This window comes from Myiozetetes cayanensis, unplaced genomic scaffold (assembly GCF_022539395.1).
Source record: "Myiozetetes cayanensis isolate MyiCay16 unplaced genomic scaffold, myiCay2020 scf2-11, whole genome shotgun sequence".
Lineage (NCBI taxonomy): Eukaryota > Metazoa > Chordata > Aves > Passeriformes > Tyrannidae > Myiozetetes > Myiozetetes cayanensis.
In genome coordinates this window covers 104,198,287-104,270,375 of record NW_026087411.1, presented here as the reverse complement: position 1 = coordinate 104,270,375, position 72,089 = coordinate 104,198,287, and the positions used below count along the sequence as shown (strand labels likewise).

General features: G+C 38.5%; 1 protein-coding gene across 1 annotated transcript; it reads right to left on the bottom strand.

Annotated features, from left to right (window-relative positions):
- Nucleotides 1–47,582: 47,582 nt before the first annotated feature.
- Nucleotides 47,583–71,345, bottom strand: KCNS3 (potassium voltage-gated channel modifier subfamily S member 3). Its single transcript, XM_050316595.1, has 3 exons — nucleotides 71,173–71,345; nucleotides 68,959–70,475; nucleotides 47,583–56,912 (listed from the first exon to the last, which is right to left on the bottom strand). The coding sequence occupies exons 2-3, from the start codon at nucleotides 70,424–70,426 to the stop codon at nucleotides 56,782–56,784; spliced, it is 1,599 nt and encodes a 532-aa protein (XP_050172552.1). The 5' UTR covers nucleotides 70,427–70,475; nucleotides 71,173–71,345; the 3' UTR covers nucleotides 47,583–56,781.
- Nucleotides 71,346–72,089: the final 744 nt, after the last annotated feature.

Genomic DNA, 72,089 nt, shown 5'->3' with positions numbered 1-72,089 from the left:
TTGTCTCTTAGTGCCAATATTCAATCTAGAGACCACCATTGTTTATGTTAAAAGAAAAAAATCCTTAATTTTTTTACAGATGAGCACCTTTTCCACTGACCTTCCTTCACTTTCCCTCTCTTATGATGGTTGCTTGACAGAGAGGATTATAAAGCAATACATAATTTCCTTATGCTGAGTTTAGTCTCAGAATGGATTGGTAAGATATATTCTTCAGACCTGTACAAGTAAAATACAGGCAATGTCAGAGAACAGGTTAACAGTGAAGTGCTAAAACAAATTGATTAACAGCAGCAAGGTTTAAAAGCCAGATGAAAGACTCTAGAAAGTTCCAAGGAAAAAAACCCCAAACCTTACTTTAATCTGCTATTATCAGGGAGTACTGGAGGATGGAAAGTGCTGTGATTGTCCTTAAGAACTGCACTGGCAATAATCCAGAACTAAAAATTATTAAGTTTTACTTCAGCGTTGAGCAAAGTGAGGGGGAAACGGAAATCAAATTCAAGATTACCTAGATGAATGTGTGACGCTGGCAACCTTTTATTGCTCTCTATAGAGGAAACCCATGACTGTCTAAATATTTTTAATTTTTCAAGCAAGCTAACAAAATTTAATTAAAACAAGACCTGATTATAGGAATTATAAGTTTTTAAAACTTTTACAATATAGAATTTTACTATTCCTGGCATTAAGAAATTGACCAGTATTTTACCAGAAAAAATAAAAAAATTAAAATTTAATAACTGTAACATGGGAGGTAACAAAAACCTGACTAGTGTTGGCTTTTATATTAATTTAACACAGAAAGCTAAGACTTTAATTTATTTGTCTGCAGTCCCTCTCTATTCAATAGAGAGAAATATGTTAATTCAGATTATGATTTATCACATCCTAAACCAAATCTCATATAGGTCAGAGGAATTGCTCTTTGGAAATATGTGTCTCTCACACTGATGTTAGATGGAGTTCAAAGGAGTTTTTGAGATCAATTAACTAAATTTCGAATAGTCAAAGTCAGTGAGAGGATTCCCTCTCTCTACAGTGACACAGAGAAGCCATTGTGTAGTACCACCAGCACTGTACAATGCTCACATTGCACTAGCCTCAAATATTGGATAGAGTTATTGATCTTTTTGTGTTAATCATACACAAGCCCACAAAATCTTTCTTGTCTGGGATTATGAAATTAAATAGATTTAGTTCCTCAAGAGGATATTTGATTACTAGATCCACATGACTTTAGCATCTCTGACTATCAAGGCATCCTTTCTGGGACAGACTGTCCTCACTCTTGTGTGACAGAAAGGAAATCAAAAGGGAAAAAATATCCATCGTGAGCTATGTGACCTTTGGGAGCTTCAAGGATTTATGCAATCAGCATATTCTCTGCCTCAATGAGTTATACACTCACCTGTGCCACAATGCCAGGGATATTTCTGTTTAGTTGCTAATTCAGTTTATGCATTATATAACTAAATCAATGGCTCCCATTACTTGCAATTTGAGCTATTGACTTTTCCTTTACTTCAGATGATTGAAGTGCAGAAATTTCCTCACTCAAGAGGGGAAAAAAAAAAAGGCAAAAAATTCCCACCTTGAAACAACAAAAGTGATGTGAAATCAAGCAGAGTGAATAGAAAGTGGCTTGTGGCTTCTTCAGGCCTGAGATAATGCAGGTATACTAACAAATTACAGTGAACAGTAACACATCTTTCTGTCATGAAATGTAATTTGTGTCAGAAAATCATGTTTCTACTGATCACAGAGATCTAGAAGTACTAGAGGATTTAATGCAAAGTCACATGTTCTTGGGATTTTCATGATCTGTAATTCATTATATAGAAGTCTCAGAAAAAAGAGGCTTTTCCTAGCCCAAGTGTCCCTGGATCTGTAGGCTTTGTGGAACCCTAACCCTAATTTTTAATGGCCACTATGAGCTTAGTATGAGGTGCTCATCGCCATTGGTGGCCCAGATTTAAAAAGTGTGGAAGGAGAAATGTTGGTACAATGCTGAGCTCCCCTTGACGTGTTTTGCAGCACCAGTGTCCCTGAAGCTGTAGGTTTTGTGGTTTTCTGAACCCTAATATTAATCACTGCTATGAGCTGAAGCTGAGATTCCCAGTACCAAGCGTGGCCAAGACTTAAAGGAGCAATGTTGGTGCAGTGCTGTGCTCCCCTTTGTATGCCTTTCCCAGATCCAGCGTCCTTGGAGCTTTGACTGGTTCTCTGAACCTTAGCTCTAACCATAATGTTGGCTCGTGTCTGCAGATAAGAACCCCAGCACCATGGGCGGCCCAGGAAAGAAAGGTGTGGAAGGAGCAATGTTGGTGCAGTGATGTCCTCTGTTTGGCATGCTGCTTCTGGCTCTGAGTAACCTGAGCAACTCAGAGCCATTTCTGTCTCTGACTAAGCTGGTCTAGTGGAAGATTCCCTGCCCATGGCAGAAGGGTTGTAACTAGATTATGCTTAAAGTCCCTTCAAATCCAAACCATTCCATGATTCTATGAAAACTGTAAGCAAAGCTTATCACCAAGCTGTCTGTTTGTTGCTTGCAAAGAACTTGTAGATTTGGTCTTTCACATCAAATCTTTTATAACGAGTAAGTTTATGTGGCACCCACACATTTAGTCTGATTATATCAGTTTTCTCTTTTTCTTATTTAAGAGTAACAACTGAAGAACCCCCGTAATATCAAAGATTTCTTGACTTTGGTCTAAGCTGGATGCAGAAGCACCACTAGTCTGAGACCAGAAAAGAGCCAAATGTCTTCTGAACATGAATAGTTCAACCACATAGCTGTCTACATGCACAAGTGTCCCCATCTGCAACCTCCCTGCTCTGTGCCAGGAGAAATAAAGAATACCAACTGACCACACTTTACAGGGCCAGCTCCAAAGTCCTGCTCTGAGGAAAACAAGCAGGTACTTCAGCCCACAGAGTAGCTGGCTGCTTGGCAAGATACGATTCAGGTCCCTTCTGGTTTGAGTATTCAGAAAAGAGGAGGCTATAAACCATCATTAGATGTTATTATATATGTAGTCAGTAGTTCACACTGGCAGGGTTATTAATATTCCTAAAGTAGCCTTTCACTATTATTGATAGGAGAATAAAAGAGTCCCTCCAGGGCCTTTTGGCAGCAAGCCGGATGGCAATGACTTGCTTAGAGTTGTAAATTTCTTAAACAAAGGTTGCAAACAAAATTTTTTACTAGCAAATATGGCTTTTTTACCAGGCAGTGTTCAGAGTTAAAAATAAAGCTTTATAATACGTACTGTAATTTAGGTAGCAGGTGCTTTTCACTGCGGAATTTTAAATGGATTATTAGATGTATGCCTAGTGTTTTCCTGTGAGAATCATAGAATGTTAAGGTGTTGGAATGGACCTTAAAGATCACCTAATCCTTACCTCCCTGCCATGGGGAAAGACACCTCCACTAGACCAGATTCTTCTCCAAACTGAACAATGAGGACTGAATCTTGCCTAAACTGATTCCTTATTTTTATTATTAGCCCAGAATGAATGAAAAAATCATAAATGAAAGCCATTACTGATAAGGTCTGTGAGATAAAAATGTAAATAATATAAAAGACAGAATTACTGTCTTACGGCATTTTCAAAAGTATAAAGTCACATATGAAGGCACTTAAAATTTAGACTTTGTCAAGAATGTGGATTTCCCTTGGTAAGGCCTGGGTGAGCCTTAACCATTTGCCAATATGGGACCAAAAAAGCTCATACAGTCTTTCAAGTATATGTAGGAAAATATGAAGTGGAACTAACAAGTCTAACACCCCTCTGTTTTAAACACTGACACTGCTCTCATTGAAGTACTTGCTTTACATCTTATATCTGCAATTCAAGCAGGAAGTTTTTGAGAAGGTTCAGGAAAGAGTCATCCATATACATTCACATGCATGATTAATGAGAAAATTAGAATCATTGACATGCAAAAGTTGCAAGAGGAGAAACAGAAATATGATTACTGAGAAGGCTCCCATCCAGAAAGTACCTGCAACATCTGGTGAAGGTGTTTGGCTGAAGCTGTGTAAATTGAGATGTGATATTTTGATAGTGAGACTATGTAACAAAGTTACTAGGAGACATGGGGGGGTATATATTACTGAAAATTAAGTTAAAATTGGATGCAGTTTTCTAAATATGTTCCATTTCTATCACAGCTATTTGATTTTTTTTCTTTTTAAAGCATTGAAGAAAATGTGAGAGGCTGATTATCAAAATATTTCCCTTTTGTGTCTAAAATCTGTGAACAATCCTACCCTCTTCTTCTGGTGTGGGGAGGGGAATGTGCTCAAAGAGAAAGACTAAAAAATAAGATAGAGCTAATGGTAGAGAAATAAATTATGTTATTAAAAATCTCTCTGTTTAGTAAATGTGATTTAAGTAAGCAAAATGTACCCTCACAGAAATCATCAGGTAGGTTGTTTTAAAGACTCACTTCATTTCGAACTGAACCGTGTTTTCCATGCTCAAGCTATTTGATCCCAGGTCTCCCACATCCATGGAATGCACCTCAGCTGCTGAAACACTGTCAGTGTGACCTTCACTTCCCAGTAGTACAGGTCCTGCTGGGATGGAAAAGAAAGATTACAGAGCTCTAGGTTTAAATGATGCCTTCTGAGCTGACAGATTAGCTAAGTACATAAGGAAATCCGAAAAGCAGAGACTGCTGGAGAAAAGTCCCAGAAGAGGACACTTCCCTGTACTGACACTTCACATAAAAAAGGAAATGGGGAAGTTTGGCTGAACATCTGCTTCAGCTCTCCACAGCAATGATTTCAAGTCAAGACTTCCAGCTACCAGGAGAACACTGGCAATACCAGCAGGCTGGACATGCTGGCTTAGTGAGTTCTTTTTGCTCTCAGGATACATATGGTATCAGAACAAGAGAGTTATGGAACTGCTGCACTGGGGCTTTCACTCAAATAGGGATTCCCAAGAGCTTAATGTCTTCAAAAAAATGTTGAGGTTTTTAGCATTCAGCTGGTAGAAAGAGGCATTTCTTTGCTACCTCACCAATACTCTGGCAAAGTCCTATGCCTAAGTGCTAGATGTGTTTTTGGCAATTCCTTCAAATGCCAAAATACTGATTTGAACATGAGAGTTGTTGGTTTCCAAATTTAAGAATATGTATATGTTACATCAAAGAACATGACTCACACATCTTGGTGGAATTCTTTTCCACCAGGAAATCTCTTGCCTTCTTTGAAATCTCAGAAGCTATAATAGTTTTGGACTTAGCTTCCCTTAAATGTGGACTTCAACCTTGACAATTTGCCTGAAAAAAATTTACTTTCATCATGAACTTTCCTAACTGAAATCAGGAACTTGCTTTCAGAAAGTCACCTGTCCGTTTGCACCGATCACAAATCTAACTGAGCAAAAGAAAGCTTGTGTTTTGAACAGTGGATACCAAAGATTTCAGTTGAAATTTCTGAGTCACACAGCCTTAAAGCTCAAACAAGATTCACTAATACTTACCAGAAATCTGCATTTTTCCATATAAGGTGTTTATTTTGTTGTCATTCCTCATAATCAGTGACAAGCAGAATATCAGAAAAATCAGAGTTAAAAAGAGTTCATTTCTACTTTGCAGGATGGCAGCCAATAACTGACAACCTCACCCAAATTAGTTTACTGCTTCTCCTTTTTAACACTGTTGCTTCTTTTGTCTCTGCCCTTCATGTTCATTTTGATTGCTTTCTGGAAAATTTGCAACATTCAGGATTGGTTTCTGGTTACGGCAATTTGATTTTCCCTGTGCTTGCCTAATTGCACTTTTCATTTCTCACAGATCATTCTGTCAACAGACGACAACAGAAAATAGTTTCTTCAGAAAAAAATGTTTTTGCAGTCCCAGAACTCCAACCTTGTGAAAGCCTTCAACATATTGTGGCACTTTTAGTTTAGAAGAGTGTTTCTACGTATGTTTATTTCTTTGTAAATTCTTTAAAAAAGGAAATTTACAAGAACTTATCTCACTTATTGACTTAAAAGCACACATGGGACACATATAGCACTGTACAGAGATTTATGAACATCCTAAAATTTAAGCGATTGCTGTTCTAAAAAGGATTCCAATATTTTCATATTCTTCTCCTCTCTACAGCCCCCTACATCCAAGGCTTTAAGTGTGGTCCCTTCAAATTAGCAAGAACTGACAGTGCAGAGAGAAGCTGCCTGACCACCCCACTGGCCTCTCCCTGTGCCAGTACAGATATTTTCATGGCCTCATGGTAAACTGTGTCAGGCAATGATTGAACCTAAATGTTCACTTGTTTGGGCTGGGTGGGGAGGCTTTTTATTGGTTGGGTTTTAATTTATTTTCCAAGGTCGCTCTTGTACAACTTGAAATGACAGAGAAACTATAGAAAAACTATCAAAATAAAAAAAAATCTAAACTGCTGGATAGCAAAATACAACTTTAATAACACGGCCTTCATACCATAACAACCAGGACTGGCTTGCCGAGCAGATAGCAAATAAGTTGAGCTGTAGCAGTGGGGTCTGAATTTTTTGACTGATTTAGCCTGGATCAGAGTTTTGCTGATAATACCTTCTCTTGAACCTCACTAAGTGGGCATGTAGAGGGTCTAGACACCATCTCCCAAACTTAAATAAAGACAGCAGCATTTTTTCATCTGCCATGATCCCAATCAGTTCTTAGTTGTGGTAATATCACTAAAATGTGTCATATTTTCTGTGTGTGAGTAAACTCATGCCAGCTGGAGATATTCAACACCTCTTGAAGGCAGTATTCAGAAGATAGTTTTTCTATAGCTCTTCTCACAGTTGAACTGCTACCTTCTTCTTATACATCCTTTCCTGAGAGACTTGAATTAGCTGTTTTTGCATAAGGTTAAAAGAAATGTCATTAAGAACAGAGATAAGTAACATGTAGGCAGTTATGCAGAAAAAAAGCTAGCATGTGGAAAATTTGGGAGAGGGTGGGGGTAGAATGCATCTTGTATGTCTGTGGTATCCCAAAACCATTAACCTGTCATTTAGGATTTGCCTCCAGTCAATTAGGCAAGCTATTAACCACCATTTGTGTCTCACACTGCAGAAATCCCCAAGAAACACATTCAAACTGATAAATCCAGAGAGACCAGGATAGAACAAACAAGTCCAGAAAAGGCATAAATATGTACTAAGATGTTCCTGAGCTGGCAGGTGAAAACATTCATTTCATTTCTAATTTCATACTAGTTTTCATGCACTCAGGATAAAGTCACACATAGCTTCACACATCTTTATATATAAGCTAAGGGGACTTTGACAAGTCATTGCCTATGTCCATGATTTTAGCAAATTGAGGATGTTGCTGAAGTGTTTCCACTCAACTGCAACAATTGTTGCACCCTTTTGTTTAACGGGTTGCAGACCTGCAGGAGTTTAGCCTGAGAATGTTCGTTTTGAGCAAGTTGTTGTCCTTCTTTGCCTTTCAGTTGCTTGAGTAGAATTAAATTTGTCTGTCTTTTAATATCTGAAAAGTATAAAAAGATAAAGTCTACAATAAAGAAACATGGTTGATAAGCTCAGGTTTAGGTAACTATCATCTAAAGTTGAATAATTGGTCCCATTCTTAAGGTGTTTTGAATAAGCTATCAATCTTGACCCAACTTACTTTCCCCAGGAATCAGCTGGAGCCGTACCATTAAACTCTGTCGAAGAAGTATTAAGCAAGAAATGGAATTTATGGAAAAATTCATCCTTGTTAGAAAAATTTGAAAACCAGCAAATGCAAGGCAATCTGCATTCTACTGAATACAGTTACTTTACCATAACCAAGACATGAAGGATACAATTGTCCATGCCTGTCTACAGTGACATGTACATGTGAAAGACCTAGATCCATCAAAAGAATAAAAGATGTTGCAATTGCATAAAAAAATTCCTTATTCTAAAACCACATTAAACCACAGAAGATATCTTCCGAATGAAAAGACATTTTGTGATACAAATCTCAAAGAAACTGTACAGTCCACAGAAAAATGCCCCATTCATCCACTTGCAAGAAGAGCATCATTTAATACACATTAGTGACTGTATTCTTAGCTTCATATTGAGCAGCTGAACATTTGTTTTTTTCTATGCTGACTAATGCTCCATGCTGCAGGATATTGGTGTCTAGCGGACCATGCAATTAGAATGCCAGGGCAATGGTAACTTATGCAATTTAGATATGAAATTTTGCATGAAATAACAAAACAATGTGCACTAGTTATGCTCCACTGCAAAATCCATCTCTAGCAAAAGCATGATTTCTAGAAGCAAGATAAAAAATATGAAAAAAGTAGAAAGTTTAACACAATAAAGTGCTGTGCCAGTAATATTATACTGCTATCTGACAGTATCTGCTAACAAGGATGTAAAAATACAATCCCCCCTAAAATGATTCAGCCATATTAACTAACATTAACTAGTGACATAACGATAGACAGGCATATGCTGTGCTTATGTTACCTTAAGAGACTGTGGAGAAAAAGACTCCAGACCAATTTAGTGTATAAGATAAGATAAAAAGAGTAGGTCCTTTAATGAAGCCTCCAGGCTAGGGGAATACACATGATGCCCCCTACCCAGACAGTAGTTCTGTGATTTTATAATAAGGTCCATCCAATCCCAGATCTGTCCACCCACTGGCTCTGGCCAGGTCTCCCCCTCCCGACATGCCCCCTGGGAATCTGGTCTGGGGATTTATGAGAGCCCTTCTTCCTCATTTTCATCTTCTTTGCAGAATGTACAGTCCTTGGAGATCTCTGTATCTGTGTGATATCTTCTGGTCCAGGCTTTTCTACATTTCTACCTTGAAAAGAAGACTAAACACACTATTGGAATGTAGAGGGATTGGTGGGATAATAGGGTTGGGTGTGTGTAAACATTATGCTGCAGGGTAAGGGATATAATACAACTATACTGAAATCTATATTTACTACACAACTACTTCTAAAATCTACAAAAGTTTAAAAAAATCCAAAAATTTCAGAGGCATCTTTTACCAAGTACTTCTTTTCAAAAATTACCAGCTGAAAGAAACTAATCATGGTCTGACCATATTCTACTTTCCCATGTTCAGATATGTCTTCCTCTTGAACTCATTACTGCCTTTAGCAAACTTTCCTAAATCCATCAGACCAAGGTGAAGCTCTTCTGTATTGTGCCAGTATCCAGTAATCAAGCATGAGACTCTTGATACGATTGTCCAGCTCACCAGCTAACCAGATTTGGTATGTGCTATTGTCCCTGGATATTGACTTCAGAGGCCAAGATTGTATTGAAGAAAGATTAAAGATTTAAATCAAGTTCCCTCATTAAATTTAAGGTAGGAAGACAGGATCTCCTCTGAGGCATTCAAAGGAATGCACTCTTGTCCCGTCACTATGCCAGGAATGTAGGCTCATCTTAAATGCCTAAATTAGACCTCATATTACATTATTGTTTATAAATTCCAGTTCCACAGTTTACAAACATTAAGGACAGCTGGGAAAAATTTTTTTGCATCTTAAAAATTAACTCTATCATTTTGCATATAGGACTTCTAATAATCTGACTTTGTTGGCAATCATCAGTCATCCATCCCTTCCCTTTATAATAGCTAAAGAAAACACACTAACCCAAATGGGAATTCACACAGCTTTTTGCAAAATCTGCTCTATAACATTAAAGTTTTTAGTAGATGTAGTAGCAATAAAATGCAGCCTTTTTATTTTTTAACCTATGATAAATATTCTTGAGGCATTTCCCTTAACAAAGGCACCTGTCAGTAGCTGCAGAGTTTAAATTCAATTTCTCTGGTCATTACAGATAGATTTGAAAAGCCAGATGTCAAGGCAGGTGCCCCACAGTATTTGATAGTAAGTTAATGGCCCTTGAAATTCAGAAGCAGTATGTCAGCCCTAACAGATCCCCTTGGAACAACTCCTCCTCTTTCTGGCTTCTACCTTCCTGTGTTTCCACTGCTTTTATTAAGATCAACAATCAATTGTGAGAGTGATACTGTTGTTCTGTTTAGATGAGCTAACATATCATGTTATTTCATTTTAATGTCCATCATCTCTGGGACTTCATTTTGCTGGATTTGAAAAAAACACGCATTGAACTGAAGCTTCACTAGACATGAAGTCTGTGCACTCCAAATAAAGTTTATGTTCTACTAAATGTAGTTGTGCTGTTTCTTTTCCTGGTTATTAAAATCTTTCATTTATGGAAGAATTGTATGGGCTTCTATCCTTTTTGCCTTATGAGATGGAGAGGAATCTTTGGAAGGCTAAAGAGGGAACACTAAAATTTCCTTGCAGAACTCTGGACCAAATGCTGGCTTTGACTCTCAGTATGTGGTTGCAGGTGCAATTTGCTTTCTTGGCTTTTAAAACATCCGTTTGGGTAAGACAATCATTCTCTTTTCAGATTCCCTCAAGTGCCTCATCAGATGGTAGCAGTTTTTACAGACAGCAGTTGAATGATGTGGCATACACACTGCAGGGAATGAAAAGGATTTTAAAAACTGAGGCAGGATTTCTGAATGCTGTGCAGAGTCATCACTTGCTGTGGCATTCTTTGCATATTTGAACACAGAATAACCCTGAATGTAAGATCATAGAATAAATCAGAGCTTAGTAGCAAAAATAATCCTTAGCAAGTAAAAAAAAGTTTAACTATTTTCTGGGATTTTTTCTGCCTGAGCATTTATTTTTTGCATTTAGGTGATGATCACTGGAATTTTACCAGCTTTAGTATCAGCTAAATAAGTTTTCCTTTCTGCATCTGTCACTCTAATTATATTTTAGAGATGGTCATAACATAAATGTTTAACCAAATCTGTGGAGCATTCAAAAATATCTGTCACAACAGGCAATGTCTGCATCCCAGATTTAAGACTTGTAGATCTAGCTCTGCACACTAAATCAGATTTTGTGCAGGTTGCTTCTGATGAGATGAATGTCTTTTTTAGCCACTGACACCCATTCTCATTCCTTTCACTAGATCAGGTTTAGCCATCCTGGGAGACAGGTCAGCTTTCATGCTAAGTGGTTTTAGCCAGTCTAAGGACAGTCCTTAGGATGTGATTATGATTCCTTTCTACTGGCTCATTAACATCAGCTAAATAAAATTAGCTGGTGTTAATGGATGAAATAATTCACCAAAACATGCTTAACACCATCATTTCTCCATTGAAGAGAAAACTCTTTTCACTTATTTACCAATATATTGATTTTGAAAAAAAAATTGCAGTGTATAAACTAAGCTACTAAGGGGGAAGATATAATAAAATCACTGGGAACAACCAAAAAAAAAAAAACAAACCCCACAGTATTTTGGTAGAATTTTAAACATTTTTCTAATTACTGGGAATATTCAGGAGATAACAGTAAATTTCCTGCAATTTGTTCCTCCTATATACACCTATATACCTATACTGCTGAAAAATCTCAGTTGTATTTTAAAATAGAAATAGATGTAAAATACTCCAGTGCACTCAAAATCCCACCAGCTGGTGTGTGGCATTAGCCCACGATGCCTCCCCTCCAAAAGCATCCCTCCCCAGTAGCAATGGGAGCACCCAGCTGGCTGAGAGGCAGAGGGGAGTCCTGGGCATGCCTAGCGAGCAGCCAGTACACATCTGATTTTCTTCTAATTATATCTCAGCAATCATCCACGTGGGAAACAGTTTGTGTAAACATGTCTCATGTAATTCAGTCATGTGGTAAATATCTAGAAGTTATATTTTAATTCAATTGACTCAGAGTGGAGAACATACAAAAGGCTGAGCCTGGGCAATCCATATTCTCGCTATAAACATTTGCCAAGTCAGGAATCCCAGCGGTAGAGCCTCCAGGGAGAAGGGGTGATGTGCAGCCTGAGCCCATCAGCAAGGACACACTGAACTGTGCAACAGGGCTAAGACTTCAAAAAACTCATTTCACAGAAAATGCTAGAGTTACCTTTTATTCTGCATCACCACAGGAGCATAAAAGTATATTATAAATTGAAATTCAATTAAAAAGTGTAATGTAGATTAAAATATTTGTTACAAGATAAAAAAATGAATCTTTGTTCAGACCCATGAAGGAGGAAAATGGCCTCATTTAAGTGGTTTTAAATTTGAATGGAAACTCTTTTAAAAGTGGAAATAATATCTATTATATATTTAAAACACTCAACATTAGAATAAAATGAATATGCTCTCATGATAAGTTTACGTTTTGGCATCCTACTTTTTCTGACAAAACCAATCCAATTTAATATGTGTTTCCAGCTCCATTGTTGTATTTTTAGCTACAGGATGAATCAAAATGACAGTCATAGACTTTCTTTGCCATTGAAAGTTTATATAATTTTCCTTAAAGCCTATTCAGAAGTTATATGAGAAGAGGTTCATTAAAAAAGGTATTCCATGACACTGCAATATTTCTGCTCAGCAACACAGAAAGAAGAAGTTTTTTCTGCTCACAAAAGACCTTCCCCCAAGACTGTGTCCTATATAAAAATATATATGTATAGTGGTTTGTTGCCTAGTGAAGGACTTTGTAGATTAAGAACATTCTACTCCTGTAAGGTGGCAAACAAACCAGGTTCCTGTCTAGTTCACATGTGACAGAAAGTTCTAGACAATTCTCTTATTTGGTAATTTATAGATTTCAGAACTTGTCTTCCTGTCTGCTGGCTGAAAGGCGCAAAGAGCCCACTCTAGTCCAGACAGCTCATTTTGGAAACATTAGTTTCAGTTCTATTGCAAGTTCAATAATACCTTATGTTCCAGTCTGATATGTTTTCGGCAATAATAATACCAACCTCACTTTTTATAACAGTGATCATAATAATTAAACCAGGTCTAGAGACTGCTACTGTAGAGAAGCCCAATGGCTGGTTGATGATGAGACAGAATACCACAAGCCATATCTATTCTGGCAGCTGCATTAGGGTATAATTTATTGGTACCTGACAGCTAAGAGGGGAAATTCAGGAGATTTATTCTCAGTTACACACAGACAGGAATACAAGTGCTTCCCCCTTTTGCTTGCCCTCCTCTGTTTCCTAATTCCTCTCCAAAGCCATATTTCATGTATTGAAATGAAACATAAAGAAAGAAATTACTTCAGCTACCACTATCTTTTAAAGAGTGTGTGATCGAGCCACAATGCAGTTTCCCAGAATTTCTGCAGTGGCTTCGTGAACTGACCCTTGCAAAGAAACAGCAGGGATAAAAAAAAAAGGCACTAAAAAAAGAGCAACGTAATTGCATAATCCTTCCTGGAGTATGCTAGAAAAATAAAATTGGTACAAAGAGGCTGGTCTTGGGACCCACAGAGAATTCATATCATGCCACAGACACCCATGGGGCTTGCTCCTGTCACAATGGGTCTACAACGAAGTGTCAGCTTTCAACAAGGAGGCATATTTTTATAAGTTTTACTGAAGCAGAGATGGCCATCCAGGATAATTACTATTAGTTGTATTACAGTAGCTCTCACAAAACCTGACTTCCACTTACATTTCCAGATGAGGGGATACAGAAAGGTTATTGCCTGTAGGTATTTAAAGTGTTGTGTTTCCTCTCAAACTTGTGGGTGTCCTTTGACCTTGAAGGTTTGGATTTAAGTGATATACTTTATGGTATAGAGACGTGTACTAGTAAATTAATTACTGTGGATAGCAAGCCCAGGTGATGGAACTTGAGAACCCTTTTTCTGAAGTCTCTGGAGCAGTCTTTTCACATTTGGTTCATGTCATGAAGAATCATCCTAAGAAAATCTTAGAAATAATTTGGAAATTAGCACTTGTTAGGAAATATTCCCAAGAGGTAGTCTGGATGGAGCCATACCCCTCTGAGGATGGAAGGGCTTAATGATGTGTATGTGGTCAAACAGTGCCAGCTGGGTTCCATGCCAAGAACAGGTCCTGACACTGTTATTTTACTGGTACAGATGCAGCCAAAAAGAAATACTAATAAAGTTAGTCTGAAACTACTTGGTTCAAATTGCTATCACTCAGACATCCACAAAAATAATAATCTCTCTAAGAGAAGGAAAAGAAATGTACACACTCCACAGAGGCTGGGGCAAATGGTCAAAGGGCAACCTCTGCTCACTGCCAAATGGCTTTTTCATTTGAACATTACTCACTGCAGGAGTGCCAAGAAACCTGTGGTACTTATGTTATCATAAAAAAAAAAAGGATTAGTAAACAGATAGTAAACAGAGAAAGCCTCAGGATAACAGTTGGAAAAATTATTTTTTTGGTATAACAGTGGAGTTTATTCTCTGTATTTTTATTTAAAGAAGTACCTGCTCCAATGTGATTTTTTTACCTATTAATCCAGGATTACACTAAAATTATACTTCATTCACCAAGGTATCCTAATGACCAGAGACAGCAGACAATACAGGCAGTGCAGGTACATCAAAGCTCCTTGCCTTAAGGAAGCCCCAAACTTTGTCTCTTACATTAAACCACAGATGCATCGCAGTGAAGTCAGATATGTTTCCCAAACTTTTGAGATTACTTCTAATGTTATATGTTCTTTTTCTCCACATCGAAGAAATGATCAGCTCTGGCATTCGCCAGGTTTATTCACTGGATGCTACCAGTCCTTACTGATCATCAGTTTAAGAAACTGGAGTTGAAAAAAGGCAAAACCAATCAAAATATACTTGTCTGAAAATAAATGCAATGATCTGAGTTACAGAACTCTTTTTGCAAAAGTTTCAGGTATAGGTAAACACCTGCAACAATTTCACAGAATCATTTACATTGGAAAAGACCTCTAAGATCATTGAGTCCAACCTTAAACCAATCACCACAATTATTTGATTGTACTGGAGATGACACAGGGCTTTAAGTACCCTAAATTTCCACTTGAGTAATTGAAAATGGCAACCCAAACTGAGCTGTGCCTGATTAAATAAATTATTAACTCTGTGATAGTCAATATTTCTCTGACAGTAATTAACAATACCTGTCCAAAATGAAAACACCTTCCCCAAGCTTCAGCTATCTCGTAGAGAAACCCTCATCTTTGTTTGATATTCAGTCTGGTTCAGCATCGTTCTGTATTTACCCAAGACAAGATAGCTATTGTTGCAAACATCTATGATTTAGCTACCTTGAAGTTTAAAAAATTATTCTATATTTCCACAATTTAAAAAATGCATTACAATGATTTAAAAAAGAATTGTGGGTTGTCATGAAAAAAAGTCCAAAATATAATATAAGTCATTATAATATTTTCTCTAATACAGGGTAAACTTGTGCAACTGAATTAACTCTTTCTGTAATACACTGTAAACTTGTGAAACTGAGAGAATGAAATCCGGAGTTTTCACTTAGAATCAAGTCTAGAAAACAGGTCTGGTTAAATCTTTTTAGGTGGACCTTTTAATCCAGACATCCACTCTATACCTCTTTTATACTGTATGCATATTATAAACCAAATTTGTTCTTCTCCATCATCTAGAGTTTAATTAAAGAAGGTTCCCAACTCCAAATCTCCTGAACTTGATGGTTTGCTGCTGTAAGGGAAAGGACATGACTCCATGGATCACTGACTCCCACTAGCAGCTTTTTCTAACTGTATTAGAGAAGCTGGAGGAGATTGTTAAACAATAGATAGAAGTAAAGTGTGCTCACTTGGTGTCTCAACGACCATGATGGCATTCCAGAATTTCACCATATCATATTTTGGCTTGCTAATAGATTCCCCAGCCCTTAGGCACCCTGAAGTTTTTCCAATACTGTCCCTCCTAGACATGTCATTTATAGTGAAGTGTCTCTCCATCTCCTTTTTTAACCTTGCAGCTCAAACCCTTCCCACTTACAAGGGAACGTAGGACCCTCACTATAATTACTTTCTGGTCATGTCATGGCTGTATTCAGTAGCATATGTGAAAGGCACAGGTCACAGACTCATGTCTTATGACACCCAGTACTAACTGGAGCAGTCTGTCCAGACCCTGCCACTCAGTGTGAGAAAACACAACAGTCTCAGCACTCATATGATAACCTCAACAGTTTCTTTAGTAATTCCACCAGTCAATAAAAAACCCTGCATGATATAAATGTTTAATCTTCATATCACAGGACAAATTATTATTCTCCCAGGGTTTCAGTTCTGTAGCAGCCCTCAGCAGCATGTCTCATTAGTCTCACTGAGTATATTATCTTTCTTAATTAGAAACTCTTAAACTTTTTAGTCATGGGAATTCAAGGGTAGCAGAAGAAGAAATATTGTGTGATTCATTTTAATTACAGATTTATAGGAAACTGGAGGTTACAATCTTAATCTAGCATTAGCTAGGTAGGCATGTCTCCGGTGTACTGTGCACCACTCAGGAACTAGCCTAGGATGAACCTGAAAGAAAAATTTCTTTCATGCAATGAAAGAGTGCAAGGGAATGGATATTTAATACCCCAGTGGGACTATAAATTAGAAAGTCTTGTGAAACATTTGGAAATCTTCCTCTTCGTGAGCAGAGATTTTTGGAAGAGCTGAATCCTTCACCTGTGTGGTCAAGAGGAGAAGTGCTACAAATACAAGGGATTCCAGTGAAATATTAGAATTCTTTATTCAATAATGTAACTCACACCGACATCAGGTTGTTCATAACCTTGCCATGCTTGGTTCAGCATAAGAAATTTGGCACCTTCTAAGAGAAAGGGGTTTATCTTTACTTTCCTTGTCTCTACCCAGCTCTTTGCCTCTGTAACCTCCTAAAAAAAATGATGGATTTGGATATTTCAAAAACTGTAAGTGTTAATGTTGTGGCTTTTCTGTTGTGTTGTTGATGTTAAGACTAAATCTATTGTACATTGGTTGCTGATTGTTTTTAATAAATCAATAGAATATTTTGATCATGATTTGATTTAACCAAATGAACTGAGTAGTTTTCCCTGCATTGTTACCACCAAGTGACATTAAGTTGCCCCTAGCTGGAGGTCACTCATGCGTCTATTTGCAACTCAGGTCTTCAGTAAATAGGAGCTTTCCTCTCTTCCCAGTATGCAGAGTAGTGGCCTAAATTTGAAATTCAGCTGCTTGGGCTTGTCAATATAACAAATTCCTTGTTGTCTGATGTTGAGAACTTCTCAGTAAATAAAGGAAGGCTCTTTATTAAATTTTTTTCCTAGTGACACTTAAAATTTAATAATAATGTCAGTATATCACATGGCAATGATGATTTTATTAAGACAGACAGAAATAATCAGTCTTTTTGGCACTTATTCTACAAGCCAAGAAATTCTATCCATCAGAGAACACAGGGAAAAAAATTATTCTTTGCTAAATTTACCTTGAATTTTGGTCCACTTAATGTCTTTCATCAATTTCTATTGTCTTAATTTAACAAATGGAATCATAAATAATGCATCATAAATAATCTACATCAACTGCACTTATTTGCAATTAGAATTTTTTTCTGTACTCTGTTTTATGAATATTTAATAAACTGTGTAACCTTGATGGAAGGAGTGCAATTAGGGAGGCCATAATGAAAATGTAGAAAGTCTTGCTTTGTGAGCTCAACTTCTGGTTTTAAATTAACATCCAGTAAATCTTTCTGCACAATGATCAGCTCATCAAGTCTAAGATTTTCCTTATCTAGAAATGCATGGACAATTTCATGATATGTTTTCTACTTCAAAGGAACTAGTTGCCTTTTTTTTCCTATTCATTTTCTAATGATTAGGACCTGAAATTTTAGAGTACATACTTTAGGGTAAATGTTGAAAAAAAGAAAATTAAAAAAAAAAGTTTACTCCTAAAATGTACATTTAGGATGCAGATGTTGAAAATAAATATTATAAATGACAGAAGTTATTAGAATAAAAACAATGATTCACTGGTTGTTCAGTCTTTGCTTCTTGAGGGACAGAAACAACAACTAAATAGTTTTGTTTGATTTTCTGGTTTGCCACTGTAACTTTATTATCAAATACACTGTCACAGGGGGAAGGTTATCACACCGCTATGGATTTGCAACATTCACATTCACTAGTCATTTGTAATGTAATGTAATGGCCAGTCTTCGCGAGCGAAGATCCGGGGAAGGTCTTTCCACCTTCCAGCCTGCGCATTGGATTTTTTAGGTGAGACACAGTGTGCGCGGAACTGAGCCCACCCTTTAATCCTAAGGTTCATCTGCCGGGGCCAAGCGAGCTTGGACGGTGGCAGCGAGGTCCTTAGGACGTAGGTGGGTTGCCTTTAAGGGCTAACGAGCCCCACCTGCCCGGGAGTGGCCCTGACCGGGAATCGAACCCGGGTCTCCGCGGTGATAGCGCGGCGCCTTTACCACTGGACCACCAGGGGCTCCACTAGTCATTTAAAATGAAGTAAACTGCAAGAAGACTATTGTCAAAGAAGAGAAGTACATATGAGGTATATTCTTCTAGCACCAAGAAAAAACTTGGGATTCATGAACACTATTCAATCAAACTAAGACTTACAATTCTGAAATATGTATGAGATACAGGAGAACAGGTGCTCAAAATTAGGTAAAGCGCTGGAGGCAATTACAGAGTGCTGTGACACTTGGAAGTGTCTCTGCAAAGTGCTAAGGATCCATATTCTGACAGTAAAAAAAAACCATGCAATGCGGGGGTGTGGGATCTTAAACATCCCTTCCTCCACCTCATTTCAGAATGAGGTCAGCAAGTGCTGCAGATGTAGGAAATCTGTTTCAAATACACTGCATTTTAGAGCCCACAGACTCCTACAGGTCAGATACCTGGAAGAATCTGGAGATGGGAATCAAGTTCAAGCACCAAATAAACCAAATCAATACTTCCTTCATGAGAGGATAATGCTGATTTTGTTCACATTACAGCCTTGGAAATGGATTCAGTTGCAGAATAAACCAGAGGTGATTCCCAGTGACCTCAGTGGCATTGGCACACTGTCCATCTGCAGGCAAAATGTGTTCCCTCCTCTGCCAGCTGTGTTAGTGCCCTGAACACAGGTCTCTGTATCCTGTAACTACCTGTTCACAAATTGCCTAAGTCTTATATAGCAGTAGTTTGTCTTCCTGAACATTGCCAGGACCAAAGGGAAGAACCACAACATCAGTCTGAACGAAAGTGCTGATCAAAACCGAAACAACTATGGGTGGCAATTTCTGATGTACTCAAAGAAAGGATGAATCTATCTAGCAAAAAAAGTTGATTTGCTGGTGGAAAATTTGTAGTTTTTTAAAGATGATGGAAACTACTGTAGGAGGAAAGCTAATAGACAGCTACAATACCAGGTCCTTTCAGCAAAACAGAGTGGGGAGCAGGGCTGAGACTCCATTGGGCACTGGATGACTGTGGTTTCTGCCATACTCTTCAGCCTAATGATCAGGCTGTGGGCAGCTCCAGTGCTACTTGGAAAGAGTAGTATTAACTGCAGCACTAACATCCCATATTTAGCCCAAAACCGGTGTCATGGGGCCTAAATTCTGCTGTAAGCAACAACAACAAAAAAAAAAAGCAAAAATTTGATTTCTGACAGCCTTTCTTTAATGTAATGCACAAATACCAGTAAGGCTGCAAGTGCTATGGTGTAACATTTGTTTCATTTGCTTCATTTGGAATTGGATTATTAAATTACTTGTTTGGTATTTGATCATAAAATAGTGTTGAGTTTATTGCCATTTCATCTGCTATTCTTATCAATGTTGTCAGAGGAAAATATTTATCTTAGCTATAAGAATGAAAATTATCTTGTGGAATATGAACATTGCTGTTTAATACATGGGTTTCAATGTCTTTCTATACAAGCTATTATTTTGTTTGTCTTTCTTTTGAGAGTCAAGATAAAACATAAACAGAAATTAGTTTGTCTCCCTGAAGCTGGAGCTATTTTTAAGAATGTTCTGACAGCAAAGATGGAAACAAAAGTTCAAGTATTTTCATTTTAACTGTCTTCGATTAGTGTTTGATCAAAAAAAAGAGGGGAAAAAAAGAAAAAAAGGAAAAAAGATTCACTTGGCTGAGTGCTCTTATATGTTCTTCTTTCAAATGGAAAATTTTCCATGAGGAAATAAATGGTTATTCAAAGAGAAATAGTTGATCTCACAAAGCAATCACATGCAGAAGGTGCTTTAAAAGTGGAAGAGCAAGTTGTTAAAGCTCAAGCTGAAAATGTCGAGAGCTGTGATTCACAAGTCCTGGGTTACCTCTCACTTTGACTTACAATCTACGTGCACAGCTGCTGTTATTGCAGAATGATGGGAATGATGAAGTCTCTGTTGCTGCATATTAAGAATAGGGATTTTTCTTCTTTGTTCTGCTTTTAAAAGGTAAAACATAGTTAACAAAGTAACAAAATCAGACCACCAGAGAAAGCATAGGCAGACACTTAATCCATTTCCAGCCCTCCTGTAGTCAAATGACATGGTGGCCCTGCATGTACAGAATTTACATTTCCAATATAATTAGGTATTCCATGAAAAAGTCTAAAGGGAGTATTAACCTATTAATTTTATTTCAAGGAAAAAAGCTTTCAAAGGAAACTGTCTTGAAAGAACAGGTTGTCTAACCAGCAAGCTCTTTGAACAAGCCTCATTTTTCTGGCTTCAGTAAATCTGTACATATCAGATATGTAGTAGTCTATAAAAGACTAGTGCCTAAGATTTCTTTTTCATAAAAGAGCAGTTTATCTGACTGATTAATACTCGTGGGTTTGGGGTTTTTTTGCAAAAATATCACTAAACAATTTCTATACTTATAAGCTGTAAATTCTTATTAAAAATTTCTCCCTCTTGTGGCTGAGATTACAATAGTTATCGAAGAATCAGGTAATGGTTTTTAGTTAGCTGTTTCCTTAACTGGAAAAATGCTAAAGGGAAAGAAAACAAATAAATACTTCTACATTACTTCCTTAGAAGTTCTAACCATATTCCAGGTATACATTACAAATGATTGGCATAATTCAAATACCACTAAAATCAGTACTGAAGAAACAACTACTGCAGACAATTTTACTTCATGTTGCAAACAGGTAGTTCACAGAATATTCTGAGTTGGAAGGGACCCACAATGATCATCAAGTCCAACTCTTAAGTGAATGGCCCGTACAGGTATCAGATCCATGATCTTGGTGTTATATAGCAACCAGTCTCAGTTTTTCTTTTTTTCTGTTGCTGCCTGGAAAAGCTGACATTAGTATCAATGTGTGTATGAAATGATGAAGTTTTGTAGCCATGAAGTCACAAAGAAGTTAGTGGTAATATCTCTTTGATTTTTGTAGTGTCTAGGTCTTCAAGCCTAGTCAGAATGGTCAGGAAGAATATCACAAAATCCCTAAAGTTTCAAAAGACCTCTAAGATCATCAAGTCCAACCATTAACCCAAAGCTACCAGGCCTACCACTAAACCATGTCCTTCAGCATGCCATGACTGAAGCTTGCAGAGCCAGCTCTGCCTAAGGCAGCTTGAACCAGCTCGGCATTTGCTCAGTTGAGAGAGCTCAGAGCAAACAAGATGGACCTGAGCTGGTGTCAGTACACCCACAACTGGGTTGTTAGCTGTGCCTGATCTAGTCATTCCAGTTATGGAGCTCTGTAACCCACACAGGAAGCAGCAGCATCTCCAGCATGAGCAGAAGGGCTGGTTCAGCCCATGTAGTCAGTGCCACTCACCCAGGAGCAGCACTGGTGAGTCTCCAGTGCCTGCAAGCCTCCCTGGTTTTCTCACACCCTGTGCCACCAAGCCAGCATGAATAGAAGTAGTTCACTGATCTTTCGCAGAAGTTGACTGTGCTCTCACAGCTGCCAAATATTACAAATATTTGTAATAAAATGGTCTAACCCCTCCTTTATGTACAGCATGTTTTGGTCTGCAAATATATTGAGCTTTGACTTAGCAAAGCATTCGTTGCTGTGCTTGCCTCTAAGCACATAGTTAAACTCTACTTGCTACATCCTAGATTGACTATATTGCAGGTCTAGGAATTCATGGCACTTGACAGTGAAAGAGAAAGCTTCCCTTTGTTCTTGAGAAGTCTAGCATCCCTTCCTCAGTCAAGAAAGTTTCACATTTTGTTGTTTTGGGATTTTTTTGCACTGATTAAGAAAGATATACTTCTAGGGGGTAAAAGCCCTAGGTGGTAAGAATGAGCCATTCCAATAAAATAAAACCAATTAAGTATCAAACCTATAGTAGCTTGATGGGTTGGAAAAAACTATTTCAAACTGGTGAATATAGTACTGCTTTGGTCTGTGCAGAGGAGATTGCAGCTTGTCAATGATGTTCAGTCAAAATCAGCAAAGGTGTGTATGCATAAAACCGGGGACCAAAGCAGGGCAGAAATCAGATATGTTTCAGAAGGCTAAATGTTTCCTGATCCTATAGTGCAAACACAAAGAGAAATAAGAAAATAGAAAAATTAACACTACAACCTGAACAAGTCCTAAAAACTGGCTTTAAGAAGGGGAGATCTGGGGATTAGCATTGACTAAAAAGTTCCTTTAGTAGTGTACTCACTTTCCTAAGATGATGTCTCTTGTTTCATTCACAGTGCATTCAGAAGAAAATGACTTTGCATTTATTTTCCAATTAAAGTCAAAGAGTCATCCTGAACAACTGACACAACCCTTAAGTTCCTGTATTTTTTGTTAAGTGCTTAGATCAAAAGTAATCATTTTAAAGACCTCTGACTACGTTCTTGTTCCTTAACTTTGTCTCTCTCTGAACTGGCTGTACAAAACCTCCCCATTTAGGTTTATAATCAATAGATTTATATTTAAAATACTTTTGTCCTCCCTAGGCATTTTAATATTTTAAAACCATTAAATTGATCATGGTGGAATCTCTCATCATAAAATACCCATTACTTTAAATACATGTGTTTCATTTAGCATTTTAGAACAACCTCCATCTGCTGATTTTTCTCTAGTACCTTTTCATTATCTCAATCCTTTTCCCTGCAGCCTACTGTATAACCTTCTAGAGTACTTGAAGAACAAGAATGCCCCAGGTTTTGATATCACTCCCTTTACTGAAGGTAGTGTCATTAGCTGTCCAAATTCTCCTTCACTAAACCTTTTTTACCACAGATTATGAAGTAATTCACTAGAAAAATTAACATTATTATTAAACGTTACATCCTATGCCACCCTATTACTCTCTCTCATAAATCTTGCCTTCTTTTGAACACCCTTAAATCTCTTGCTAAAGCTGACTGAAAATGACAGGTCAGAATTACATACTATTTATTTACCTTCTAAGATTTGCACTTTCTAAAACTTCTTGAATCAAACATGATACATAACATTGTTTAGGATCCCAACCTATGCAAGATTTAAAAGCAGTAGCTGCTCTAGAACAAGCTGTCATGTCTACTGAGACTCACAATACCTGAAAATTGTTGATCAGGGTTCTGATATGTGGCAGAGGTCACTAAGCAAGACATATTTAGCATGAGAAATTAAAACCAACAATGGGTTTAATACTGTCTGGGTTACCACAGCAGATTAAATATGAAGGCTGAGACTGCAGTTCCATATGATTCTTTTCTTTCCCAGAAGCTCTTCTCATTTTGAAATACTGATCAAATGGTAAACCCTTTCAAGCATTTTTTACACTAGGAGGAGGAATGTTTCATGTACCACAAACAGTATGCCTATCCCAAGTTTATATTCTAGCCACTTCCTTTGTTATTTTTAAAGAGACAACATCATAATTGCAAGCATGTTTTTTAGTTTTTAAAGGTTTTGATTTGAGTATGAGATGAATAGTTTGGGGACTTTTAATCAGTGAAAACAAAGTTGGGGGAATTAAATCACATCCATAAATATTGACTGAGAAAGCATAGGTTATCACAGTAGAACTTGACCTTAGTCTTAAAAATAAATCTCTGTCAAATGTCAGTATGAAGACTGAATATCATCTAAATTGACCTTAATGTGGTGATCTGGCATTACCCCACAGGCAACAATTGTGTATTACAGACCTGGCTGGCAAACTGGTTTTCCACTTTCAACAGAAAATTGTAGATTTATCTCACTGAAAATTCTTTATGATTTAAACTTTCCAATTAACCAAAGGTTTATCATGTTGAATCTGTCTAGACTATCCTAAGTGTTATTGCCTCGCAATGGACATGATTATTATTCCTACGTATCCTGAAGTTATTTTTAAAATGTTTTCAGTAAGATGGGTCAATTATTTATGGAACAACATCAGGGACTGCACTGTCTTCTTTGTGGTTCTCACAGGCTCTCTGTAGTGCTGGAACTGAAACAGAACTTTGAATGATGGCCCACTCATATTTTTGATAGATGAAGTTCTTTGATACATTAACAAATATTTTGGGTTTGGTATTCTATTTAAGGCAGTTGCTATTAAATTGTCATAATTTATCACTGATTGTCACACAGAGTTATCTACAGTCTGGAAATATGGCCTAGCTTTTGAATTGAAAGCTAAGAGCTACAGGATAACCACTGACTTCTTGACCTTGTCTTTCACCAAAGACTTCAAGATATTTCCACCATTAAATTGCCAGTTTATCTCCACTATTGAAGTGAGATGGATAGAGTTAGGATGAGTTTTCTTCTGCCTAACTTAGTTACTTGAATTTAGACATCTAGTGAAATCCAGTTTCAGTTAATATTCTACAAAGAAAGGTTAAGTAATAACTCATCTATTTGTTTTCTCCTCTTATATCTGGTCATTTGACTTGAATTTATTTCAGCCTGACCTCTCCAAAATGAATGGTTTTAGTGTTCATGTATGTATGAACTACATGCCTTTGAATGTACTGAGGTGAAAAGTGACTGAAGGTGTTGACACATTTGTCATCCACTAGCCCTGTTATTTAAATGGTCTTTGCTCTTTCACATCAAGCAGATTCAACAGGATAGCATGATAGAAAAATTAGACATCACTTGCAAAGCCTGCAGAGCACAGGAGGAAAACGTCTGTAATTGCAGTGCTGAATCAGGGGCTCAGAATACATTAAGATACAAGAAAAGATGCAGATGAATGGGAATTCACCCAAACTGGGTGCAACATGGTTTTATTGAGTCAGTGTCTCTACAGAGACCTTTAGAGAAGACTGTGTTGTTACCTATTCCACAGGAACACTAAATATCCAACAAGACTTCCATTTCTAAATTGATATTTGCTCTGAAATCCCTGACCATACTCTTTCTTCCCCCCATCAACTCAACATATTAGTTGCCTGCTGCTGACTCTGCCTTGTCCCTGACTCAAGTGTGTGTCTCAAGGTTGCTGAAAAAACAGCAGCTGTCCTAAAAGTAAAGTGTTATTTAGTACTTAACCAAGCCTTTGTGAAAGACTGCTCATTGGAGAGCTAACAGGTGTTTGAAACAAACAGTACATTATCTCCTGCCTTCTACTTCCCAAGTCTGCTCTTCTCTGCATCTTCAGCCAAAAGTTTTGGTAAGTTGTTTGGACCATTCTGTGGAGCTGGGATGTTTGCGTGGAGCAAGTCACTACAGGACAGTCCTGCTCCACCCAGCTGTGTTTTGACAAGAGTAAGCTTTTTCCATGTACCAAGTAACACATGCACAAACACCTACATAGCTCTCCATGTGTGCAACCCCCAGTATGCAAGCTGTGCCTGCCACCTGCCTCCCAGTCCTGTCTCTCTTGCTGGAGTTTCCAGTGTGTTTGGCACAGCATACCTGCCCCTGTCCATCACCTTCACCTTCATCCCTGGTCTCTAGGAATAAAACCTCCCCTGGCCCCTCAGGCACTCTGCCTTCCCTGCACCAGGAGCAAGTGTTGGTGGTCCACTGAAATGGGGATATGAGTCTGCAAGAGTCCCCATGAGATTTTCTGCCACTCCTTTTTTTCCTATTCCTTTGTTCTCTCCTTCCTTTCCTTTGGGAAAACTGAGATTTTGTTTACAGCATAAACAAAATAATCTTGTTCTTCAGCAAACAAATCAATCAAATAGTAACTGCCACCAAACACATCAGTGTGGCATGTACAGCTTTCATTAATGATAGAGACAAACAAGATTATTTGAGAATGACTTTGCATCAGGCCTGGCAATATGCTAAGGAAAACAACTCCAGAGAAAAAAGAAAGAAGAAAAAGCCATTGTCTCTGAATCACCAATAAAGTATCCCAAATGAGAGGATTCATTGCAGTGTAGATGAAGGGCCCAAGGGTCAAACAAGAGTGTATCTTCCCAAACATCTTTCTGGGAAGGGTCTTTAATATTTGCACACATATCCAAGGCTGGCTGACTGCTGCTGCTGCAGCTCAAGAGGAATGTTTATGGAAACTAAAGGAGGCCAAAGTATGAGGAATAAGGGGTGTTCAGAGTGAGTCTTTTAAGCATCAAAATATTTTCCTGCAGTTCTGCAGAAATGGACCAAAATGGCACTGATTGCCTTTGATATATGCCTAGGCAGGGTACTGAAAGAGCACATGTGGCAGTGATTTCAGAATCTTCTGTCAGGAGGGAGAAAATTAAGAACACAAAACCTGTGCTTTGCTACCCACTAACCTGTGCTCTATGATAGTTGTTTCAGTTACAGTCTCTGCCCTTTACTGGGTCCCTGGATATCAGATTGTATCAACGAAGTAAATAATAAAAAGGAAATGTATAAATAATTTACATAAATTATATATTGCCTTTTTTCTGTACAGAAATATATGGCATTTTAACTGCTTCTGTGGGGAACGGAAGACTCAATAAAGGTCTCAGGTTTGCAAAATCTTAGAAAAGCAGTAAACACATTCAGTTTGTCAATAAGACTTGGACTGTGCTCTCAGGCTAGAGATCGACTGATTCATGGCTAGGCTTCGTGAACGAAGATTTGAGAAGGGCTCTACCCACGCTTGCTACAAGCACGCTGATGGCTAAAAAGGCCAATGTGAGATAGACAAGTCCAGTTGCAGAAGGCACAGCAGAAAGACTCCCCAGGTGATATCAACAAGACGCGATTCTTTCTGCGTTGTCTTTTCTCCTCGAGAGTGATCCTGCGTGTGTTCTCAAAAGCAGCAGCAGCGTTATAGATGGTGTGTCTCCAGGCCTCCCGATTGGAGGCCAGGGTAGACCAATGGTGGTGATCAATATGGCCAAGGCTGAGGGATTGTTTCAGGCAGTTCTTGTATCTCCTCTTCGGGGCTCCTCTCTTGTGGCAGCCAGTGGCAAGTTCCCCACAGAGCACAATCTTAGGGAGGCGGTAGTCCTGCATCCTGGAGACGTGCCCTGCCCAGCGCAGCTGTGTTCTCAGCAGCATGGCCTCAATGCTCGTGACTGCTGCCTGTTCAAGGACAGACGTGTTGGTCACATAGTCAGTCCAGTGGATGTTTAGAATTGTACGGAGGCAGCGCTGATGGAAGCGTTCTAAGAGACGCAAGTGGTGCCGGTAAATGACCCATGATTCGGATCCATATAAAAGAGTAGACAGTACAACAGCTCTGTAAACACTGATCTTTGTACTTTTCTTCAGGTGTTTGTTTTGCCACACTCTTTTATGGAGTTTACCAAAAGCTCTGTATGCCTTTGCTAACCTATTGTCTATTTCTGCATCAATCTTACCATCTGAGGAGATGATGCTTCCCAGGTAATTAAACTGCTGGACTGATTTGAGCTCTGTTTCACCAGTGGTGATATGGGGATGATGGGAGACTTCCTGAGGTGCAGGCTGATATAAAACTTCTGTCTTCTTCAAGCTGACTTCCAGTCCAAACAGCTCAGCAGCCTCTGCAAAGCAGGATGTTAAATGCTGCAGAGCTGTGTGCTAACCAGAGGGACACTGGAGAGCCAAAGTTTAGACAAGGTTACTCGACATCTTATCTCCTGACAGAGAGGGAGAGAAGCCAAACCAAACTGGAACTGGTGTTCTTGCATGGGCTCAGAGAGGTGTATTCTGAGAAGGAAGGGTATGCTTTTATTAAATGCTGCTCAGATCTGTAAATCCATGTAAGTGTTGTAGTGGAAACTATTGTGTAATTATCCACTCAAAATATGGTTAGGTAAGACAGTCATTCTCTGGGTGGGGATTTACATATGTCAAGAGACGTTTAGGCTCCCAGTACAGTCTCTGTAGTCTAAAGATGTATCCATTTGACCCAAGATAAAGGCCTAAACATAGCTGAACAACGTCACTTCAGACACTGCGAGGGTATCCAGGGCAGGCAATCTCCCGTAAGTCTCATGCATTTCTACCTGCCCTTAACAGACATTTTGGAAGCCTGAAGACGTCTTAAATGGCAGTCAGTGCCTAAATTTAGGCAGCTTGCTTATTTGAGATGTTCAGGACAGATTTCCAGGCTACACTGACAGTATTGGCTGGGTGGCCACTGAACAGTAGCTTATGTGAAAGCACTTGTAAATACCTGAAGTCAGATAGATTATTCTGAAGCTAAATCCCACCCATTTTAGATAAGATCAATAGCCACAGTTCATAACAGGAACTGCTCCTTAGATTCAGGTTTAAATATGTCAAGGTCAAGAGTAGCTGTGGCTACTGAGTCTTCTTGCTGCAGTGACCTTTTCATTTTGATTGACTCGGTCTGCCTCCACGGCCTGCCAGGAGCAGAGCTGAGCTTTGGGGCCCACACGACCATGAACACAGGCAAGGAGAGTGATATTTTTTCTGCTTTTGTAGTTTTCATAACACAGTATCTGAGAATTCCAGGCTCCTTTTTTAGCAGCACTGTCTTCAGAAGCAGCTGTATGAGAGCTGGTTTTATTCTATTTTGGAGAAAAGTGGGCTGCTGAGAGGTCATATTTTTAAGGTAACACCATCCCTATAGACACACATAGCCCAAGCGAAATTTTTAAAGCACCTTAGACTCTAATTTCAGATGAAAAATTAGACTCTTTGTGTCTAAGTGCTTCTGAAAATCCCACTAGGGTCCCGTTTGCTGATTCACTGCCTAACTTGCTTGTAAATTCTGTTATGGCTTGTTCAAGGTGACATACTTTTGGATGCTACTTCATATCTTCTTCCCTCCTCAGCTCTTTTTTTTGGTCACTGATTTTTTCCCTTCCTTATTCCAGTCCCAAACTCATTCCTAATGCCCACCCAGCATGAATGCATCATGGTGGGATGGGGTCCAGCTGGTCAATTAATTTGCTGTTTTCCTCTGCATACAGCAAAACCCAGGGGGCTCTTCCTCATAGCTCTGCACTCACCTTGCATTTTTGCTATTAAAAGTCTTCCCACAGTCTTAGTACTGTGCTATGGGTTATTTACATTTGAATCAGCCCCTTAAACACATCCAATGAAAGAGGTACCACAGCCTTTCCCGGTATCTGCTCTACCACAGTTTCACCAGAAAGCTAAAGAAAAAAATAAAAAGTTTATTAATATCTAGCATAAATATTTGCTGCAAATACAAACAGTTCCTGTTTTATTCTAGCAGTGGGAGACATGGAAAATAATCTATCATTTTTATCACTTCTTCCAGACATGGAAACTCTGAAGAACACTTTTTTCTCTTAAGCAAATAAATCCATTTCCTCATAGTTTATATTTGTTAAATGGTTTGTAATACTTTCACGTACTCTAAAGTCTTTGATTTGTCAATACATTTTTAAATGGATTTCTCTGTAACAAGCAAAGTTGTTGTTATTTGACACTTCCCCAATTTAAAATGGGGGATGAATGAATATATAATAGAAGATGGTATTAATAAATAAGAAATGGTTTAATCCACCAATTAGATACCAGTTTCCCTCAGGTTATCTCAGGAGATGTTGGCCTGCTGCCTGTAAGCTACCTCTTAAACACCTTGTACACCTTCAACAAAGTACACAGAATGACGAAGCTTTCACAAAAGAGATCTCTTCTGAATCTCAGAATGACTAATTTTCTCAGTATCTTGTACAATTTTCCAAAGTTATAAAGTAGTATACAGGAGAATTAGCTCATAGCTCTGCTGTGATTTCCCTAGCCAGCTCTATCTCTGCACTTAAAACTGTTTTATAATAGGAGGTGAACTTCATAATTCATCATCCCTCTCTCTCTTTATATGAGTTTAAAATTCAGCTCCTGATCTTGTGTGAGGTATATAAGCAACACTGAAATTAAAATAGGATTTTGTACTATTTGTAAGCACTCTTGTGTCCTTAGAAGAGTTATCCAAGAGACAAACAAAAGATCTTGTGGGTTACAAATAGATTAGAAATCACAATGCAATCTTCTTATTCAAAAGAAAAGTAATATACCATATAAATGACGAATTTTAGTTGAGAAACTAAGGGCAGTGCAGCCACACCAGCAAGACACTTGATGAAGAAAAAAAAAAAAGGCATATCAAAAACGTGCTGGCTTGAAGGACTCAGAAGAGGTAATAGAGTTATGATTCAGAGAGTTTTTGTCACTGTATCAGTAATATTGACTTTCTTTCTTTCTTTGCAACTGTATGTGAGACAACAGTCAGAGAAGAACATCTGGTTTCTGTGATGGGAATGATTATTCATTTCTTATTAACTGAAATGCAAACGTGTTTTTTTGGGAAAAAAAAATAAAAAGCAAGAGTCAGAAAGACAAAGCTTTTTTTTTTTTTAATGGAAAAAACTTGCAGAATAAAATCTCTGATCAAAAGGGAAAATGAAACAATTTCTGCCTTTGGGAAAAAAAAAAAAAAAAGAAAAGGAAAAAGAAAAATAACTTATTTCCTGAGCAGCTATGATCAATTCAGATATACAGATATTGGTAAATAAAGTGATAGATAGCATTACTTTCTGGAACAAATTACTTTCAGCAATGATAGAAAGACCATGTTAAGCCTTTTAAACTGATATTGAAATAAATATACAATTTTACAGCATTTAATATTAAATATATCTTTTTTCTCTGTCATAAGTAGTTTTTTATAGGACTTCTGTCTTTAAAATGTACCTTTTCCCCTGTTTTCTTTAGGTTTAACAAGATATTTGCCAACAATTATATTAAAGAAAACTAAAAAAAAACCAGTTAATCTTCTGTACCTCATGGGATCTTCCCAGTGGATCTGCTCCTGTGAAAATGAAATGCTACCAGAATAAAATAAATCATATTGTCAAAGCTGTGCAACTACACTTATTTTTTCAGATAAACTTCTTGTTTGCCATTCACATTAACATCAAAAGACATTTCAAAGTTTTAGGGTAGTTCAAGGGAGAGAGAGAAAGCAGAAGTACCCCGTTTCCTCTGGAAATAAACTTTATGCTAACCTGTCTACCAACCCTTTACCTTACCTCCCAGAAATGAATCCTGACCTAGTTGCTGTAGATATCATATGTCTACTACAAGGTTTATCAACACCAGAGTGCTACAAATGGCAAGATCCATTAAAGCCTGAAATCATGTTTCTGCCATGTAGTAGCCACATAAACAATAGGTACAGTTCTAATTTCACTTTAATATGTTTACTCCAAAAATGTTGTGAGATTTTTGAAAGTAGAAAGTTCATGGTATTGGTACTAATACGCAGTTGAGTAGATCCAAATAGGCAGTCTTGTCAGTATGTGGAAGCTTCAAAATATGGCCCAAAAAAAAGTTGAACCTGAAAAATGCTCTTCAGTTTATGTAAATTATATAGCTCCCACAACTCTAAAGAATTTACAAACTCACATCAAATCACACTTTTCAACCACATGGTCCATAAGACTTAGCCATAATCTGTATACATTGTCTAAAGAGCAAAAGGTTGTGGCTGACATGCAGAGAAACGCACTAAGCAGTTAATAACTTCTGTTGCTTGACAGGTGTTTTCTTCTTACACATATTATCCAAATAAATAGTAATATAAGGGTTTTATTTTCTCCAGGAGTATGGATATATGTTACTTTTGCTGTTCAGAGCATCTGACAGTTCTGCAGTATGCCAGCTAAGCTCAGCTCATACAGCAGATTCAGTGAGCATTAATATTCATTAAAAGCAATAATGAAGTGGTATTGCCCTGATTTAGAGGTCTGACACAAGGCTGGTGGCAACAGTCAAAGATGGACCAGAATGCCCTGTCTTGCTGCTAACTCAAGCATGCATGAGCACTAGCCCACGGCTCATTAGGTCCTGTCATTACTGTAGTCTGCCACCCAGCTGAGAGGAATGAAGCAAGGGCTTGAGCTTGCCATGGACTGGACAAACTGCTTCATTGGCACACTGGGGACAAAGTTTTAAAACCTCTGTGTTTAAATGTATATTTGAAATATAAGTAAATAGTCTAGTAGGAGCCCCTGGTGGTCCAGTGGTAAAGGCGCCGCGCTATCACTGCGGAGACCCGGGTTCGATTCCCGGTCAGGGCCACTCCCGGGCAGGTGGGGCTCGTTAGCCCTTAAAGGCAACCCACCTACGTCCTAAGGACCTCGCTGCCACCGTCCAAGCTCGCTTGGCCCCGGTAGATGAACCTTAGGATTAAAGGGTGGGCTCAGTTCCGCGCACACTGTGTCTCACCTAAAAAATCCAATGCGCAGGCTGGAAGGTGTAAAGACCTTCCCCGGATCTTCGCTCGCGAAGACTGGCCATTATAAATAGTCTAGTACTCTGGTCAGTTTGCATCAAGCAGCTCCAAGTTAAGTCAAGGAACTCCTAAAGATTTGTTGGTATATTCTGTCACCCAAAACTAGAAATGGCCATTCAGAATACTTCAACCATTAATTAAAACAGTGTTTAAAATTATTTCACAAAACTGAAATTAGCAAATCACATGAAAAGGCCCAAACAAATCTTTTCTATTAAAAGTTGAAAATGAAAAGTTGAAAAAGCAATGCTGATTTTATGCAAGAATTTATTACTTACTGTGGAGGATCAGAGACACAAGGTGGGGGTGGGAGGAAATTCAGCATTTAATACCTCTATCAAGCAACCAATGCTAAAAGCAAAAGTTTCTGGTTCAAGAGTCAAGGTGTCTTACACCTCAGCTATGTGTGCCTGATACACAGTTTCCTTCACAGATGCCCTGCCACTACTTCTCTTGAAGTTTTCATCTGGGCACTGAAGCTTTTTATTACACTCCAGAGGAGAGTTGTTGGGCTGGGATATTGCCAAATCACCCATTTCCCAGCAAAGATTCTTGGACAGCAAGCTAGAAATCATTTCTCTGTCATGGTGTCCTGAATTTCTGTAGAAAAGGGTTTGAGATTAGCTGGGCCATCAGTGACGGCAAAGCTCTCTGCCTTAAAGATAAAATCACAGGTTCCAGTCCAAGCTCTCAAGCATGTTTGTTTATTTTATTCACTGGCTGTTTAATATTTAATACATAAACACTGCTTAGGACAAGAACAGGAATCCACACCTCACCCTTTTTAGGTAAATTTCCTCATAAAGTTATTAAAGACCTTTGCTTGTTCTTTGGTTTCAGTTCTTCTGTGGCTGCACAACAAAAAGACTTCAAGGAAAAGGGGAAGTGTCCCACAGATGCTAAGATCGTCTCTAGTTTGGATAGTTTCCTGATGAATGGTTTTGAAATTCTCCAGCATAAAGAGATTGTGTGGGAATGCTACCTGTCCCCATAGTAAATTACTCCTGACATCTGATCCAGGTGAACTGTAAATTAAATAATTTCTCTTTCCTGTTAGTTAATAAGCTAGTCTTATAAAAGCAGGTGATGCTTTTATACTCATTCCCACAGATATATTGTAGGTATATTTTACTTTGATAAAGTTTTTCAAGAAACTAGGTAGCAAAGCAAATCAAAGGATCTCAATTTTGACTCATGTAAGACACAGAGATTCACGAAGGAGCATTTGGAGGAATGATCTTAGGTATCTTTGCAATTTCATCAGTGATAACAAGGCATTTGCAGGCCTGAGAATTTCAGATTTTTCATCCTCGACTTACATCCTAAATTCAAACTACATTCATTTTAAAAATTCAATTGAGAAGTTGTCAGTGATCCCATATTTCTATCTCAGGGGGTTTTTTTGTTGCATACTGCTAGCACCATTTCCCCGCTTGTGGGAATTTGGAAGTTTTTGTGCTGTTAAATTCTTCCTTGGACGCAGTTTTCTTCAAGACTGCTGAAGTCTGACTTTTGCTACTGCTAAGTTAGATCAGTATTTGCATAGACACCCAATGGGAAACTAGGAATGAAGTCGTCTCTTACATAGGAAGGAAGAAGGATAGAAAATAAAACAAAGAATGAGAAGACCAAACTGAAGGAAGAATTTGGGCAGCTTCATCCTTTAGAGCTCTAGAAAATATTGCTCTTATCCATGGCAATAACTTATTATTGCAATGTTTTATTTGAATAGATGGTAAAAAATAATTTTCTGCAAAACTTAGCTTTTCGTGGTTAAACCACGACATGCTGCTTCAAGTGGGATACTTAATTTCAATTGGAAGTATGAACCCTTATTCCAGGAATTGCATTGGAATGAAAAATTGAAACAAAGATAGATGGAACAATCACAAAATATGTGTTGTAAATGCTTAGGTTGAACTGAGAAAACAAGGCAGCATCCCTCCACAAGAGATCACCTGATCAGCATCTCAGTCCTTACTTCTGGCAAGATGCTGAGGGGATCTAAAAGCAAATTTCTCCAATTCATTCTGTTGGGTGATCAAAGAAGGGTTGCCTACATAGAAAGTATATTTTACTAGTTCTCATTAAAGAACTTGAAATTAAGAATAAGGATTTGGGCCTACATTTAAAAAACAAAGTTGAGAAGTGTTTCCCATGTGGAAAATAGCATGAAAGAATTGTGCTTTGAAGGAAAAAAACTCCTAAACCAAACTTTGGATGTGTCAGTCCAGTCCTGTTCTAATCTGATGTTTTTCAAAGTTGTGTGCTTATCTGAGATATATTACTTCTAGAATTCTTTCCCCTTTTTAAGGAAAGAAAGCTGCAAGACATTCTATCTGATTTAAGCTATTTTACTGAGAATTTCTGCCATATTTTCAGCATGTTCCAAGTGGCAGTTGAGATATAAATAGCAGAATAAACAAACAGCTGCTCAAGCAAAGTTGAAAAGTCAGAGACCAACAAGATTATCAGTTGTTTCTGCAGTACTTCCAGCCTGCTCTCATACCAAATGTGATGTGCAAACAAATTCTTTATTGCCAGCAGCTAGATTTGGTGTTTCTTCATTCCCTGTTTACTCATTCTGAAGTATTTTTTCATTATTTCCATTCTGAAAATGGAGAAAATTATATTAAAGCCATCAGCAGGGAAAGCACCATGGTTTTGGTCAAAAATCGTAGCTTATGCTTTGCATTTCACTGTGCTTTATGGTGCCTTTATAAATATAAGGTCAGCTACATGTTTAGGAATTAAATTGCAGAGGTAAAGTAAAATGCCCCTACCCTTCTAAACCTACTTTTATTTAGTGTTCTAAAATGTGAAGATATATTTTATCCAATATTTGTGTGCAAATACAGTTTATGATAAAATAATGAGCAGGCATAAGAATCTCTGTATATTGTATTTGATTAGGAATACTTCTCATTTGGTATTTCTTCCTGACTATAAGCACAAAGAAATAGACAATCCTGATAATGAAAACAGCTAGAATAACGAGAGTGCTGTTGGAATGCCAGAATTTTAATGCTCTCTACAAATGCAAATAAGTTAAAATATATTTACTGATTGCTCAATAAATACCTGTCTTCACTGGGTTTCAATCTGAGGTTGTGTCCTCTAGTTCACAGGATATTTTTTTTATTAAGATGAGTTGAAACCTTAGCCTACAGTGTATGTGACCAAAATGTTTAGATGTGTTAACATGTTCCAGAGCTCTGGTGCTGAAGATGATTTATGATTCTTGACAATGAGGACCAAAGTCTCTGCTGAAAGTACTGTGAGGAATCACATTCACTTTAATGCCTTGAAATTAAGCAGAAAATTGAGCTTCTTTCATTTATTTTATTGCCAGTTTCAGTAGTCAAGTAGCAGCATTTGAATGCATTGCAGTGGTGTTCAGCCATTACTGTGCAAAGGAAGTTAAGGGTTTTTTTAAAGACTGGCTTCCCGAAAGTAATTTTTAAGCTACTTTGAAATTCTTCTTCCTATTTTAACATCATTTATGTGTCTTAACTTATTTATTTCAGTGGGAAGGGCCATTTGTCCTTTAAATGTGCCAGTCCTTTTTAGAATCCTTACAGTTCACTTTCTAACTTGGATTTAGGTCCTCTCTGTTTCAGGTTCTCATGTCAACATTGAAGTGATTCTTTTTTAAAACACTGATTTTTCATTGTTGTTTTCTTGAGTGATGGTGGCATTTGTAAATCCTATAAGTATGATTGCAGTCTGAAACTGGAGACAGTTAATCTAGGAACACTTATTCTGCTACCATTTAGCCACAGTCTCCTGAGATGAGCTGAGCGGAAAATATGGGATGCCCAAAACATTTACTATGTTGGACAAGAAACTGGAGCCCTTTGAGGTCTTTCCAAGTACTTGTAATATTTGACCTATCCATTAGTCATATTTGGTCTATGATCTCTGGAGTGTCTTTTATAGGAGGTGAACTAACAGGCACAAAAGATGGACAGCCAACTAAAACACTTAAAGGAATACAGCCTATCAAAATAAGATGGAGTTTCTCTATATCAATAGTTTAAGTAATACACTAATATGGCAATTGCCAGTCTCAAAATACTGTAGAGGGGGAACAGGTATCATCATTCTGACAAATAATGAGGTCCAACTTCCCAAGGTCACCCACGCAGTAGGTGTTAGGAATAAACCTACGCAGAGTTAGGAATAAAACAAAGGTCTAAGAAATCATTGCTTGTGATCAGGAAACAACCACTTTGTATCAAAGTGCTAGCTATCTAAAGAGTTAAGGCATGGGGGAAGGAGAGAAGCACAGCAGTGCAGTGAAGGGACAGAGGAGAAGCAGACATGAAGTGACTTCCTCAAGGAAATTCAGTGACAAAGTCAAACTCAGAGTTCGTGCACTCACCATCAGAGTCATTTTCACCCCATCTGTAGGACTTCATGGTACAGTGTGGAGGGCTGTGTTCTCCTGAATGATAATATTTATGTCATTGGCTATCCAGATGACTGAATATCCAGATCTTTTAGAGGACTCTTCTCAGACAGTAGTAAGCAAGAGCTGGAAGAGGTCACCATTAGTTTATTCAAGGTCCTGTAGATGCAACTATTTACCCCAATCTCTCTGTGCTAGTTGCTAACCCCATTTCATTGTCATAAACTTTCCTCACCCCTCAGACAACACTACCAGTTTTCAGCTCAGTGCCCTTCAGATTTCTCATGCCCTTTTATTATGTAGAAATACCTTTATGCAATTGCAAAACTCCTCTCTTCTTTGCCAGAACACTTTACAGTGGTTAAGAAACTGCTTGTTATTCTTAAATCTTGCTGCGCAAGTAAGTAATTGTATAAATACTTGTCTTCTGTCTGTATCTAGCTGCGGTCTCTAGATTTATAAACACTTCATACAGGGCAATCCGGGTTAAGCAGAAGGGTATCCATGCACTGTTGAAATACAAATATGCCTTTTCTCTTGTTTCTCTCTCTTTAAATCTGTTTAACCTCGAATATGATCTTTAGATGCAGTCAGTCAGATATGAGAAGAGATTTACGTCAAAAACTTTGACTCAAATCATTCCTCAGCCTTTACAGGGCGGGACATGTCACTGAAAAATGAACAGAACTTCTAGAATATCTAGTTTTCTTGTATAACAAAAACTTTGCAGAAAGAATCAATATGGGCTCTGCTCAGACCTGCCAGGAGAGTATTTTTTTCTGTGTAGGAATTGTAAAGCAGGAAATGTGGAATACTGCTGGTATGTTACTCCTGGTACTGAAAGTAGCAATTGGTAGAATTAGGAAGAAATGCAGTTTACTTGAATATTTTTAAATTATTTATAATATTTTATGCCTTTTATATATCAACGTGCACTGTGTTGTTTTATTCCATTTACAGCAGCTAAGATAATATATTTTCAAGATGATGATTCTTATCATATGTGCATATTTTCCAGGCTTCTTGCTTTGTAGTCAGGGATTAGGCTAAAACTTGTAAATACAGAAGATTTTTTTTCTCCACTGTATAATCTTGATCCTAAATATAGAAAATTAACACACACTTTGACTTCTTAGTATAAAAATAAGATTACAAAAACAAAATTATGGTGGACCTCCAAAGATACAATTGCTGTTATCAGGCTGAAAAATTTTCTGAGTGTGGATACTCCCTTACTCTGTGATAGCTTAAGTCCGTTTATAGAAGTTTCCTTTGCTTTACGACAGGTACAACAGTTTGGAGAATCTGACACCTAGCATAGACTTTTAATGCTCTTGTAGAAGTAGAGCAAAAGTCTTGAGATTTGCTTACCAAAAGATTTTCTCATCTCCTATAATTTAAAATGTTTATTACTGTAATCTTTTATTTTGTCTATTCCACTCAAATGTCTGAAGCTCATATATCTGTATGGGAGACAACTTTGATGATGTACCTCATTAAAATAAATAAAGCTAAACATTTTGTTCAAAACAGAGGCATGTCATGCTGAGAAAGGAAGCTTAACAGTCTTTCTTCTCAACCTTTAGTGTCATAACATTCACAGTAATGAGCCTCTTTGCAGAGGGCTTTGATTATGTGGGGTGAGAAGGGGGTGTAATGGCTGACATGAATGCCACTACACTGAGCTCTTCAACTATTATCTCTTCCCATCATATGCAAATCTCTAACCAGATTGTGATTTTCTGTCTCTCTTTTTCTATATATTGCAGAAAATCGTCTGAGACAGCTAAAGGAACCGGAATTTTAGATTTTATTTCCTTTCACTAATCTTGTGACATAAATTCAGCTCAGCTTAAATCAAGCACTCCAGCTGAGCTGCCTGTTTTGCATGCTGATCTGCCAGTTGTCAGCCATAAGCTGAATGGAAATCAAAACCAGAATCTCAATATTTGAGCAACCCTTATTGTAAATAATTGCAGGAGTGCCATAAAGCCTCTTTCAGAATGACTATATATTGAAGGTATGCATGCTGTGCTTCTAAAGTGCTTATGCTGCTGCTTGTAGACAAACGAAAGACAGAACATGTCAATGCAACAAAGAAGGAAGGAAGAAATAAGATGGAAAATTCTTACAGTCACATAAATATCTAAGTGTCAACTATAATTAGAATTGTCAATAACAACGTTGATATCAAATATCAACAGCATTTCCAGGCAGAAGACTGATAAATTTGAGAGGAAAATGTCACCCTGTGTCTTGTCAGTAGCTCAAGTTAATCTGAAGTCCCGAGATGAAATTAAATCTGAAGAATTCTATCTTCTCCTTTCATATGATAACAGCGTATTTTTTATGACTATAATGTGGTCTCAGTTGACTTGAAAACTGCTCCAGGCCACCAGGAAGTGTTTAAAGTTGATAATACAAAATACACAGATTTTGAGACATCTGTTTCTCAGTTAGATTGTTTTGCATAGTTAATTTTTCTCCTTTCCCAGGCACTAACATGAACTTTTCAGTTCTGACAACACAGTGCACCTTTGTAGGTTATAGCACCTACTTCACAACAGTTGAATCAAATAGTTCCCTCTGTTTTTTCATTATATTTCAAATAAGGAGGCATCTTTAGGGAAATAAGGAAGTATAGATAAAATCGGTTGTCTCCCCCATCTGTCTGAATAAGTGCAATTCAAAACTAAAACAGTGCTAATAAATAAGGAGAGTGAAACATTAAAAAAAGACCATTTAAAAGTGGAATAGAGAATACTAGCTTTGTTTTTTAAAGTCAGCAAGGGGTTTGCATGTTGAAAGTGTATAATGTGAAATGAGTCAGATGAAATAATTATTTATCATTGGCTAGCACAGAGTGAATTCTAAATGGAAAGCAATTTTCAATTAACTGGTCATGCTACACTTACCTGAGGTTATGTTGCATAATCAATCATGAAGAAATGTTATTTGCCTACTGTTTATGAGCCAGATGGTTCTAATATTCACTTTAAAAGTAAAATATTATTTAAAAAGAGAGTGGGAAATGGCAAAACTTGACTCCTACTGCAAAAAAATGAATAGCAAAAGTCTCTGTTGGTGTATAATTTCAAAATAATTTGAAGATATGGATTATAGATGTAGGCATCTAACAGCAAAAAGATACACAGCATTATCCTTCTAAATTAATACCATGGCTACTTTTATAAACAAAATTATTCCACTCTTGCTCATTACTGCAGGCTATGAAAGTGGAAACAGGTAATTAAAATGGTGTGTAAAGGGATGCATGCAGATTGTTTGATATTCCCTCTTTGTATGCTGAAATATAGTCCCCTAAACTAGCATTGATATTATATCATTTGGTGCCTTTTAGCGCGTGCCTTGAAGTGGTTTCTTTCCCAAGGGAACCAAAATTTCACTCCTCTTCCTCCTTAAGCCCCTTTGCAATGCTGCTGCAAGGCCCTGCATTTTCCAGCTCTCCTGGAATTTTACAGAAGGACAACAAAACTAATGAATGGTCTGGAGCACAATTCTGATGAGGAGCAGCTGATGTTCAGCCTGAAGAAAAAGAGTGGGGACCTTGCTTAGTGAGGACCTTGTCACTCTACAGCTACCTGAAAGGAGGTTGCATGGAGATAGGGGTTGGTCTCCTCTCCCAAATAACAAGAGGAAACACCTTTAAGTTGTCCCAGGGGAGGTTTACATTAGATATTGGGAAAAATTTCTTCATGGAAAGGATAGTCAATCATCGGAACAGGCTGCCGAGGGAAGTGGTGGAGTCACCACCCTTTGAGGTATTTAAAGTACGTGTAGATGTGGCACTTAGGGACATGGTAAAGGGGTGGACTTGGCAGTGTCAGGATAACAGTTAGACTTGGTGGTCTCAGAGGCCTTCTCCAACCCAAATGATTTTGTGATTCTAAGATGGCAAGGCAGTCAGGGACAGCTATACATAAACCTGCTTTGCAACACCTCTTAGACATAGTGTGCAGCTGAGACCAGCAAGGGGTGCAGACACCATTGATTGTAAAGATACAAAGTGCTCTGTCCTTGTACCATAATAAATCACACCGTATCCCATGTTTTCCTACAGACATAGATGTAGCTGCAGGCACAGGATCACACATACGTATGCAACAGAGACACAGTAAATGTCTCATCCTCTGTCTCCTTATGGGGAGACATACTCAAACATGATAGAATCAAAATTCTTCAGAAGGCATCCACGATTTTGGGTTCCTCTTGGACGTAATGTTTGACTGTGCTAAGCTTGTGCCTTCACAAATTTGAAGACGAAACACAGAATATGCTGAGCTGGAAGGGACCCACAAGGATCATTGAGTCCAGCTCCTGGCTGTGCACAGGACAATCCTCAAGAGTCATGCCACGTGCCTGAGCATGTTGACCAAATTCTTGAACCCTGGCTGGTTTGGTGCTATGACTACTTCGCTGGGGATCCTGTTCTAGTGCTTAACCACCCTCTGGGTGAAGAACCTCTTTCTAGTACCCAACCTAAACCTCCCCTGACACATCTTGAGGTCGTTCCCTTGGGTTCTGTCACTGGTCACCACAGGGAAGAGATCAGTGTCTGCCCCTCCTCTTCCCCTCACAAGGAGGCTGTAGACAGTGAAGTCCCCACATTACTGGGGTCAATGGCAAATTTCCCTTTACGATGGTATGTATCAGACCTGATTCCTTTACGGTCTCTCAGGCTTCTGTACTAGTCACCTTCAGAATTCTGTCTATTGCCTACTTTTCACTAGTTAAATATATTCTTGGGAGGAACTGTTGTTGTTTCCACCTTGCCTATAAAGCACTCAAGAGCACAGAATGCAATTTGTGCTGGTTTTATAGTTACATAGAGTTTTTGTGCATAGAGTTTTTGTCTTTAAAAAAAAGAACTCGTTCATTTGTAATACAAAAAAATACCAACAATATTTGGAGCAGCCTGGGTTTCCTGCACCAGGAAAAGCATTCAGGTAAAAAACTGACACATGCAGGAGGCAATGGGATGATGCTCAGGATAATTAAAAACATTCTTTAGATTTAGCTTGGTTCAAGTAATAAAGTAAATGGATAATTGTATTGATTTATTAAATACATATATAAAAGTACAAGTAATTATATTTGTAAAATATGAAGGAGGAATTCTACTTTCCACAAATACAAATATTCCAAATAATTTGAAAAGGGTTGCCCATGTACTTAATATGAAGCATGTGCATAGAGATCTGAGGAACAATTACATAGTAGGAGACATTATTTTCAGAAGGCAGCAAACAGTGTTTTACAGGCAACCACTGAATCACCCTGGAATTTCAAGCATTTTTTAAAAGGTAGTTAATTATATTTCATGTATACTGAACTGGTAATCAGAAAAGCTCACCATCTTTTGCAATAATTAATTAATTTTCTCTCCTGACATCACAGCAAGGTAGGAAAAATTATTGTTCCCTCTCATATTTTCAGGGAAGTCAAAAGAAGTAAGTCTCTCTTCAGTGATGCTGCAGGTTATCTACTGCCTCCAGAATCCCATCTCAGCAGCACACCAAAAGCTACTTACCTGCTGTGTGCTTTTTGCAGGTATTTAAACTGTTTTTTGAACAGAGATACATAAGAAAATCAGAAATAATACCCAACAGTCATGGCTTTGAATCACTGAGCTAACTGATAAGAGAATATTTTCCTTAAAGAATGTTAATTAACATTTAAGGCACTTCTACACTTTCTTTTGGAACATCTTTATTAAAGTCATCTCCAGACAATTATCAGTTGTTGTGTTAACCAAGTGTGCATTGACATAAAGGTCAACAGAAGGGTGGTGCTAACAGAGACAAGATGTGTTACAAATGGACCTGAACCCTGTGAAGCACAGAAAGCAATTCCCCAGGAAGTGTTACTGGGAGAAGGATATGCCTGCATCCCAATACATCCAATGTCTGAAGCCCTTCTGCTAACCCATGTCTTGCTAATTAAATAAGATGTACTAAGTTTACTGCCATGGTTATTATTTATCAGATAAGATTTATATCAAATCTTATGCAAGGTTTTCGAATTACTGGTGAAAGAGTAGTTGGCATACAAGCAGTATAGGATGCCCACAGGAACTGCACAGTGTGCTATGTTGTGCTGGAACAGCTTTCAAAATACAACAGAAATAGATCTTTTCCTCTTAACCTCATCTACATGTACCAAAGGTGTGAGCTGTACACATCAGTAGTGTTTCTTACTTGTTTACTGTGTATTATTCTTCAGCTAGTGGGTAACATGACAGGGAACTGTCTGATGTGACTTACAGGTAATATGTCTGGTGCATCCCACACAACAGCAGGAGAAACCCGTCCTCTGCAGGAACATGTTCAGGCAGGACTTAAGGACTGCTTTACAGAAACCAACTTGATGGCACTACTAATAAGTTTGATTCCCCATTTGTCCTCCTGTACAGTTTTCTACAGCTCCCACTAAGAATTGCCAGCAGCATTTGGGAGATGAAAAGCAAAGCAGTCTCTACATTCTTGATATTCCTGAAAACACTAGTCAATCACTTCCTTATCTTCTGCTGTTAGCTGTCACTACAGCTTCTTCTGGGCAACGTTGTAGGGAAAGGCAGAAAATCTGACTTGACTCACCTCATAAAATAACAGTTCCTTATCTACTGGCTTCTGTTTAAGGTCACAGACAGGGAATATTTGATAAGACTTAGTCAGTAATCCTCTCAGGATAAGAATTCCCTCCTAGGACTGCATAGTGCAGGGGTTTCAGTGGCAAAAGAGGATCTCATCTGCTTTCCCTCCCCCATTTTTTTGTCTTCCAAGAAGGGAGTCATAAAAATAGCTTTAGATGATTACAAAAACCCCTTTGAACATTGCTGGGAGGCAATGGCTGATATGGCCCAAGACTGTGAGGAAGAGAGAAAGTGTTTCTTGGGGCAATGTCTTTAAAAATAGCAGCTTTGGCTTAAGGCCAATGTGTCTTGTGCACAAAGAGTGTATGGATGGCCCAGTTAGATGGGGTTCATTGCTCAAGGTTGTCACTTACCTTTCTCCTCTCTTTTTAGTCAAGCCAACTCTGAACAATTGGTACACTTTTCTTACAAATACACAATGAGATCTATTGAGGCATCATGGATAAATGCAAGAGATTTCTTTCTCTTCACTTCCCAAGGTATATAAAGCCATGACAGAAAGGATTACATTATTTATTAAAAATAAATAGAAAAAGAACTTGGAAAAAAAAGAAGATCTATAAGGCTGTTTTGGAACCTGACCCTCACCAAGTTCAGTTCTGGCTCTGCTACAGAATATCTTTTAAATAATGAAAAGTTCTACAGCTCATACTGAATGAAGAAATTTCTGAAAACTTTCTTCTATCAAGCCATTTACATGATTTTGAGAGAAATAACTCAAAGGGTTCTCAAGAGAAGAAGCTTATCCTATGTGCACGTACTAAGTCACTTAATTAAGTGCACTTATACTAATGTATAAATATATATAGATTTTTTATATAAGTATATGCAAATATATAATAGCTGTAATAAGTAAAAATCATCCCTGTATTTTGTGATGGATATTCCAGACGGAATACTGTGATACTCTGCCTTTCTTAAACTCTCTGCTTTCAAGTCAAAGAGGAGAAATGGAATTGCATTTTTTTTTCAACTGTAAAACTTACTCAGCACTTTTGGTTCCAGAGACAGGATTGGTACTTTGTCAGAGCAGTAATTTAATGCAGACCCACACACAGCAGCTCAGACTGAAAATGCTCTATCAACAATGCAGTATTCTCTCCTCCTGCAGAGTAACTGCTCTTCAATTCACTGAAACCTGAAGGTGATTCACTAGGAAAAGATAAGAAATTATCTTGTCCTGAGAGTTATTCATAACCCTAAAGATATAGGGACAAATCCAAAGAGATCTTAGAGCCTTAAACAGTTATTCAAAGGGCTTAGCTACAAAGATCAAAAAATACTGTACTGTAGTCACTTAAAGTGGAAGCATCTACATCCCCTCTGTGGCAATAAGGAAATGTAAGTGTATTGAAAATCTGCAATAGGCCTAATTGTGTATTCTTTGAACTTCCCTGACTATATTAAATATTCAGATCCTCCTTCTATAATTCAACTGATTCCTAGTGCTGTAGAGAAAATTAGTTTGTGATTAAAAATAAAATAAATATTCAATACACAAATTCAACACTATTACTCCACTACTTGTATTTAACCTGATAAGCCATATGGTTTATTTATATCTACCAGCAAGATTTATTATTTAGCACAAAAAAATCATCACAGAATTTACTGTTTCTACATCATCTGAGCATCTTGTTCCACAGTTGTTAGAGAAATATGTGTACATGTATAGAGATAAGCCTGTAATTAATTAATTAATTGCTTTGGTAGGATGAATCAAAAAATGTAGCCTAGGACAAAAGGAGACAGATGAATATGGTTATTTCTGGGCCTTGATTGAAGAAAGGTGCTTTGCTATAGGTGCTCCATTACAAATTTTCATAGCAGAAGAGCTGGCCATACACCTCTTTCAATACCATCCAGAACTTTTCACCAATAAAAGGGCTTTGCAAGAAACTTGTATTTCCCTAATGTAATAGGTGATAAAGAGCAAAAAGTATAATTTGATCATCAAATTAAGTTTAATAAAATAAGTTGCAATAAACCTAGCAAGAACTTTGCTGGAGTTATGAATTAGACAGTCACAAAAAGGGAAACCACAGCGCTGCAATTGCTAGATGATTAACTACACAATTGTTATGAATTTGTATGTCTTGTTATTCTACAAGTGTTTGTTCTAAGCATGCTTATAGGGAAGGAAAATAGAAGGAAACAGCAAAAACCAAAGGAGAAGACTTACCCCCCCATCTGGAAACTTCCACATGGCAGTCTCTGAGGGTTGTAGCCTAACCAAATCACTGGCTGAACCCAGGTAGCGAGATGGAGCCCGCGAAAACAAGGACCAATTTCGGGGAGCCCGCAAAATGGAACCCAATAAAGAAATCAAAAGAGACTTACGGGGTGGAGACAAAGGAGGGGGGGATATAAAAGATGGACCGTTGGTTTGTCACGGTGCAGACCATTGGTAGAACAAGAGTTTCCCTGGTCGCCCAGCACGCTGTTTTGCTTACCTGCCTTCAGTAAATTTCTTTTACATATTTAACATTGTCTCTGGTCTATTGACTATAACACTAATGTTCTCCCTTCCTAAACATATCTGTAGTTGGATATAAACTCTATATTGTGGCATAGCCTCTAAACAGGTTTCCCACAAAGAGACCTTTTTCCTGCGTTTGAATCCTAAGTTCATACAGCTCTCACTGGGTGTTAAGTTCCAGGCTGAAGAGAATTTGTGCCGCATTCACATCACTGCTGTTCAGGAGGCTTGAACTCAGGCTCATCAGTTAGTCAACTCACCTTTTCTGAAAACCTTTTCAGGGTCCTCCCAGTCTTAATCCCTTGCTTGACTCCTCTGCCCATCAAAGATGATGCCCTCGAAGACCCCCTTTCTAGGAGACCTCCCCAGCATCCATACTGAAAACACCACAGAGGCATGAAGCCACCTCCTGGTCTGTCACCAGTCATCATGTGAAGTGGCAGCTCCGAGCATGGAAGACATTTTATCCACACACTTTATTCAGGGGCCAGAAACACATGGCTTTGGGAAGGAAAGCAGTTCTTCAACTCCTCTTATTCCTGGATCACCAGGATGGGAAAGCAGCCACCCTATCTTTGCACAGGTTGGTGCAGGCAATGTTGTAGGCTATGTCCAAGCCTCCTCTTCCCTCTGCAGTGCACTTAAATGCTTCTGAGGGAAAACTCAGCACCTTCTGGTTCACCTGGGACAAGAACTCAACAGGCAAAGGCTCAAATTCAGACTCTGCTGGAAATGTGCTATCAATTGAGCAGGAGTTAGTATTTTCCAAGGTTAGATGGCACAGCAGAAGCTTGTCTGCATCTTTAAGTGAAAAGACAAATTAAGGGGCTTATGAAAAGGGCAGTGACAGTACAGTTGTGAGAGCTCCCAAACATAGCCAGGTCCTCTGTAAATAGTGTCCAGACAACATCCACTTTGAGTCTTAATGAAGTTTGGTGCTGTACTTGCAGTCTGAGAGTGTATTCAAAATACCACGTACAGCTTGTGTACCTCTTTGACACTGCTTCCAGACACAAGCCAAACAAGTACCATGTTCATAAACTAGCTGTTTTCTGTGAGTCCTGGTTTTGAATCACAACAGAAATCTGTGCAATTCCATGAAGTCCCTGAGGAGAAACTAGAAGGCAAGCTTTGGCCAGATTGTTTTCAGGAAGAGTGTATTGTGTGCTGAAAAGAGTGACTTAGCTGTGTGAGGATCTGGTTTCCTTCCCAGGACCTTCAGGGCACCCGATCTGAGTAAGATGACTGGTTTGCAGAACAATGGATGCAGTGGACTGCATAGAATTCGTTGGCAGTGGGACAGAGTATGAGCAGCAGATTGTGAAGCTACACCATCAGGGACTGTAGCAGGATTATGGACAAGCCAAAACAAAGTGGTCAAGTGAGAGCCATTTCTGATGCCTACATGATCCACTGAAGCATCCCTTTTATCCCCCCCCCCTTTTTTTTTTTGCTATCTATTGACAAAATTCCATAAAAAGGATGAGTTTCAGGTGAGGGCTGGCCTGGGAGTTAATTTTTGAAAACACTCCAAGAGGTAGGGAAAAAATGTGGTTGGATATGAAATCACTTTAAAACCCCCTCAAAACACATAACCCTAAACCTACTACTACAAGAAAGTATCAGGTGAAGTTCATAGGCACATACCTTTGAAAAATTTAATCACAATAGCCCATTATAGAAGATAACTTTAATGTTTTAATTACAGAAAGTATGACAACTTTATTGGTAAGTCACATGCAGTTCACAAAACAAAGAAAAATGCTCTGTGAGCCACTGACCCTACTGAATGTCCCATGTTGTGATCCTTCATTTTTAGTAATGTCTTTATTGTCCCTAATGTAAATACCATTTGCTTTCATAGAAGTTCCAGAATTTGGCCAGAATAACACTTGTAGACCAAATAACAAGGTTGGGTTTACCTGAAGCGGTGACATTAAAGATGGAGAATTCACTAAGAAACACAGGGAAAAATACACAAAGAAAGTAATGTAAGTATTTTATTGGTGCTGAGGTAGCTTTCCTTATTGTGGAATAGCCAGATGAGATATTTGCAGTTTGTGTAGTGGTATTTTTCACTTTTATTGAGATTTTAAACAGTAGGAACAAGGAAATAGCAAGCAGCATCATTTACATGTCACAGCATATCCAGATTACACAAAGGCAGCAGCAAATGCCAGCAGTTTGAGCAGCTGCACAGAACCCAAAAGCTCTGTCAGTCACACAAGCACTGTGAGTCGTGCAAGCACCAGGAAAGTGATGTTAAAAAGTTGACTGGGAAGAGGGAGCTTGTGGTTTAGTGTGAATCTTCTCCTGACAAAGGACACGGATGCCTGCCAGTAGTGAAAGGTAGATTTTTAGGTGAAGTGGGTGTTGGCAATAGGCTCTACTAGTGAGTGGGTGAACAGATCATATCCATCACTGCTGCCCCCTTCATACACCATATGAACTGTGGGTTTGGCCACTAAAGATGGGCTAGAGAGGTCTGCTGGCCATTTGAATATGGAGGTGCTGCTGTGTCTCTTCAGGTGCTAAGGAAGACTTTGTCTGACTGAGTTTATTGTCATGACAGGGTCAACCACAGATGGGCCCTAAAAGAAACTAAAGATGCTTGCTCTGTGAGAAAAACAAATACACTTTTAAAATGAAGGCTTGACATCTAAAAAATTAAGAACCCAATGTATCTTGCAGCTCCCATGACTTACTGGAGGAGGAGGAAACTGAAAACTGAAAGAAAACAAACAAAAAAAAGCAACTAAATTTTAATTTCTTGCTTGGTTTTGGGCTTTGTGCAAAGGAAATGATGCAGCATGTGTTAATTTAGTAAAATTAGCATCCACAGTGTCTAAGCAGTAGGACAAGAATATGCAATTATATCTGACTGCAGAATAAGAGCACACAATTGTTTTTTCATCTCTTCTTAATGTTGAAGAAACAGCTGCAATTTCTTTTTTTCTTTTTCTTGTTCCTGCTAGTGCATTTTTACTGTTTGGAAAACTAAGTAAATAGTTACAAATGAGCCAGAACAGAATTTTTTTTTTTTTTTTTTTTCAGAGTAAGCTACAGAGAATAAATATTTAAATGTGCTTTAGCTTACTGGTAGTAATTCTGGATAAGACAGAACATGGAGATGGAAAGGTTTAGTTTCAAAATTTACATGTAAGCATTGCTCTTTTCCCTCTCCACTCTTTACAAACCTCTCTTCATTCAGGTACAAAAAAAAATCACAAAAAAAGAACTTGCTTATAGAAGTAAATATGCATATCAAACAGTTCATAAGATGGTAGCTATAGAACAACTACTGGGTTTTACTTGCAAATGATAGTTATATATTGAGATGATTTTTAAAAGGGATATTATCATTCCCTACTTCTAATTCTGCAATAAATAAAATTATAAGGAGTGGATCAATTTTTGAAAGGTTAAGTAGCTCTGGTTTGATTACATGTTTTAAAACCCACACTTAGACTCCTTCTTTGAAAACTGAACTGGAAATTTCCCTACTTTTTCAGCAATTACTGATTGCTCTTAGACTACACCTAATACGGAGGTAGTCTTATTTGGTATTTTTGAACACATGTTTTTGATCCCTATCTGAATGAAGAAATTCTTTGATGGGAAACAGTGGAGCAAAGATAAAACATGGCGAGACTTTCAAATCTCATCATTTATTCCACTTCTTAGTAACTCTTACCCTACAATATCCATTCCTCTGAGAACAATGACAATTTGAGAACCCAGACATATTTTCAAGCTCTGGATGTAGTCATTCTTTTTTGCACTGGAATTATCTGAAGGACTCCAGTGGAAAGGGGATCTATGTTAGGTTGATGAGTGTAGCAAAATGACAAGTAACTTTTCAGCCTCCTCAAAAGCATCTACTCTGTCACCATCCCTGCAAGACAGGCCTTTGTGAATTACTAGTACTTACTTCAGATTTCAAGATCAAAAGTACCATCAGTATCCACACAGTTTCTGTCTCTACTTTTTTTGTTATTGTGCTCAATATTGGAAAAACAGCTAGAAATTATATAACCTACAAAGTTGGCAGAACAGTACTCATAGGTGCACTGCCATCTTCTGGGAGAATCTATCCAATTTTTCAGTCAGATGAATTCATCATTTAGTCCAGTTTCTGTCCAGTTAGCAAAGATGTTGATTTCCAGCTAGCCAAGAGTACAGTTAAAAGCTTTGCATTTTGATTTTATGATCTCTTGCTTCACTCAGCATCAAGAAATAATCATAGTCACAAACTAGAGTTATGAGCACTAATGCATCAGACTGCTTAGGAAAATCTCTCTAATGGCCACAGAAGGCAAGAGATCACTGTAAAATATTATTTTCAAACAAAGTGTTCAAAAATTTTAACTATTGGCTCTACAATTTCTGCTCCTATCCAGTAAACCAAAGGAAAACATAAGAAAGCGTTTGGGTTCCACTTCCAATCAGAGATTCATTATAAATTTGAGCTACATTAGCCAATCCTAAAATAATTAAAGAGTTATTTTGTATCTATTTTTTCTTGATGATGCACACTGACCCTCTGGAGCAGGCTGTTAATAACTATACTTGGAGAGATCAGCTGGAAATCAGTTTCATGAAGGGGTATGTGTCTCTAAAAGTATTTTAATACTGCTAATAAAAAGTCTGGATGCCTCAGATGAAAAGCAAACACTCCAGCCTTTTGAAATATTTTTTCTCAAAATAATGTTGTTCTCTTTTATAGAGAACATGCAAAAACACTGCCCAAAATCTCTTTTAGAAATCACATTGATCTGTAAAATCTTTAAAGCTATACATGTATATGTATATATATATGGTTTTATATATGGTATACCAAGTCTCCACTGCCCTTTTCCAGGCAGGTTACAGAAGGTCAATCTGTCTGTCCTGCAATGCAGACATAAGGAAACAGAGAAAAGAAAATTTTACTGCATCCAAAGTGTTATTAAGGGAAATAACATGTTAAAAAACTTAAAATAAACATTTTACTGAGCCTCAGAAACATTTAGTAACAGTACATTTTGCTGCTTGTATTGATAAGCAATGGACGTGCCAGTTGCTATCAGTTATACCAAAGACAAACAAAAACTGCATTACAGTGTAATTCATTTACAATTACCAAACCCCCAGGTTTCTTAACTCATACTCTTTCTATTTTATCTCCTTTAGTCATAGGCTGGGCGCATGTCAGGCTGAGGAGTTGGGAGGACTACCATGAGCTACTGCTCAATCTCATATTTGCTCTTTATGCTAACAAGCCATTTCCAAGCCAGTTTATCAGTTAATACACTCAGGCTCTCACTCACTCTACCAGGAACTGCACTCACCAAAATATATTTTTAAGCAAATGCCTTGTTTTGAAATTAAATGAAATGAAGCAACTACTACAGCTGATAAATGCTCAGGACAGGATGTGAAAATTCCAGAATGGTCAGTGATTCCTCCTCTGCTACCACCTTTTCACAGTTCCGGCTCTGACTAGAAAGAGGTTTCATTTGTTTAGTGGCTGCCTGCTACCAGCTGCTTTTCCCATGTCTCAGCTAACTCTGACCTCCAGAGAAGCTCAGCTGGGACTCTCTGCTCTGTGTTTTGAGGGCAAAAGTTAATTGCAATCAATTAGGCTACAATGATGTCTTCTAATGAACTCAGCCCACTCACGTATCTTCAGACCTTCTATTACCAAAAATATCTGTGATGTTCAGAGAGATGTCAAATAGAGGTATGTTCCAGTCACTGTTTAGTTTGCAACTTACTTTGACCATTTTTAGGTTCCTAAAAGTGGGAACCTTTGGGAAGCTCAAAAGCATGAGTGTTAACTAACAGAAAAGGCTGCCAGATCCCAATAGCAAACTCTTGTCAGATACCTTCTTATCATCCCGCTATATCTACTCAGTCAAAAGGACCTTGCAAAGAATGGTAGTCACTGGACATAAAGAGAAGTTCACTGATAATATGAGGAATTAAATGCATCTTCAGTGTTCCCAAGGAAAGCTTATGCACACTAACAGGAATTCACAGAAGGAGGCACGTTTCCCTTAACAGTTCTTCTATGCCATAAATACCTTCCAGAAAGCTTAGACCTGACAGACAGTTAGAGCTGAGAGGTACCAAAGTTTGTTCTGGGGATGGGAGAGGACTGGGAGGAATGGGGTGAGTGATTTCTCCTTGGATTGTGTTGCACAGAAATGAAATTATGATGTAAGTGCCCATGCTCCCTCATGTCAAATAAAAATGAGACAATTCAATTTGAAACTGGGACCAGACGCACTTTCAAGATCCAAGCAGGTTTCCAGGGCTGCAGATGAATGGAAATAATTTGCTGACAAGATAAAATCAATCCACCATTTTTGTCAAAGCCAGCTGTCACAAAGTAACAAAGTAAACAAAAATTTCATTTTTCTAATGCTGATAGAATGCTGCTATCCCACACTGTCTTAGGAAAGAAAAATAAAGAATAAAAGCAATTCAGAGAGAAATTTCATTAAAAGAAACATTTAAAAATGTAGTAGATCTGGTTTTGTACTACAGTAAACCATAATGCCCTTCCCCTGGAAAGGCCAATGTGCCCTGTGGGACAGCTTTAATACTCTCCTCTGTTGAGAGAACATGATGGCCTAGAACATAGGACCTTTCCAAACCCAAATTTACAAACACTTCCCATGGATGGAGATCAGAAACAGAAGGACTGGAGAGGTCTGTGGTACAGGGATTATTGAAACCCACTGAGCATAGCTGTGACTGCCCAGACTCCTTGGTTTCATCTATAAATCTCTGATGGTCTTTGCACCAACAATGAAATTGGAGCTGTTTTTCTGATGTAGATGGCAGTTAACAAGACAAGTTCTAGAAGACTGCAGCTTGTAAAATAATTGGAAATTAATTTTCTTGTCCATGGAGGTAATTAATTCCTGATATCACTCCTTGGCTCCAGACTACGCCTTCCAGTCCAAAGAGTTTACAAAGGAAGAAGTGCCTAAATTGCTCTCTCCATCACCTCGCTCTGGCTGAGAACCACAAAGATGTCTTTGTTTGCCAGTGACTTCCAAAGAACAAAGACACAGCTCTTCACCAGGCTGGGAGGAGAAGAGTCCTTCACCTCTCCCCTACACATGTGCTCTGTTACAAGGCTCAGGCTGGGCTGTAGATTCGGTCTTTCTCCTCACACAAGTCCATTTGAGGTCCACAGATTCATATTGCTGAGAGTAGCACATCTGTCTGTCCTCTGCAGCAACCAGAGCTTCAGCTTTCTAGTCCGCTCCTAACACTATTTATGGAAGGGATGAGAAGAAATAAAGATGTTTTGATACAAAGTATTCTGAATTATTCCAAAGCCTCCAGCATTTAATAAGGAAGGACATTCATTTGGATACAATGAAAATTCTGGGGTTTAAGAATTATTTGAGCACCTCCTACCTGAATATATCAAGAGATGAAAATGAAGCATCAAGAATCATCAGATACTTGAGCAATGTATTTTTTTCTGACATTTGATTTTATACTGTAAGTGGCTTTCCTGTATTCATTACAGGCTAACTTTTTTTGACTGAGTAGGGACAGATGCTGGAAAAACAAATTGTTTCTTTACACTCTCAGAAATTGAAAATGTTATTTTAAACATTTACAAAGGCATGGACTGGAATACAGTTTCGCAGTTTCTAGTGAACTAATCTATAACAAAAATGATTACTCACTTTCCCACAGGAAGAAATCCATGTTCACCCATGTTCCCTTTCCAGCATGATTAACTGATACTTTTGAATCAACAACAGATGACCTCCAGTAACAATTCACAAGAGGCTAAAGTCATAAATAGATACAGTCTCAAAAATATTTATCTAAAAGCAAAACAACTCTCAAATCAGCTGAGCAACGATAGGTTTGCCTGGTACATATTAAGATATAAGAATTGATCCTTCCCACAATTTAGAGCCTATGCACTTTTCTCAGATAATCCATGCAAGGAAAGCAATAAAAGATCTAACAACTAAGAAAAGAAAAATCAGATGTAGTTATAAATAACTATGCTGGTAATGAATACAAACTGGCTATATTTCACTGAGAGCAAAAATTAAAAATGCAGACCAGTTATATCATGACTTTCAAACAGGAGTGCAGAGCGCATAATTAACCTCAGATCTCAACATTAATGGAACACTTGATTGTATCAGCATCAAGAAAGTCTATATAATATAAGTATCTATTAATAATGAGAAGCAACTACACTGAAGGTATGGATAAATACAGCAAAAGCCTGTAAATAAAAAAAAAGACTGCATATAACTGCCCAAATAAACTATGCTGGAAGTTAAATGCTTTAATGAAATGAAAGTTACCTTCTATGAGCACAACATTCTCTAAAGAGTTAGGAAGCAGCTGGAAATACCTACTGAGGGTACCAGCTGTCCTCCAAAATATTCTCTATCCCCAGAAGCTGTGATACAAGATCAGCTTTTTCAATTCTTTTCTAAAGTTCTTCGACGGTTATGGTGGCAAAGCAGAGTTCAAAGGTTTGCACTGCCCCCTTAATTTCTGCTGCCAGAAACTCACGTCAGTGTTGTTGCCTCTTTTCTCCTTTATTAAAATAGGGGAAGGATGTATATCTGCACAGCCAGGTTCTATGAGTGCTGCCTTGGTTTGGTTTTATGGAGAAGAGACAAAGGGTAGGGGGAGGTTTTGGGACTTATTAGAAATACTTTTCCCTCCCGTTAAGGAGCCATGCATGTATTCTAGCTCAGCTGGAGAGGAACTAAGGGAAGAAAACTGTCCAGGCTCAGAGTGGCAAAACAGCATTTACAGCAGATCCACAGATGAAACACTTTCTGCTGGGACACAAATTTATTGGAGATTTATTCCACAAATACCTGTGGAGGGAGCTAACAGGAAGGCAAAGCCCAAAACATTAAGACTGTCATGCACCTTTCTTCTTTCACATTCCTACTTAAGAGGCTGCTTATATTTAAGCCATATATCTTGAAGCTTTCTAGCAGTTATGATAATTTGGTGGCATAGATGATGTCAGTGTTAAATACAATGAGATTTCATAATTCACACAGTGAATGATGAAGCTTTGCAAACCACAGAGGTCTGGCATCTCTTCAGGAATTAATTAATATATTATGTTTGAAGTTGCAGGAGACAGCACAAAATTTAATGATCATGTAGATGGCACTCTTCAAGAACACTCATGGACTGGCTGATCAGCATGTCAAACAGCGTAAGATATAAGAATGTAAGCAAAACATAACAGACAAGTAAGCTCCTGACTTTAAAATGACAAAGGTTATATTCCACAACCTTGAAGCCAGATTTGAAATAAGTTTAGTGCTTAGAAGTAATTTAAAAAGTAATAATGCTCCTTTAAGGAAAGAATTGAACTTTTAGTCTAAGTGTAAAATGTGACTGTATTTCTGATATCGGCACACTGAATCAAATTATATCTGAAGAATTAAGAAAGTATGGAAAAAAACCTGTCTGTGCTGACTAAGGAGAAGCAGACTGGTTTTCACAGAGCTAAATGGAGTCAAGAGATTAAGGAGAGGGATTCAAAATACTTGATGGGATAAAAATGTAAACTGATGTATTCAAAACAGCACAGGGAAATAAGAGCTTTGTGTTCAGTGACTGTCAGAAAACAAATTTTCCTGTTGCCATGGAAACTGAAACAAAACCAAAACGCATTCCCAATCACAATGGAAGGGTCGGATTTTGAAATTTCCTCTGGAAAGAAGCTTCCAGGGATAAAAAAGAAAAGATTAATTCAGTCAGAAAATTATGTTGCTTCTGGCACATGAAATGCTTTCTACAGGTAAAGATCCGGATTTCATTTCAGTAGTGCAGCTCACCTCTCTTTATATAATTAAAATATTAAGAGCTATATGATAACAAAGATACTCAAAAAACTATAAAAACCTTTTCAGTAATATATGCAAATATGTACATGATAAATAGAAGCGATCACAAAGAAGGCAATTGCACTCTGACTTTTAAAATCAGAGACAAAATAGAATTATTAGTGTTACCTTACAATTGTGTTGGTGGGAAGGCAAATCACATATATATAGTGCTTGCATACCAAAAATGATCTTTACCAAGAAAAATTAGGAAAATAGGTTAAAGACTGGTAGCTGCCATGGAACTCGCTCATGGCAGACTGTCACTGTATCTCCATCATGCTCCCAAGGACCCTTTTACTGAGTATAGACCTTATTTCACTTCTTATTGGCTTGTATTCCCAATTTTCTCCTCAAAAGTCCTTCCTCATTTTCCATGGGAAAATACTGATCAATGCCACTAAGTATATGAACTCCTTCCCTTGAGTCTGAGACAGAGTCACAACAGAAATTCAAATCTGCAAGGCTTGGTTCAATTATCCAGCTGTTTTACCCTCAACATAATCCAAGTTCTGAGGGCAGGGACACCTCTGGACACAGGGAAGTTGCCCAGTGCAGTCTGTACTGGAGCCACTGAGTTAGAACCTCAGTGGAGCACAGTTTCCCATTCCCAACAAACTGACAAGTTATGCAAGCCATAGGTTGGACTCAACGATCTCAAAGGTCTTTTCCAACCTAATTGATTCTGTGACTCTGTAATTTGGACTGTTACCACGCGTATGGAGTCGCTGACAAAAAAGGTTTGGGTTTCTATCAAGAAGACAGCCATCCAGGGCTTTTTCAATTTTTTTCAGGCTCTCAGCTCCCTTCCATCCACTCAGCAGAGAATTATTATTATTATTCTAAACCTGGCTCATTGGAGCAATCTGCTTTGTCATTTACACAGATTCATATCAGCATGACTGAGACAGTGAGCAGCTGGAGCTGGGGCTGAGCAAGGGGCGTCCAGCAAACAGGAGAAATTCTTGAGCCACTTGTGCCATCAGCCCTTCATCTTCATTCTCCTTGGCTTGAGCTTTGTGCCCTAAACAGTAACATAAAAAAATAAACACCCTATGCTCTTCTTGCAAAAGCCTTTTATATACATTGATTGCTCTAACTGCCCAAGCCTTCTCTAGACTAAACAGCATAAATATTAAATAATAATATTATAACAATCTCTCTCTTGAGCTGACCTATCCATTTAAGTATAGTACTTCTGATTACTAGCCACTAAGCAGTTACTGGTTGATGCTAATTTATTTACTGGAAAGAACACTACTAAAAACATATTTGCCAATTATTGCAGAAGAACATAAATATCCATTTGTAACTACTACTTAAAAGAAGCAATGATCTGCTCTGTGCTCAGCCTTCAGAGTTAGATTCCCATCAAAGGAATCTCATTAACAGATGGGGCCCAACAGGCTTTTAATGTGTTTTCTTTTTTTGTGCTTCATAACAAAGCTCTCCCTCATAAACTTTTTAAAATGGGCTCATTTCCTTTATCAGGATCTTTCATTTTCTGTCTTGAGGAAACTAGATGATACATTTCTCTTTACCAATCACCTGAGTGATTGGTAAAGTGTCACACACATCAAGGGAAGGTCGTGGATCCATGAAAGTAAACTTGGAAGTGACACAGATTTTATTTTTTTCCTCCATCTGAATTCTCCAAGGAAAATAAGCATTTTGCAAAGAACACAGCTAAAACCGGATGGAAACAATTTTTTTGTGAATAGAAAATTCATTGAAAAAGGCTGTGACAGAGAGAAAAACTTTATATCTGAATCCAGCCCACAGTTGGTGGGAATCTTCCACAAAATAAACAAACTGAAGAAAAACAAAACAAAAAAGGCAGGAGGGATCTTGGAACAGTGCATATTTCATTGTGAAATTTTCTGAGAGTTTCTTGTTTCCAAAGACGCTGAAATGTTGCATTTCAACATATTCTAAAGAAATACTTTTTCATTGTGAAACTTTTTTTTTTTTAATGTCAAACCAGCCTAAATTTAATTAGATGCAAAAGAATTAACCCCTCCAAATCAAATGTAACATTCAGTCAAAAAAGAAAAGCTCAAGGGGTCTACAGATTTTTTTAAGAACAATCTGGTTCAGCAACCAAGTAGAAAAATCTATTGTTTGCCATAATAAACTATATATTTTTTTACATAACTATGACAGGACAATTATTTTTCTTCCCACTCATACTAATATGTCTTCCTCTTTTTTTTAGACATTTCATTAAACATAGCTCATTTTAAACAACTTGGCCAGAACTAAAATCAGTTCTTCCAACAAGACCTCAACTTTTTCCACTTCTCCACAGTTAAATTACCATTTCCCCAGTAACATAAGGACTTCTTCAAGATCACCATCCCACTTTTCACCACCCCACTCCCGCTAGGGACGGAGCGTATGGATTGAGAGACAACTGCCATCCTACGTAGTTTAAATGTCAGAAAGAGAGGCTAAAGATGTGATGCAGACCAGAAGTGCTGGGTGACAGAATGGCTGGCACAGAATCACATGAAACATCAGCCACGGTCACCAGAGAAGATCCTAATGTTTTGCAGTCCCAAGCTGTCGTGCTCCACCACGGAAGCGATCTGCCTGAGCCAGCCCAGATCTGTCCTGGTGCTCCATGCCCACCACACCACGATGCCTACAGTTGTCTCTTCCTGGTGGAAAACAGGACTGGCTGCTGATCCCTTTAGTGCCCTTGTTCCCAAATGACCATAACAAAACACTTGGCTGTCCACTTTTCCCAGCACTTGAGCTGCCTTTACACTGCCAGGGATAACTTTAATTAAGGTGTCAAAAAGTGACAGAATTGATCACAGAGATGGTTTCCTCCATGCTGAGCTGTCTCAGATTCTGAACTCCTTTTTCAACTACATTTTTCAACCACTTAATTAACAAGTGGTTCATCATCTGACTTGGCAAGAGAAAGGCATCTCAAACTCCACAAAAGGAGTTAGAGAGAGAAAAGAGTCAGCAATTTTTTCTTCTGCCTTATTTTGTTTATGCTCAACTCTCTGTATACCTTCTTTTTTGATTATTTCACCCAAGAGTAATCACTTTGATAACTGTGGAATTATTTGGCCATGATAATTACTATTCAAACATTTTTGCCTGCCTTTTCTCACCACACAGAAAGCAAGGCATTTTTCTTCTCTTTTTCATCTTCATCAAAAAATAAATCACCATATAAGGTCTATTCCAAGTGGGGGTGTTTGTATGAACTATATTTGTGATGTGGAAGTCATCTGAATTTTAAAGAAACTAGATACTGAAATTATATGCAGAAGAACAGGATTTCATCAATACAACGCATTTCTTACTGACTTCATTCCCCTCACCCATTCTTTTAGTTTGCTGAATAGCTGGGAACATTGGATGGATTATATAGCCTGACACATGCTGTATGCCTTGAAGGGGAATTTGTGTTGCCAAAGCCCTCTTGGATGCAATGAAGTAGAGAATCAAAAGGAAAAGACAGACCACAAAGTGCGCTACTGCTCCCTTCCCATTCCACATCCCATCCATTCTGAAATAACAGCAAGGAGGGAGACTGCACTTTGCTAAAGCTGTGTTAGGACAGTCATTTTACTTCCAAGCACAAGTATGGGCTGGGCAGAGATTGGATTCAGAGCAGTCCCAAGAAGAAGGACTTGGCTGTGTTGGTGGATGAGAAGTTCAACATGACTCAGCAATGTGCACCTGAAGGCCAAAAAGCCAACTGCATCCTGGGCTGCATCAAATGCATTGTGGCCAGCAAGCTGAGGGAAGTGGTTTTCCCCCTCTATTCCATGCTCATGAGATCCCACCTGGAGTACGGTGTCCAGCTCTGGGGTCTCCAGCACAAGAAAGATGTAGACCTCTTGGAGTAAGTCCAGAGGAGGTCCAGAAGACAGGCTGAGAGAGATGAGGTTGTTCATCCTGGAGAAGAGAAGGTTCCAGGGTGACCTTACTGTGGCTTCTCGGTACCCAAAAGGGGAGTACAAGAGAGCTGGACAGGGACTTTTTACCAGGACACGTAGTGATAGGATAATGGAGAATGGCTTTAAACTGGTTGAGGACAGATTTAGAGAGGATATAAGGAAGAAATCCTTTACTGTGAGAGTGGTGAGGCACTGGAACAGGTTGCCCTGCAAAGCTGTGGATGCCCCACTTCTGGAAGTGTTCAAGGCCAAGCTGGGATGGGTCTTTGAGCAACCTAGTCTAGTGGAAGTTGTCCCTGTTCATGGTAGGGAACTTAGAATTGAATCATCTTTGAAGTCCCTTCCAACCCAAACCATTATATGACTCTCTACAAGAGCTGAGGAGATGAAAAACTTCAAGAACATTTTCCTAAAGCATCTTTGCAGCATGTCCTCTCTACAAACATGGCTCTTGACATCAGCCTCTTTCCTATTCCATTACCTCCTTCCAGCTGCTTTTGTTATACCTCTCCTCTATTTTCAGATCTGAAGTAGCATTTTAACACTTGAGGAAATCGGCACTGGATTCAGAGGGCACAGAGTGCTGCAGTCAGTGCAGTACACCTAAGCAGTAGAAAAACACTGGTGCAGAGATGCCATCTTCCCACCCATCGCCTGGAGCACAGGGTATACAACAGTTGTGTGGCACATCCAGCACACACATTCCCCACCCTGATCCCCGGATTCCTCCAATGCTTATTTTCACATGGACTCCCAGTAGCCTTCCCATTCTTGCCCTGTCATTACTCCTGTGACAAGGCAGAAAAGTAGGGCAAAAAGTCTTCGAGCGACCTTCCCACCCTCATCTCAGTATTTGCACTTGTGTTTTCTAAACCCTTTCAAGATACCATAAATCTTCTTGGGATTAATTAACACATTAAGTGCAGCACACGAGATGTTTTGATCAGTTGACAATATAGTGAAAGAAGGTCAACAAAACCCAAGACTTTGGCCACAAGTGCCCTTGGCAAAGTCCCACAGTCCCACTTGCCTGCTCGTCCTGCACTGCCCAGTGGCACCACTTGGCCTTGCACTGCACACCCCTGAAATGCAGTAGCTCTCCCAGCATGGCAGATTAGCAGAGGTTACCTTCAGTGACAAGCAGCTAAAAGCTTGCACAGTAATACTTAACAGCTGTCCAAGCAGTCTGTATATGCGTAGATATATGAAAGACCAAAAGCACTAGCATCCCTTTTGCAGAGGCAGTCTAAAAGCCAAGGAGGCATTACTGCACCAGAAGCTGCAGCTAGAACAGAACTAGATTAACACCTGAATTCTTATTAACCTTTCATTCACCGAATACTGCCATAGCTTTAGTTTTGCAGCTTGAAACACATTAAGTGTACCACACCTATGCATGAATTCAAATGTTGCTTAGGAATGCTTTTACTGAGTTTTAAGCTCATTCTGAAGCATCACTTCAGGTTGAAGTGCTGAACCCTATCTTTTCCTTTTACATTCAACTGCCTAAAAGAAATCTGCAAATTAAGATTGTCTATTAATTTATTTTGATTTGGCAATACAAAAAATACGCCCATGCAAGAGTGTGCGATGTCAAAGGCAAAAGCATAAAACATAAAACTAAATTATGAAAACTTCAGGCACCCCCACATTCTACCTACCGGCCACTTCTCCTTCCACACCTACATCTGGAGCTAATACAATCTTGAAAATACTCAGCAAGGAAAAACAGTGCTGTGGTTTTGGTACGTTATGTTTTTGCCTTTTAAAAGAAAGTTGGAGCAGCATGAAAAATTATTGTCCCGAGGGAAGTGGGGTGTTTACAAAAAAGTCATGTTCATTTTTAACTGCCTTAACTTCAATGTGCCCTTCATTTCATTCAACACTCTCCATCACCACAGAGCAACAAGATTGTCACTCCATCTCCTATGAAATAGTTGGAGAAATAAGAAAAAAAAAGTGTTTTGCTTTCCACTCAGGAGGTTTATAAAGCCATACTGTCAGATACCACCATCATTCTTGTTCATAAGGAATTCCTGTGCACTCGACGAGTATTCAGCTGGCATTTTGGCACCCAGAGTTATTTATTCACCACTATTTTCTTTCCAAAGATCCACAATCCAAATATGCAAGACTGTAACTGCATTTTCCAAAAACCAAAGAAAGGGATACTTAATTGTGCACTCAGCGTTACACCATCTGGAATAAAATGCCAAACCTGTCTGCTTGTCTCAAGACCTAAGTTGGTCTTCACATAATTGATTTAAAAAATACCTAAAAGTCCTAAAGTTCACAATTCAGGAGCAGGAAAAATCCCTCCATTAACTGCATGTCATTTGATGCTGTCAAAAATAATATTGAGCTAGAAAAACTATTTTGAACTAATTCACACATAGTTTACAGGCTTCTAGGAAATCAGATAGAATCTGCAAGGATGATTTATAGCATATGCAACACTTCAGAAAGATCCAAAGTCCAGTCAGAGTGAGAGGTAGCAACAGCACCATATCTAGAAACTGGCTTAGAGAAAAGCACATATTGGGCCTGTAACTCAAAGCCTGTGGGAAGACAACACATTATTACACCTAATTGGAATGGGTTCAAGGTTATATATAGATCTTTACCTGTAATTCAGTAAAATTCCTTGGATTGACACAACACAAAATAGCCTTCAAATGGCTTCTGCTAAATATCTGAACCTTCCAACTTCTTCCTCATTTGTGCTTTCTCTTAGAGGCCTCTTAGAGGTGTGGTAGGGCGGCAACACCAAAGTCAGTGATACAGTTTTACCTCCCCAAAGCCCATCTCATACTGACCTCGTTACTTTCCCACCCAATCGCATCCCTCTGCAGGGACCGCTGGCTGCACATCTAATTGCCCCAGAAAGGGTCTGCTGAGCAGCCCTCACGGCTATAGGGGTCCCTCAGCCTGTATGCTCAGTATTAAATGTGCAAAGGAAGCCCACAAACCATTGCTTGTACATAGTCCCGTGCTTCTTCTCACCACTGAGGCAGCTGCAACATTAAAACAGCTATGGCAACTAAACAATATTTCTGCAGTTTCTCAAAGCCCAGATTTTTTTTTCCCATCTCTGCAGCTGCAATTCCAGCTCTTGGCTCCACTATTCTATTTATATTAATGCACAGGGGCAAATTTCACAACACATGACATAGTAAGAATACTTTATATGGCTTACAAGAAGCCAAGAAATAATGCAAATTTGGGTTATAAAAGTACTGTCAGCATATTGAGCCTGCTTCTTTGCCAATGCCAGTTTGTTCCCTCTCATATTTTATTATATGTTTTTATAATTATTACAGGAGATTGAGATTCCACTTGCAGGTCATTACAGATTCTAACAGATAACTAGCAAGGCTTTTTTGGAAAGTCCAAACTTTCTGTACAGGACTCTGGTTTTAGCAATAGTTAAAAACTAATCCTATAATCTGTATTAGATTTTAACCAGTGGCCATCCCACATGAGCCTTCAGGCATCAGAACACATTTCTGTGTGTGGCTTCCTGTCACCCATGTTCAGACACCTACCTCAGAAACACAGCCCTTCCTACAGTAACAGTGTTGAGAAGGGAAGGATGGCATCAGCAGAGGACAACCACACCCCGATTTCTTGATGCCAAGCACTCATCAGTTCTAACTTCAGTTGCCTAAAGGCCAGGCATCTAACCTAGCTAAATCATATAGACCTGTTGTATAGCCATCTTCAGATAGGATCTTTGTATAGCTAGGATGGACATGCTGCCTTCTGAGGAGGTCTGTAGTTTCCCTGTTGACAAGAGATACCAAATGATCAGCCACATAATAGCTGAGATTAGAGGAAATTAATTCTGTCAGGGTGTCTTTTTGTCTCTCCTTATTCAAAAGACATTTTAGAACAATGACACTAAATCAGACTACAGCAATCTCTAATACAGTCAGGAGCTGGTTAGAGTAGGACTGACAGAGGAACTAGCAACAAACAGCATACAAAATAGGTCACTTAGACAAAATATATGATAATAAATAGTAGAAAGCAACTAAAGATTAAGCCATGGTAATGCAATGCCTTCTTGGACTCTACACTGAAACAGTTTTGAAGAAACAGTGACAGCAGATTACCGTCATAAGGTACCACATGAAACCACAAGATACTGGTTCTCCCTCTGTGAAGGCTCTCCCTCACCACCAGCCCTCATCCTGGGGACCCAATTCCTTGGCCTAAAGGCTCATGGGCCTGTTAGGGATGCTGTAAAGTTTCTCCCTCCCAATGGTAAACAGGATTTGGAGAAAATTGATGTGTGGATGTGAGAATTCTTGAGCCACAGCCCTTGACCTAAGCAAAGGCTGCTCCCTCCAATATATTCATTAAAAAGATGAGTTGTAGATGTTTTCTCAGGGGAAGTGTCACACTTCATATTTAATCTGATTATATACCTAAATGAGCTCTGTCCAGAGGGAATATATACAATTACGTATAAATTATATTCATCCCCAAGGATGGATTACTCCTTCACTACCTGTAACAGCTATCAGCCCATACCACAGTGAATTACCACTCCTTGCACCACCTCAGTTATGCCAGTGAGATGGAAGGGCAATGCCCCGAGTGGAAGTCATTAACAGCATCTTGTAACTTGTCTAGAGACTTACAGTGAGTTTTTCTTCTGGCAATTGTGCTTAGACCATAAGTTCATCAGGAAAAACTAACTACAACTACGCAAGAAGTTAAGAGGTCTCAGCAAGCCATGACATTTTGCTATGCTTAGAAGAGACACTGCAATTCTTGTGCAGCAGGAAAGCAGTGAGATGGTTTTCGTGATATCTGCTGTCTCTTGATTGGCAGAGCAAAAACATTTCAAAAGTACAAGCAACAACACTGCAGCCATACAGCCCCAGACAGCATTATTTACCAACTGCAACTGAGCTACTGCAATCAGTCACAAATTGCACATCTAGCTGAGGGTTATTCTGATTTTGTTTGAGAAATGTCCTCTTCTGGATGAAGAGGTATTAGCAGCTTCACAAACACTGTCAGCTAATCAAAAAATATTAGAGAAGCTCTCCACAGCTTAGTGGTTTTCTGTCACTTACTCTAGATGTTAGGAATGTGTGGAAATGAATAAATGTATTAATACACAACAGCCTGTCAGGAGCCCTTGGCACACCGTGAGCCCTTGTACTGTATTTGTCAGTCAAATCTGCCTGATACTCCCAGCACTCCCTAACAGTGACCTATTCACATGGGAATCGACAAGGAGTCTGCTTTTAAAAGGCAATATTTCAGATTATGGTGCCTGACACTAATTTCTACCCAAGATAAAAGCGGTATTTCATTTACACACCTGACACAAATGTGCTGGTTTTTTCCTCACATTTATGCTCAATAATTTGAGTGACACTGTGACTTTTCTTACAGAAAGCACTGCCTGTGTGTTAATGATTGCTCATATAAACAGCAAGAGTGCTCACTAATTTCATTCCCACCAAGTTCTGCTTGGTGCTATCCAGGTGGATGAAATATGCCTTTCTGGACTCAGAAAGACCCTTGTTCTGGGACAGAAAGAGACTACTGGATGGGCAGGGAGCCCACAGTGGCAGAAAGAGGGTATGCAGAGGAAAAGGGAGGAAAGGGGAGAAGAGCACTGGTGGAAAAAAAACAAACAGAAAAAAACAGAAATAAAGTAAAGACAAGTGAGGCCTCTTTCTGTAAACTTCCTCTTTTCCTTTCTTCTAAGGTCCTCTCAGGCTTTTCCATCATCCCTTTTGATTGACAGATTCTTGCCTTCTCTCATTTCTCTTTTCTGATTCCTTTACATTGGGCTTTTCCCTCTACTGACATACACCAAAAATGGTCCCAGTGAGAGAGCCTGCTCCCAGCAAGGCAGGAGCTCTGGGCAGTTGGGTGATACCCCTGCCAGCTGGAAGCCTCTCAAACAGGGAACTGCAATGCAGTGCAGTGCTGTCTTGTCATTATACATCAGGGAAAACCACTACAAAGATGGATGCTCCTGTGGAAACACTGGATATCGAAAGGTAAGAGTTTGGCATCAAGACAAAGAAAGTAGTGAGACACCAGTAAATCGTTTTGCATAAGAACAAACAAATCCCTCCCATACAAAGTGGGATGCATATCTGAACGGTAACCTTTTCTGTGCTTTGGTGCCATCAGAAACAGAGCAGCTGGGTGGTGGGAATTTAGGAAGCATTTTTAGGGGGAAAAGTGTGGTTCAGGAAAACAAAAACAATAAACAATTGTACTTTCTGTTGACACCGGTATCACAAATTGATAATATGCCACTACAGACTAAGGAAGAAGGCAAATTAAACAAGAAACAATCCCTTTTACACTTATTTCTTACTAGACAATTATTCTACTAAGAACTTTTGCTAGCAAGAAGAACGTGCAGTATCTATCTGATCTGCTCAGGGCTTGTGACACTGCAATACCAGAGCATGACACAGGGCTGCAGTTCTGCCTTGAGAGGAGTATCCTTTGGTACAAAACACAGATCACATCCTCCTCCCACTTACACCTATGTGAAACCAGAGTGCTAGATTCATTCCAGTAGACAGATCAGAATACAAGAAAGCCATTTTTTAAACATAACTGATTTGGAAAAGGCCAAGATCTCATCAAGGAAATCAAAATAGTATATACTGCATGATACATGGATATGTACTTTACCTTCTGATGTGTTCCGAAAGACACATCTCACCTTGCTGCAAGCTGTATCTATGCACAAAACAATTCAGATGAAATTACACAGTGTCACAGCCTTAAGACTGATTCATGTGTTTGATCAAGAGTTTATCGATTTTATGACAAATTACCAGTCAGTAAAATTTAATACACAAAATTTTATACTCTGTGATCCTTGAGTAATGTTTGATACATAAAATGAGATTTTTCAGTAGCATTTTTTCAAGTATTTAATACAAATTTCTTGTAGGGTTTTTGTATTGCAATATTTTTCATTTCTTTTGATCTTCAGAGGCAATGTAATATATCTTTATATGGAGACTACCAGGAGAATTTCTTTGGACGGGGGTAATTTTTTTGCTGTTATTCCGCTAGTTCCTATTAGATTCAGTTGTGCATAGATATTTAATATTTTATACTACTGCATCTTTTTAATGTTAATTGTTCAGTAAGAATAAAACACATTTAGGTTAACTTTCTCTTTTGCACTAAGTATGGGAAGAATTACATTTAATTATATGTGAAGCATCACATACACTTAAAACATTCAGCAAGTAATAAGCCAAATTTTGAGGTTGCTCCAAAGCTCAAAATATTCCCTTTAAGTCCCACGTCACTATGTTGGTGCACAGAAATCCTGAGGGACACCTCTTCCCAATGTGTAGGTTGATCCTCTTCTTTTTTGTTTCTCCATCTCAGAAAGAGGTTAGAGCTCTAGACCTCAGCAAATATAAATGCACCTCAGCTACTTACTTAATGTACTTTGCATTAGAAAATCTGGCAGACACTTGAAAAAATCAAGCTTTTGCAGCAGTTAAAATGGATTGCCGTCTTTCTGGCATCTTATTCAGTTTTGAAGTTAACTCCTACTCAGTTTGATCTTCCTGACTAGAAACTCAGTACAGGCTTCTGTATTTGGCCCAATAATATTAAAAAATAATAAAGTAGTCAAACCCCTCTTTCAGGAAAATATCAACATCACAGTGTCTTCAATTCTCTGTTGCCCAGCATTTAATTAAGTCACTAGACAAATGAAAGAAAATGAATGTTCAGAAACACCACAGACTATAAGATCCACTAAACACTATAAGGTCCTTGAGCTTCTCCAGCACTCCTTTATGTTAGGCTGAAGGACTGGCTTTCCTTTTAAATTGCCCTAGAAGATCGTGTTTGAAAGAGAGCAGAATTAGCTGGCTGCATAAGAAATCCTCTGAGAGGAGAGGAATGCACAGAGCTGCAGCACTCTGCCAGGCACTGAGTGCTACTCCAGCACATAGCACACACCAGGAAAGCTGCCATCACCAGCAGATGAGCTTTAGAAAAAGGAGCTGAAACAGTTTAAAAACAGGTGCCCACATGCAGTGCCCATCCTACATCTCTGATGGGCAGATATATGGCATGTCCTCACATCTTCACTGCTTGGCACTACAGCCCCAGACTCAGACCCAGCACAACTGCAGATGGTGCTCACACTGCTCCTACCCCCAAAGCAGGAACCTCCAGCAAGGAGCAGTAACTTCTTAAGACCACCACTGGTGTTTGCTTCAGTGCCCACAAAACAAAGTCTCTGGGGAAGCCACAGGGGAGGTCTTAACCACAGCAGGATCCTCTCCAGGCACCAGAATTGCTCAGGTTCACAATGGCAGAAAAGGTGGCTAAATGGTGCAAGAAGCTTCTGTCCTGCCTACACCAGAGACTTCATCATGGGACTTATGATTTAGACTCTTTTGGACCTGATAGAACTTGGCCATGGTGGGTCCTGGGAAAATTGTAGGCACAATGGGAATAATTTATTTTAACAAACTAAAAATGTATTGTGCTTTTCGAAAGAAGTTCATGAATATTACGCTTCCATGGAGTAAAAATAGTATGTATCAATATATTTTCTGCCCCAACTTAGGAAACAGGTTCCCAACTCTACGATTACATAAATGTGTTAGTGAGCACAGATTTATGTGTACGTAATTCCTTCTTTCATCTAATGTATTTGCAGGTAAAAATTTCACTAACTTGTGCAATAGTTCTTATATGTTTGTAAGAACTATATATCTCTACCTGAAGAGCAGCAAATCATAATAGCAAATTCTGTATAAGATATCAGACTGCTGCAGGGCAAAAGCCAACCAACAAAGCAAACAGAATATTCACAAAACCAAAAAAAACCACTGATCTCACATTTAAAACTGTTTTCCCAACTGTTTCTCCCCAAAAATGCATAACATCAGTGTGTAAAAACTAAACCACCATATGAGGCATATTTTAAAGCCTCATATAAACAATGAAGCTTTTATGGCATCCTCAGAGCAAAGAATGTCCAAATATGGCTGAGAGTTAAGTACCCTGAGAATTGACTGCTCTTAATGAATTCACAGAAGTTTCTAAGTCCACATTTACCAAGAATCAGAAGACAAATAAAGAGAAGACAACAGAGTTCAACTCATTTTCCTGTACCATTCTCTAAAGATATCGGGTTATAAACATCCTCCATATCTTGGATACTGGAGGCATCTGTTGAATCTTGGTCGCTGACTACAATTCCTGCTGAAGAAAGGCTAGAAATGAAAGAGTGCATCTTTTTTGCATAAATATCCCTAATGTTAAAATAGGGTAGGTCGTTACACTTCTCTTTGCGATCATTGTTGCATTGGTCTGTATCAATAGCTTTTTGCTTTTGATAGTACTTAGAAAACTTGTTGAAAATGATGGTGATTGGAAGTGCTACCACCAGTATCCCACAGATAATGCATAGAGTGCCAAGCAGCTTTCCAGCAAGTGTCACTGGGTAAGTGTCCCCATAACCAACAGTGGTCATGCTGATGGTTGCCCACCACCAGCAAATAGGGATGCTCTGCAGTTCTGATGAGTCATCATCTTTCTCCACTGAGTAGACAAGCACTGAAAAAATAGAAATCCCAACAGACAAAAACAAAAGCAGAAGTCCAACTTCTTGATAGCTGTGTCTCAGAGTGGCGCCTAAAGACCGCAGTCCTACGGAATGCCTGGCCAGCTTCAGGATGCGAAATATCCTCATTAGCCGCAGGATCTGAACCACTTTCCCCATGTTTTCAATATCTTCGCTTTCTTCTTCCTTTGTGTCCACAGCCAGTGTGGCATAAAACGGGATAATAGAGACAAAATCAATGATATTGAGTGGTTTCTTCCAGAACTTCTTTTGACTTGGAGCGGCGATGAGCCTGATCACTAGTTCACCAGTAAACCAGATGATGCACGTAATCTCCACAGCTTCCAGCACAGGGTCTTCAATCTCCCTGTCATGGGAATCCACCCTATGAAATTCTGGCATGCTATGAATGCACATGGCCACAATTGATGCCAGGACAACACTCAGGGATGACACGGCAATTAACTTGGCAGACAAGCAGTATGCAGGATTTTCCATTCTGACCCAGATCTTCCTTCTTATTTCACCAAAACACAGATTGTCAAACTTTTCTAGTTCTTTATCAAATATGGATGACTCTTCATTAGAGGAGTCTATACTGTCATTGCTCTTCTGATCCCAGTCTTTATCAGGACCTTCTTCTTTCCTTTCTTGGTACCGATTGCTGCAGCAGGAATCAATAAACAGTTCGTTTATCCCCCAGTACTCTATTTCCTGGCAGAAGGAAAAGACACAGAGTTCTTCCATAACGTGAAGTTTGCCCGTATAGTAAAAATTCAGAACATATCGGAACAAGGAAGGATTTCTGTCAAAGTAGTATTCTTTATCTGCAACACTATAATCATCACACAGTTCTAGGATAGCCTCTTCTGAATGGCATTTGAGAAGTTTTCCGAGTCTAGTATGGGGAAATCGGAGCAAGGTGCTTTGATCCACTGATTGCTTAAAGCCACCCACATTCAGATTGATAAGTTCTGCATCTTTGCCAGGTCTGCGGAAAAATTCCCCATAAACCATTTTGGACAGACAAGTTCCACTGCTGTTGCCCAATGAGATTACATTGAACCTGAAAAGAACATAAGATATTGTTAGAGCACTTAATTCAGTTTTGCTCTTGTGACACATTCTTTTTGCCATCTCCGATTACTGTGAAATGTTGTAACATTTCAAACAAACAAACAAACAAAAGAAACTAAATGATGAATACCATTATTCAGCACTTCACAGACAGTTTTAAATCAGTTTGATGGTTTAACACAGGTTTAGCAAATTTTAAAGCAACAGGTTCTGGTTTAGGTCTCCTTTTTCCCAGGGTGAAGGAAGAATGCTGCATTCATCTGTAAATCAGTCTGTTCTACTATCACACTGAAATTACCAGTTACAAAATACATGTATTTCAATTATGCAAAAAATCTTTAATTTAAAGAGAGAAGACTTGTCAATACATCAAAACATTTAGGACAAAGCTTTAGAGTAGGTGTCTCTCAATTATGTGTCAGTAGAGCTGTATTGATTTATATAATGTTGCAATTTATAATCCACTACTTCCAATGCTGTTTGCTTGAATGTGAACTGCAATTACTTCTGTTGACATACCAATTAATTTACTTCTAGACTAACCCACAGAAAAGCATCCTGTATTCTTGAAAACATATCAAAAGTGCATTTAAAGATTTCCAATTCCTGACTTCAGAATTTTTTCTAGTGCATATTCGGGTATCTGCACTCCCATCAGTTACTTTTCTGCCTTCCTTCCCACTCACCTGAAGTGTCACAACCCTCTTACGACCTTGGTCAGTTCCAGAAGCAATTCCTGTTCTGCTACAGTATAGCTATTACCACTATGGCAATGCTGAGAAGTTGGTGTTGAAATGTCATTTCTGGAAACAGAGTTTTCAGAGATGAAACCTCCAGAGTGATTTTGCCTCAACAACTAACTGTGGATACCTGCAGATAGATAGAAGGACATTTAAACGTTTTCATATTTTGCTGTAATTTAAAACTTTCAGGTGAAATTGGATTAAAAAAAGGATGTTACAGTTACTAAGAATAATTTAACTCTTACAGTAGAACCACTTTCTTGCTTTCCTTCTAAAGAGCAGTTGTCTTTGAGCCAAAACTGGCAGTTCTTACACGTGTCATTGAACTATATATAACTTCTCACTATGAGGAAAGCAAATTTTTTTAATCTCTGACTCTTAAACATTAATTGATGTGTACTACGCTAATTTATTTTAGTTTAATATGGAAGTAAATGAATTTTAAATGTGACAAGATAGCATCAACATTCTCCAGTCTTAAGAGATGACACCACATGGCGTCATGCTCAGCATACAGAGTTAAGGGAAGAAGAAGGAAAGGGAGTACGTTCAGAGTGATGGCATTTGTCTTCCCAAGCCACTGTTATACGTGATGAAGCCCTGTTTTCCTGGGAGTGGTTGAGCTCCTGCCTGCCCATGAGAAGAGGTGAATAATTCCTTGTTTTGCTTTGCTTGCTTGCATGGCTTTTGCTTTACCTATTAAACTTTTCTCATCTCAACCTACAAGTTTTCTCAGTTTTACCCTTTTGATCCACCAAGGAGGAATGAGAGGCTGTGTGGGGCTGAGTTGCCACCTGGGGTTAAACCATGACTTAGAAGTGATTTTGCACCTTAAGATGTAGTTTGAAGGCAGGTATTTG

Bases quoted from the DNA above. Each gene is read 5' to 3' on its own strand.
- KCNS3 (XM_050316595.1), bottom strand. From the start codon at position 70,426: ATGGTTTATGGGGAATTTTTCCGCAGACCTGGCAAAGATGCAGAACTT. The intron at 56,913-68,958 runs GTACAGGAAAAT...GTTACTGTTTAG, and splicing joins CCCGATATCTTTAGAGAATG to GGCACAAAGCTCAAGCCAAG.